This window comes from Felis catus, chromosome B1 (assembly GCF_018350175.1).
Source record: "Felis catus isolate Fca126 chromosome B1, F.catus_Fca126_mat1.0, whole genome shotgun sequence".
NCBI classification, from domain to species: Eukaryota; Metazoa; Chordata; class Mammalia; order Carnivora; family Felidae; genus Felis; species Felis catus.
In genome coordinates, this window is record NC_058371.1 from 122,547,239 (window position 1) to 122,619,327 (window position 72,089).

General features: G+C 36.4%; 1 protein-coding gene and 1 long non-coding RNA gene across 6 annotated transcripts; one reads left to right on the plus strand and one right to left on the minus strand.

The window, feature by feature from the left end:
* Nucleotides 1-3,622: 3,622 nt before the first annotated feature.
* On the plus strand, nucleotides 3,623-52,035 carry EIF4E (eukaryotic translation initiation factor 4E). 5 transcript variants are annotated; one of them, XM_045056058.1, is made up of 8 exons: nucleotides 3,623-3,721; nucleotides 5,457-5,503; nucleotides 29,542-29,648; nucleotides 40,579-40,674; nucleotides 43,843-43,906; nucleotides 44,616-44,729; nucleotides 46,035-46,174; nucleotides 48,754-52,035. In XM_045056058.1, the coding sequence occupies exons 2-8, from the start codon at nucleotides 5,486-5,488 to the stop codon at nucleotides 48,866-48,868; spliced, it is 654 nt and encodes a 217-aa protein (XP_044911993.1). In that variant the 5' UTR covers nucleotides 3,623-3,721; nucleotides 5,457-5,485; the 3' UTR covers nucleotides 48,869-52,035. The 5 variants fall into 5 exon arrangements, with proteins under 5 accessions (XP_044911993.1, XP_003985201.1, XP_044911992.1 ...); XM_003985152.6 differs by lacking the exon at nucleotides 3,623-3,721 and adding an exon at nucleotides 4,352-4,488; XM_045056057.1 differs by lacking the exon at nucleotides 3,623-3,721 and having other exon boundaries at nucleotides 5,377-5,503.
* LOC109499056 lies at nucleotides 6,119-40,945 on the minus strand. Its single transcript, XR_002156177.2, has 2 exons — nucleotides 40,788-40,945; nucleotides 6,119-6,505 (listed from the first exon to the last, which is right to left on the minus strand). It is a non-coding gene; the product is annotated as an uncharacterized LOC109499056 (long non-coding RNA).
* Nucleotides 52,036-72,089: the final 20,054 nt, after the last annotated feature.

A 72,089-nucleotide genomic window follows, 5' to 3' on the forward strand; every position in this document is an offset into this window, starting at 1 on the left:
ATAAAATTTTTTTTTAAATGGACTCTGAGTGATATAGCCATTATGGATCATGTTTCCGTATCAGTCCTGCATACATACAAATCAATATGGGAACATATGTCTCGTATGACTGTGAACCTGGAATCAAAGCAAGGTGAATTTGTTGTATGGTTGGTGTCCTCAAGAAACCATTTCCAATGAGGAACAATGGACCAGAGATCCATGTTTTTGCACCAGAGCACCAGTCCACAGAACAATGCTAGGGACAGATCACCAAATATAGTCATTTTAGATTTCTCTTTTACAGATGGCAAGCAGGCCATCTGCCACCCATTAATACATTTCTGTCTTTAGACAAATTCAGTGCAGGCATTTATTCACAATGAAAATTCAGTCATGCCTCCCTGGGAGTTCCACTTAAATCTCTGAATTTTGGGTGTTTACAATCCTGTAGGTTATTTCTAAATACTATGGATCTTATCCCATATGTTTAATTTTTTTCCCAATTTGTTTTAAAAGGTAAAGTAAGTTCATTTGGGAGCTACCTTATTTTTGCCCAACATACTGCTTACATGAATTTTTCACATACTCTTTGCAGATGATTTCTTTCTCATTGTTTCAGAAAATGATTTTACTTACTAGGTGGTCCAATCACAATCTAGTCAATATTACACAGTGTTAAGAGTCCTGGAGACCAAACTCTGTTCTTGGAAAAGTTATTTAACCTTAGTTTATCTATCTCAGAACATTGTTTTGAAGATAATATGAGGTTATTATCATGGCAAGTAAACTGCATAACGTGGTGCTTGGCATATCATAATTTTTCTATTACATTATTAGTTTTCAGGCTAGAATTTTATGTAGTTTTAAAAATTAGATTTGAATTTTCCCAAATATTTGTTAGCAATCTACCTACAAATCACAAGAAGCTACTCTTTTACCAGTGGAGACAACCTGCAATTAATTAAATAACGTTAAATATGATACTGGGTTTAGAGCTAGGGTAATGACGTAGTCTGAAGAAAAAGAAAGAAAGGTAAGGAGATAAAGAGTAATGAGTATGCTAACTTAGGGTGCTCAAGGAAGTGTTTTGTCAGGAAATGGCTTTAAAACATAGACCTGAGTGAAATGAGGGAAGGAACTAGGTGATGGGCTCAATTTATTAGATGAATGAGTGCTTGTTATGATGCTTGTTAGCTGCATCCTTTTGGTTCTTAGTCATGCTTCTTTATACGGGTACTGAACTATTTATATTTCTATGACTTAGCAGGCCACGCAGATTTTACAGTCCAGGAAGGAAGTGCCTGGGCTTCCCATGTGCTTTAAATATCTGCCAGTGATTACACATTTCCCATGACTGACTTAGTACTTCTTGAGTGGTTTGTCAGTTCTGTAAACGAACTTAGTATCAGAAGTCCTTTGAAGAGGAGCAAGCATTTGGAAGAACCTACCAGAGGAGAGCAGCTATGGTATAGAGGAAAGAATCTTGAGTCCAGAGAATTGGGTTTGAATGCCGGCTCACCACTGACTGTGTGGACTTGTATATGTCCCCTAACTTTACTGCATTTGTTTCTTTATCTCTAAAATGGGGTTGATAATGTTTAATTCACCTAATTGTTGTAAAGGTCAAATGAAATAATTGATATGAAAAATACTTGGTATGCAATAGGAAATCAGTAAATGTTACTTGACTTTGAAAACTCGGAGTATCCTTAAAGATAATGGGCTGTGGTTGTTTTTCTGCATAAAATAATTCTTAAGCATATTACACTAAACTAAAAAGTAGAAATAAGAAATTTATGTAACTATAAAATTGTAGTTAACATTGAATTCTTACGATGTTCTAAGAACTATTCTAAGCATGTTACATGGGTTAATTTGATTATTTCTCACACTGATCAAACAAGATAAGTACTATTATTCTGCACATTTAACTCATGACAAAAATAAGGCACAAAGATGGGGATCCTGGCTAATTCAGTTGGTAGAGCATGCAACTCTCAATCTCAAGTCATGAGTTCAAGCCCCACATTGAGCGTGGAGCCCACTTAAAAAATGAGGCACAAAGAGACTAAATAATCTGCATACTGTCATACAGTAAGTGGTGGAATTGGGATAATAAACTAATAAATGCAATAATTAAAAGATTACTTATCCTGTCCCAAGCCATCACCTAGGTCTTTCCTTTTTAAAAAAAATAAACTTTTTTTATTTTTTAAAGTTTATTTATCTTGAGAGACAGAGAGAGGGAGGGAGAGAGACAGGGGGCGTGCAGAAGGGAGAGAGAGAATCCCCATGCTAATGGTGCAGCGCCTAAACCCAGGAACTGGGAGATCATGCCCTGAGCCCAAATACAGGAATTGCCAGATCGTGACCTGAGTTGAAATCAAGAGTCAGACGCTTAACCAACTGAACCACCCAGGCATCCCACCTAGGTCTTTCCTAAAGGAACATACCTGTAGAAAGTGACAGTAACAAAAAAAATAGAACTTAAGGCACGATCGAGTTTAAAGAGGGTGAATAAGGTTAAAAAAAAAAAAAAACCTCACTGTTAATGTTAATTAAAGGTTGCTTTAGATTATATCTAAAGCTAATAAATAGCCAACCCTGTAATATTAAGGATCATTTATTATGCAATTTCATATCTTCTTTCATCTTCTGAAGATCTACTCATTTTAAGAAAAACAGTTGCTTAATATTGATCAGAGACTAAGACTAAAAAAGGCACCTAATAAGAACAGATTACCTAAAATTCCAAGGCTTTTAGAAAAAAATCCTAGAGAGTGCAGCAATAAGATTTTTGAGGGATTGATTGTAACAAATGTGATGGGTTTGAACCATAGTTGAACAATGCCCAGCAAAACAATGACTCTGGTTATCTAGAAACTGAAAATTACAATGACAAAGAGGTAAATAAATGATAAAAACAACCTATGTGTTCTATCAAATTATTTAAAATCTTTTACCATGAGTTAAATCTATAAAGGCTAGTAGTAATATGCCAGCTTGAGAAATATATTATGTAGGGAAAAGATCATGACTATACATGCTAAATGATAACCAATCATCCCAGGCTTACAAATAATAATTACCATGATACTATACTGAACCATTAGTTATATATTAACTAACTAAATGAAGTAGAATATATTTCAATACCATATCCCATTTCATATATCTTTTTATTGCCCTTTTCCTTAAGAATAAGCATGAATATGGCAGTAAGATGACAAATGGAATTTTCTGTAGATTAACAGAAAAACAAAGTATAACATTTCTTCTCCGCATATTTCAAGCTGGAAAAAAAAACCCACATAAACACATGGATAAAAACTTAACCACCAAATCAGAATCTAATGGAGATGTATTAGGTGGAGACCCATCAATGTGCCATAAAAACACATGCAACAAAGTGTATACAAAAAGGAGAGAAATTAAGCTACAAAGAATAGAAGCATATACAAGTATTATAGAAGTATTAGGTTGACTGACAAAAGTGGGTAGTTTTTTAATCAAGAGAAAAGTTAATAAAACAGAAGCTATCATTAAAAAAAGTTTTAAGAACATCACTGGATTTCAGTCCCATCTGGGGACTGAAATTTCCTTAATTCTTTGCTGTTTTCTAGCAACACTGTGAAAATACATCTATGTTATCTCCTCAAAGAAGATAACCAGACACTACAAGAAGATACACTGAGATCAACTGTAATTACTTTGGATAGTTTAACAGTAGATCGTCTTTGTAAGTAGAAATTCATTTACCCTGTTTTTGTTTTGTTTTGTTTGTTTTAGAATTCCGTCTACTTTTAAGCCTACTAGAACTAAGCTGACTGGAAAAAAGCTTTCATTAATCACCTCTGACATCCAGGGAAACCAAAACATATGAACAGGCAATGGTTTTGAGTTCTTATACAGTCTCAATTATGTGTTAGTCAACTCAAGCAACCATTATGTACTCAATAATAGGTATGACACAGGTCTGGACATCAGCAACACAATAAGCGGGCAGGCACAGGCAGCCTACTTATACTGATATTTTAGTATTAACCTTCGTAAGAAGTATGGAAGATAGTAATGATATGTCTTCCTAACTAGAACTTTATAGTAGTGCTCTACTAGATTTATCTCTATTTTATTAACATCAAGACTGCAGAGTAACACTGTCTTAAGAAATAACAGCGTAGTGTCACAGAGGGAAAGGAAATGTAGGATGCCAATGTGGGGATAAATTTCTAATTGCCAATGATTGTTGTGAATATAGTGATATTTTCCTGAACATTAAAGCTTCTGTTGTAGGTAGCTACAGTAATAAAGAAAAAAGTTGTCTTGAAACTTTAAAATGTCATTGTTGTACACGATAATACGACAAAGTAAACAAAAGAAAAATTTTAAATATTGTTTTAAAAAACATTAGGGGAGAGGCACGAGGTTGCTTATTATTAAGTGCTTACAGAGTCGGATGCATTTTCAAAGCTGGTTACAATCATTACCACAGCACACCCTTGTGAGGTAAGTGTATTATCATCTGTGGTTCATAAATGAAAATGCCAGGCACTGAATCACTTGCCTAAGGAGAATGAGTCAACGTCAAGAGTCATAGTTGACCGACCTAACTTCTGACGGTCAGTCCAGGGCTTAGTCAGCGGGGCCCGGAGTGGCTTCCCTGGCTGGCACCTGGACTTAGGCTATTTCCGTTCACGTTAAAGCAGAATAGTGGAACTGAGAAGACAGAACCTTTCAAATAATTTTCACTTCTATTCAAGATTTAGCCCTGTGCTCTTAATCTCAGGATTTAGGACAGGAAAAGCTGTCGGGTGCACTCCCCCTCCCCCAACCTGTGGCAACTGGGAACTGTGGACGGTTCTGCCACCCCCTTTCGCAGTGATGGCAATGAGTGACCACCAGCGTTAGCAGAGCCGGGGGACGGGGGAGGGTGGATTGCTTTAAACTACGACTCTCCATCGCCGCCTCTTTCGGAAAGCAAGAGAAAATGGTGGGAAGTCAAACAAAATTTAAATAAACAGACAACTTGTCCTAGGACCTCAACTAAGCAGATGAAACCTCATTGTGCACGCTGAGCCTGCAGTTCCCAACTTTTCGGGGAAAATGGGAGGACGGAGCAACAAAGGGCACGGCAACAATGTCTGGCAGTAAACGCTACAGCACCTATCCAGGCGGAAGAGCACAGGACTAAAAACCACGCACCGACTCGCTAGGGTCCGCAGCCGAGAACCGCGCACCCAGCTCCAACCACGTGACAAGTCCTTTTTTTTTTTTTTTTAAACTTCTTTTCCCTTAAAAAAAGAGAGGGAGAGTGAGTGAGCGAGAGAGACTCCACTTCCCAGAAGCCTCTTGTTACCCACGCAGCCGCAGTCTTGCGCAGGCGCCGCCAGGGCCAAACGGACACGTCGGTCACGTGAACAGTAGCCGGCCAATCCGGTTTGAATCTCATTTTTTTCTTCTCACCCCCCCTTCAGGAGCGGTTGTGCGATCAGATCGATCTAAGATGGCGACTGTGGAACCGGTGAGTATTGCCTTTGGCCCCCACCCCCACCGGTCCCCGCGCTCCGTCTCCCTTCGGACTAGGGGACCCCGCGGGACGGCGTTCCCGGCGCGCACGCTGCCTCTTGCTGCCCCCTCCCCCTCTTCTTGGGTCTGACCTCTCCGCGGGCAACTGGGGGCGCCCCGGCGGCTGGCCGCGGCGGCGTGTAGCGCACACGTTTTGGTGGGGGCCCAAGAGCTGGGGGAGAGAGGTGGGGGAGGGGCGGCACGGCGCCTCCTGTGAAGCCGCGAGGTGGTCTACAAGGGTGGAGGGTGATCGGTGCCCTGGGCTAGGTGTGTGGGGCTTGTGTCTTCGGGATAGAAGGGTGCAGGACTGGCTCCGAGCGGGCGCCGGGATCCGCAGGGAGGGTGGGCGGCAAGACGGCCTGGAATGAGATGGAGGAGGGAGCCCCGGAGTAGAATTTCCCTCCCTCTTTCCCTCCCGAGCTCCAGCCTGGGGGTTCGGGTGCCAGACGCGCGCGGGTCTTCCTTAGACCGGTGGGCCAGGGAGCCGGTGGGCGCGCGTTGCCAAAGGGTGGGTTGGGCGGGAGTGGTGTCGCCGCACGCGCGGAGAAGCTTCGACCTCGCCGAGGGGAGGCAAGAGGGGCAAGCGCATGTTACTCCAGCGCGCTCAAGAGTTGCCGGGGTTGGCGGCTGGGGAGGCGAGAAAGGTTTGGGGCGGGAAGGAGAACCTCGTGTAGCGCGGTAAAGCTCTCAGAGTAGGATGAAGGGTGGTGGTGGTGAGAAACGGGGATCACATTGTCCTCTCCCCTCCATGCTTGATACTGGGCTGTCATGGAGGAGGGAAGGGGGAGGAGCGAGGCCTACTGATCGCTGCTGCTGGTCTAGTTGCCGGCCGGACCTGCTGCGTTTCACACGCGCCTGTCTTCCATTCATTCATCCTTTTCGCTCTGCGCACGTCTCCAAGAATGCGGATGGGTCTTGATCCGTCTGTCCTTACGAGCCTTTGTCGTCTGAAAGATTTCTAAGGCACAGTTTATTGGAAATAGGAACTTAACTTTAAAAATTGGTTTTCCATACATTTTTTTTTTTTTTTTTTTTTACCCGTTCTACCGGCTTTCCTTTCAGTTTAGGCACCATCTTAAACTTAGTTGAAGCAAGCCGATCCCAGTACTTTGGTAGTTACCGCCCAAAGGAGAGAGGATATCTTTGTCGTAGTTTGGTTTGCCGGCACTGGCTCATTTACAGGCCTGGGTTGCTGTTTTAGGAATGTCACATCTAAGTGAAATTGTTTTAGAGGCATAATATGGAGTATTTTAACAACTAGAAGACCTGTGACACTCGAACCAGTTCTCGACCTTGGTTGCCAGATATTTGTGTGTATCTTTAATGGTAGTTTGTGATTTTTGATAATGACTTACCAGTTTGCTTTGACTTTTTAGACTTTCATAGCTAGGTCAAAAATTAGCCATGGAAAGGCTTATAGAATACAAAAAGACTTATTTTTCATTACATTGATGTAAACTATCCTTAGCTTGTTGCGAGAATTTAAGGCAGTTCTTCTGTTTGGTTACTTGTTTTTTATTGGTACCAGTTTTCATTTATGTTTCTGAAAATTAGGTTGGCTGCAAAACTGTCTCTTAATTTTCTGATACAGTTAACTGACTTTGGAACATTCATGTTCCAAATAAAGGTATAGGATGAATATGAAAATACTCCCTTTTAACAAGTTTCCATATTCGCTTTTTACTGGATCTGCTTTCCTACCCACGGTAGTAGCATCATTAAAAAACATTACAGCTGATAATAGGAACAAGGCTAACATATCTGAGCTGTTAAATAATGTATTCTATGAAGTTTATCAGTAACATTTCAGTCTTTTGGATTTTGCAGAGCTATGCAGTTTTGTTTCAACAGCACAGAACTACAGAGTGTTGAAGGACTATTTTGAGTCAGTAAATATTTATAGCCTCTGTTATGTTTAGGAGGTTATACCAAATGTTCTTTAGGATACAGAGTTATACAAAATGTGATTCTATACCTTGTTCAGTGTAAACTCTTAAGGAACTTAATTCCCAGTGATGTGGTCAATGATAACAGTATAGTATTCATTCTGGTGCTGACCCAGGGAAATTTAGATACTGCATTTAAATTTGGGGAGTAGGGAACCTAAAAACCTAAAGTGTGTGAAAAGTGGAGAAAGCCAGTAGTAGTTTGAGGATGTTTGTAAAGTAGACTGATACATTCATTTTTAGTGAGAATGGCAAATTTTTAGTACTTTATTTTTTGTTAAAATTTTATTTTTGAGAAAGAGACCATGGGTGGGGGAGGGGCAGAGAGAGGGAGACACAGAATCTGAAGTAGGCTCCAGGCTCTGAGCTGTCAGAACAGAGACCAACGCAGAGCTTGAACCCACAAACTGCGAGATCATGACCTGAGTTGAAGTCAGTTGCTTAACCGACTGAGCTACCCAGGCACCCCAAATTTTTAGTACTTCTAATGCACCCTTTTCACAGGTTAGTCTCTTAGAATTCTTTGACAATTTTGAATAGTGGGTGTTTTTTTTTTTTTTTAAGCAGCCTATTAGTATCGATTACGATTGAGGTATTCCTGCTGAAGCCTCCAGAAACCGTATTTGTTCACTGCTACTTTAACTAGCTTGTGAGTTTCCTTATTGGTTTTCATTTGGGCATAATCATAAGCACTTTAAAGAGCTATGGGCTTTTCTTGGTTGTCCCACCTTTCATAGGCATTTGGGGAATTTTTATCTGTGGAAATTAACACAAAATATCAGTCATTTTTCAGTTTGCTATTACTTGATTTTACTCAAGTGTGTGTAAGAGATCTTTTACATTAAGATGTAGCTTACAGATATTAAATTTGTTGAGAAGCTTGATAGGGCAAATTAATGGAAGCATTTTACCTCTTTACAGGTAATATGGCAAAATTTTGAACGTTGGGATCAACAGTGCATTCCTGTTATTCTGTTGGCACTTGAATTGTGACTAGGTCAAAATTAGACTCAATATTAGTCATGAACATGGCAAGCAATTTCCCTGGGCCATTTTGCTTCCAGTGGGTCATGTTTCTTTGTAGCTTTATCTTCATTCCGCATTCTTAATTATTGGGCTGTTTTTTGACTTGTAGTTCTTTTTAAGGTAAGAGGTTGTTTTGTTTTGTTTTTGTTTTAGTTGAAAGGGTATATAGTTTTACATGGTTTTTACATTTTTTAGATTTTTAAAACTACATTAATTTCATTAGTGGAATTAACTTGAACAGCTAATCCAATGTTTCCATTTTTATCCTTCAGAAACATGTATTGTACTGCGAAGAGTTTATTAAAAGTAAATAAGGCTTACACATGTATTGACAAATATGTTGTATATAATTCAGTGTTTTTGGTTAATCAGAGACTGATTGACAAGCAGACCTTGCAAATTAATATGCTTTTTAAAAATGTTCATTTTTGAGAGAGTGCTTGATTTTGAGGGAGGGGCCGAGAGAAGAGACAGAAGCAGGTTCCAGGCCCTCAGTGCAGACAGAGCCCCATGTGGGGCTTGAGCTCATGAATTATGACCTGAGCCAAAGTTGGTCACTTAACCAACTGAGCTGCCCAGGTACCCCCCCATACATATTTTTGCCTTAATCAAAAAACCCACTACATGTATCAAAGTTCATTCATGAACCAAATAAATTTGGTTCTGTTTATATTTCAAATTTCACTTTATTTTATACTTTGAATTAATACTGTGCATAATTATTTGACTTAGAGAAATCCAATTTAGAAGGCAGACATAGTCTATACACTGAAGTTGCAGAGAATACAATGTTATATGAATTAGGTAAGCCTAATCCAATTTGGACAGCAAATTCTAGGCAAAATTTAAAAATATGTAGTTTAACCAAGGTAAAGAATGTACAAGTACCTGGATGTAACAAGGACCTTGTGAAGTGGTTATTCTAGCAATGGTAATTTCTACTTTTCGTTCTCTGCTACTACTACTGGAAATTTCCTAGCCCTTCTGGTACCTGTGAGTTTTTCCATCTTTGTAATAGAGGCTTTCTGGAGAAATGGAACTGAGCATGGGTTGTAGTCTAATTTTAATATCTGTGTGACCTTGACTGGGATTTCTAAGTCTAGTTGAAAGAATGGGAATACGAAGATATCTTCCAATGATTTTGATTTTCAAATGCAGTATTCAGAGGTTATGAAGTTATGTCAAGTTCATAATGTCAGTTATGAAGAACTGGATAAAATTAATATTCCATGAATGTGTTGTATGCAAGTGTATCCATGCATAATGTATATAGTCACCTTACTCTTTCTGTGCTAAGAAATTCAAATAGCTCCCTTTTGATTAGCAATCCTTGGCCAATAGCAAGAAATGCAAAGCTTATGATCTACAACCCTCAGATACTCTTCCTACTCCTATCTCTATCGTAAAAATCACTAGTGTTCCTTCAAAAGTTCTATTTGTCTGGAGAAAAAAGAAAGGATCACTTTTGACTTTCAGGTACGTGGGAATGTGGTTGGAAAATAAGTTTTTTTTTCCCAGTTGGAATGTTTGATACATTATTCCATAGAAACAGTGGGAAGCTGTAATTTAGTCACGTTGTTCAGTAAATTTCTGTGGAATTAGGACAAATGTGACTAACGTTGAATTTCCAGGGATACGGATTTAGAGTTCTAAGCAACTGACCATAAAAATGACCTATAAACACAACCTATTTGTGTGATTTTTAATGTAGGCAGATTTTTATTTCTTAATAATAGCTAACATACAGCACTAATATATATCAGGCACCACACTATGTGCTTTGCATATATTAATTCATTTAATCCTACAGCAACCCTATGAGGTAGATATTATTCTTAATTCAGATGAGGAAACCAAGGCACAAAGAGATTAGGTAACTTTGTGTGACTAACTTGGTGAAGATCACACAGCTAAGTGGGGTGGAGTTCAAACTAAAGCAGCCGGATTCCAGAGTATGCATTCTTAACCATGACACTGTCTCTCCGTGTTATGTGTTTTCCTTATTTGACCTGGGAAAATTAATTTGAGAAACTTACTAGATATTTTGCTGCAGCTGTAAAAGAAGATGTGCGGATATTTTAGGCCCTTTTATGCAGTGTTTGGTAACTGATGACCGAAGTACAGAATCATAAGGAAATAGCACTGTGGTTTCTGAATGCAAGGACTAAACAAGTAGTTATACATAAGGTTATATTTTAGTAACTGGTCCAGAACATTTTGGATAGATTTCTGAAGAAAGCAAATGGACATTTCCCTCCTCCCCCTTTTCATTTGATTTCTGGACCTTGTCAATTCAAATGATTTGCCAGTTAAAATATTTTGCTAGTGAAAACAGTATTAGTAAGTTTTTAAAAATTTGTGAATATGGAATTTACTCTTAACTACTTTTGTACTATTAGTAATTTTGGTGAATGGTCTGGCCAAGAGTTAAGCGGTTGTTTTGAAAAACTTTGAGTGTATGTTGCTAGTCTTAAAAGCTAAATTGTTTGAGGAAGGTAGTAGGAAGACCATAAGATATCTCTGAAACTCATGGCTTTGCAGTAATTGTTAAAGACTTCATTTTATTAAAAAGTTTATTTTTTATTTTTATTTTTATTTTTTTAACGTTTATTTATTTTTGAGACAGAGAGAGACAGAGCATGAACGGGGGAGGGTCAGAGAGAGGGAGACACAGAATCTGAAACAGTCTCCAGGCTCTGAGCTGTCAGCACAGAGCCCAGCGCAGGGCTCGAACTCACGGACCGCAAGATCATGACCTGAGCCGAAGTCGGCCGCTTGCCGACTGAGCCACCCAGGCGCCCCAAAAAAGTTTTTTTTTTTAATGTTTATTCATTTTTGAATGGGGGGAGGGACAAAGAGAGAGAGACAGAATCCGAAGCAGGCTCCAGGCTCTGAGCTATCAGCGCAGAGCCCGATGTGGGGCTCAAACTCACGGACTGAGAGATCATGACCCAAGCCCAAGTCCAATGCTTAATCTACTGAGCCACCCAGGTGCCCCTATTTTAATTTTTTTTTTAAAGAGAGCAGGGGAGGTATGGGGGGGGGGGCGAGAGAATCTCAAACAGGCTCCACACTGAATGTGGATTGGGGACTTTATCTCACAACCTTGAGATCAGGACCTGAGCCAAAATCCAGAGTCGGACAGACGGACACTCCATCAATTGAGCCACCCAGGTGCCCCTGCAGTAATTGTTAGAGTTAAAACATGTATTTGCATGTTTTTAGCTATTTTAAACTGGTTACTGTAAAGTGCTATACAGAAATTAAGTATAATCTTTCTATGCTCTTATTATAGTGACAGTCAATAAGATTTTTATATTTATGTGAATTAATGTTAGTATTGCTATGAAGAATTTTTGTGAGGTTTTACATGGTCATCTTAGGGCAGCACCTTATGCAGCCACAAAGTCCGATAACTTCCAACTATTAACTAAGGGAAGAAAATTTGATATTTTAATGGAAAGATGAAATGTACATCTTTTTCTTGTAGTTTTTTTCCTAATGCTCTCAATATTTTGGGATAAATAATAGGTGGGAAATTCATATTTCAAGTAATATTTGTTTGTTTTTCTGCCAAGGTCACATAGTTCCTAAGTGAGGGAACTTGAACTCAAACCCAGGTCCTGGCCCCAAGCTGTATTACTTTCCTGTTCAAAAAAAGAAACAAATTCAACCAAGACTAGAAAGTCCCAACTCTTTACCTTCAGTAAAACTCCTACCTTAAGCATAAAATAGCTGCATAGATCATCCTTATGCACAAATAAATATAAAATCCTGTTTTTGAAACGATGTACCAGATGATTCATGGGTTATGGCATGGAGTAATGTGGTTTTGTTTTGTTTTTCATTTGAATTGGTACATTGTATTTTTAAATAACATTTAGGATTGTAAAATCTCTTTTGGATGTTGGTTTATAGATAATTGCATTTAGTTTTATTTTTTTATAACTTTTTTCTTGAATTAGTAATACATGCTCATGGTCCAAAATTCAGATGGGTCCCTTTAGCAGTGAAGCCTATGATCTCATTGTCAGAATAATGTTTTTAAATGCCTTAAAGAAAATATGTAGAATTATAGGGGAAACTGATTATATTGAATTACAGTAAGGATTAAGTGAGTTAAAATGAAACATTAAGGATGATGCCTGGCACAGGCTAAGTCCTGTCTTTTTTATTGCAGAAAACCTATGTTCTACCTATATTCTCCAGCCACCTAGTTTCCCTTCCCAAAGCATCAAAGCATTCACACTGTTGGTCGGTTTTTATTTTATTTATTTTTTTAACTTAATTTTTTTTTTTTTTTTACATTTTATTTATTTTTGAGAGAGAGAGACTGAGCACAAGTGGGGGAGGGGCAGAGAAAGAGAGACACGCACATACACGGAATCCGAAGCAGGCTCCAGGCTCTGAGCTATCAGCACAGAGCCCGACGTAGGGCTCAAACTCACAAACCATGAGATCAAGACCTGAGCTGAAGTCGGACACTTAACCGACTGAGCCCCCCACGGGCCCCAATCAGTTTTTATTTTTTGAGGATTCTTCTAGATATGGGCTGTCCAAGAGAACTTTCCATGATGGTGGAAATGTTCTCTCTCTCTGAGCTGTTCAGTACGGTAGCCACTAGCCCCACATGCCTATTGAGCACTTGAAATGTGACTAATTCAACCAAGGAAGTGAATTTTATGTTATTTTTTAAATGTTTATTGAGAGAGAGAGAGAGAGAGCATGAGCCAGGGGAGGTGCAGAGAGAGGGTGGGGAAGAGCATCCCAAGCAGGCTATGCACTGTCAGCATAGAGCCCGATGTGGGCTAGATTCCATGAACTGTGAGATCATGACCTGAGCCAAAAGCAAGAGTTAGACGCTTGACCTACTGAGCCACCCAGACACCCCTAAACCAAGGAAGTGAATTTTAAACTTCATTCAACTTTAAATGTAATTTTAATTACTTGAAATTTAATTTCATATATAGTTAGTGGCTACCAAATTGGACAGTATAGCTCTAGTCTAGATACACCTGATGTATACATACACATATGCATATTGTAATTGGCTTAACTTTGTAAGGTTCAACTGGATATGACTAGTTTGGTAAAAGAAATTATTTAATTTTATCCTAGGGAAACTTCTGTCTGTATTTAAACTTTCAAAGGCAATTATTTGCTCTTGTATAGATAATTAAAATTGTCCCGTAGCCTTTTTTTGCTGTTTAAAAAAATGTGTGTGAGTAGACAGTACTTTATGTTCAAAATTCACATTTTGTACAAAAGAGTATATGATGAAGTCTGTTTTCTCTAGTTGATCCCATCCAGGTGAATCACCTCTAGAGGCAGCCAGCATTGTCATTTCCTGACTTTCCATAGAGATGTGTGTGTGTGTGTGTGTGTGTGTGTGTGTGTGTGTGTGTGTGTGTATGTAAGTAAACAGGATGTATATATATATTTTTTAAATAACAGTAGTCAACTATATATGCTATTCTGGCACATTATGTTTTTCACTTAATAACTGGTGTTTTAGAGTGTTGTATATCAGCACATAAAGCTTTCACTTTTTTTTTCTGATGGTGTGTATTGCATAATTTGGTCTTAAACATAGTTATTTCTTTATTGATCAATATTTGGGTTGTTTCCAGCAATTTGTGAAATTTCCAACAGTCCGTGGTGAATAGCCTTTTATCTGTATCATTTCCATGCATGAGGTAGTATAGTTGCAAGGTAAATGTTTTGGCAATAAATTGAAATTTTAAAAACTCTACTGGTTAGGGGTGCCTGGATGGCTCAATCAGTAGAGTGTTTGACTTCTGCTCAGGTCATGATCTCAACGGTTTGTGGGTTCAAGCCCTGTGTCTGTGCTGACAGCTCAGAGGTTGGAGCCTGCTTCGGATTCTGTGTCTCCCTGCCTCTCTGCCCCTCCCCGCCGCTCTTGCTTTGCCTTTCTGTCTCAAAAATAAATGAACATTAAAAAAACCAAAACTGGTTAGATAAAACAGTTTGTGACTATAGTTGGGCTATGTATATATATTTTTAGAGCTACCCTCCCTTTCTATTTGTGAACGGTTTATTTGTAGAAAACAAAAGATACACATCCGTATAAGTTTTAGAGTAATAAACTGAAGACCTATATACTCATCACCTAAGGCATCATCATGTCTTTATGATGGCTTCAGCTTCCTGGAATCTCTACAAAAGCCTCTCTTGGGGAAACCAGTGGGCCAGGCAGAGAACTCTCAGTTAGGAGAGTGGTTGTATGTTGTTTTAAAAGTAGATTAAAGGTGAACTCCTGGTGTGAAATTTGTAGCTGTTCTAAGGAGCAGTGCACAAAGGAGGGAAAAGGAGCTTTGTTAACACATGGTTAAGGTGAGTTAAGTACAGATAAAAGTCTGGGCCAGACAAACCATGGCAATCAGTGCTTTGTTTGTTGTTTTTTTTTAAGGGTAGAATAATAAGCATTTTTATCATTATAGCCATCAAATGAAGAATGTAGCCTGAATTGCATTGCTCCAATCTGGATGTTGCTCTCTATATCTGGTGCACACCTGTCTTTGACTATGCTCGTGACTCCTCTCATCTGACTTCCTTGGTGTGCCTCTCCATTTGCCATGTTCCTTGTTGTCTTATTTGGATTCTTATTTCATTTTGGTAGATCAAATCACTAATTTTTTGAGAAAAGATACATGAGAAAGATTTTTGAGACCTTGCATACTAAGCAATATCGTGTCTCTAGTTTGGGTGTATGTAGAATTCTTTTCTTCAGAATTTTAGTCATTCCAGGTCATCTGTTGTGACCGTTAAGTCAGAAATTATTGTGATGACTACTTTTTTTTCTTTTTTGTTTTGTACGTGTGTGTGCATGTGTGTGACCATTTCCCCTACTTTTTTTTTTGTCCCCATTTCACAATGACATGCTTTATTAGTATGAGTGTTTTCATCCATTGTGCTAGGTACGCATTGTACTTTTTTAATGTGGCAACTCCTGTCCATCACTTCAAATTTATTTATGATTCTCCTCTTCCCAGTTTCTCTTTGAAACAGTTATTCATTCAGATATTGGATCTCCTAGCCTGGTTCTCTGACTTTTTTTTTTTTTTTTTTCCAGTTTAAATCCTGCTTTCATTTTCTCTTTGTATTTTCTGGGAAGTTTATTTTCCAACATTTTCTGTGTCATAATTTTAATTTCTAGATGTTCTTTCTGGTTTTCTGAATGTTCACTTTTATAGCTTCCTGTAATTGTGATGCAACATTTTAACCTTTTGAGGATATAATAGGTATGTATTTTTAAAGACATTTTCTTTTCTCTGCCTGCTTCCTCCAAGTTGCTTAATTTTCTTTTTTGTTTTTGAACTCATGGCAGCAGTCCTAGTTAGGTAGAGGGAGGGAATTGAGGGATCTAGTTATTTTTCAAATAGCTTTCACCAAATTCTCCTTAATTTACTTCATCTCCTACTTAACTCCTAGTTCTAAAGGTGCTGCCAGCTTTTGAGACTTAAGGATCTAGCTGTGTACGTTGCTAAGTAATCACTTGTCCATTCTGTGTTCCAGTTCTTTTCTTTTTTTCCTTGCACTTTCTATAGTTGTGGACTTAGAAAAAAATGTCATCATTTTAGTGAGATTTTGAGAAGGAACAAAATTCAAATCCTATAGATGGATTACTGAATAGTGACAGATCACTGGAATAGAATGAACAGTCCAGAAGTAGACTCAAGTATATATGTTGTTGTAGTAAATTTGGAACATTTAGATCTGGGGGGGGGGGGGGGAATAAAAGTCATCTGTAATGGCAACTAGGGTTTCTTTGGTATTATTTTGGTTTACTTGTTTGTGGATTCTTTTCTTCTCACTACATCTCTTTGTACCTCTTTCTTCCTTTTTTTTTAAAAAAAATTGTTGATTTACTTTTGAGAGAGTGCATACATGAGAGGGGCAGAGAGAGGGGTAGCCTGAGGATTCCAAGGGGGCTTTGCACAGACAGCAGCAACCCCAATGCTGGGCTTGAACCCACAAACTGCGAGATCATGACCTGAGCTGACGTTGGACACTCAACCGAGCCACCCAGGAGCCCCTTTTCTTTTCCTTTTAAATAGAGTATTTTTAGAGCAGTTTTTAGGTTCACCGCAAAATTGAGAAGAAGGTACAGAGAGTTCTGGTGTATCTCCTGCTTCCATATGCACAGCCTCCCCCACTGTCAACATCCCACACCAGAGCAGCACATTTGTTACACCAGATGACCTGTGTGGACACATCATTGTCCCCTCAAGTCTTTAGTTTACATTAGGGTTCATTCTTGGTGTTATACAATTGTTGGGTTTAGAAAAATACGTAATGACATGTATTTATCATTATAGTGTCACACAGAAGTAGTTTCACTGACTAAAATACTGTGTTCTTTGCTTTTTCAACCCTCCCTCCTAATACCTGGCAACCACTAATCTTTTTACTGCCTCCATAGTTTTTTTTGCCTTTTCCAGAATGTCCTATAGTTGGAATCATATCTTTTCAGATTGGCTTCTTTCACTTAGTAATGTACATTTATGGTTCCTCCATGTCTTTTCACAGTTTTTGATAGCCCATTTTTTGTGTGTGCAGAACCAATACTGCATTGTCTGGATGTACCACAGTTTATTTAGGACTTCTTAAATTAAAAAGTGTGTCCCCTCCACCAATAAAGTGCTCCTTGTTTATACACTTCCGTAATCTACCTTTTCCCACATTTACGTTAGCATTTTAAAATCATTTTCTCAGCATCACTTTTAGTGCCTACGTCGTAAACACCATGATGTATCTGTTACCTTTTGGTTGTATCTTTTGTTTTATGTTGTCTCTACTTTTTATTTGCTAACATAAGAATATATAAAACTGTTAGTGTTCTGATACTTTGAAGAAATCTTTTAGACGTATAAAGAATATAGCTCTTTTTATATTTGAAAGCTTGATAGTTCACAAGCTCAGTAAGTGGAAGGATATACTCTATAAACCTGGGGACATTTGAAAACTGTCCCTATGTTTTTCTAATTTTTTGAAAGAAATATAAGTTGATTTCTTTTGGAAGATAATTTAAATATTAAGTCTAGTTTTCTTACTAAAATTATAGTTGGTGTGCCTGGATGGCTCAGTTGGTAGAGCATGTGCGTGTTGATCTCAGGGTTATGAGTTCGAGCTCCCTATTGGCAGTAGAGCTTACCTTAAAAAAAAAAAAGCTATAATTATATTATATTACATATACATGTATATATATGTATATACGTATATATGTATTTGTAATATAATATTAATCTTTAACTTTTAACATTATAGAATTTTTTTTTAAGTTTATTTATTCATTTTGACCAACTGAGCCACCCAGGTGCCCCTAACATTAATAGAACTTTTAAAAAACATGTAGAATTTAGAAAGAATTCAGCTGCTGGTTTAACTGTACCATGTAAAGATTGATTTTTTTAAGTTTATTTATTGTTATTTTTTTAATGTTTATTTTTGAGGGCAGGGGGCGGGATAGAAGTTCCAAGCAGACTCTGTGCTGATTAGCTGATAGCTGATAGGTGAGGCTCAGACTTATGAACCATGAGATCGTGACCTGAGCCAAAATCAGTGCTCAACTGACTGAGCCACCCAGGCACCCCAAAGTTTATTTATTTATTTTGAGAGAGAGAGGAAATCCCAAGCAGGCTTTGTGCTGTCAGTGTGGAGCCTGACATGGGGCTTGAACCCAAGAACCATGAGATCATGACCTGAACTAAAACCAAGAGTTGTGCACTTAACTGATGAGACACAGGTGCCCCAAGATTGATTTTTAAACTAACATTCAGTGTCATTACGTTTTGTTATAGTTTTAAAAGCAATAAACTTAAAAAGAAGCAGCAGTTAAATTCTTTAAAATGTTTGCCTTTCAGATTGTAATTTTAGGCTTTAAAGAATAATTGAAATAGAAATTATCATGCTACTGGAACCAGTGTAATTTTGTGCAGTGAAAATGCTTGTCCTAACATCATTTTAATGTTATTTGAAGTACTTTTTAATTTTGTGTAATGTTTAACTTCTATAAATTTCCTTAGTTATTGTAAAGTAGGAGTCTCTGGTAGCCTTTGGTTTAAATAGCACTGACATTTAAATTTTATCATTAGCCTGTTGTCATTCTAGATCACACATGTTTATTTATGTCTCTATCATCACGCTTTCGTTTCTGAATTTGAGATCTTGTCCTAAGGAACATAAGATGTGCAGAGTAATTTGGGTGTCAGGTTATCTTAAATGAAACAAGGTGCCTACAACTCTTTCTAGTGAAGAGTTAAAGACATATGCATCCCGGGCGCCTGGGTGGCTCAGTCGGTTAAGCGTCTGACTTCGGCTCAGGTCATGATCTTGCGGTTTGTGAGTTCGAGCCCCGCGTTGGGCTCTGTGCTGACAGCTCAGAGCCTGGAGCCTGTTTCCGATTCTGTGTCTCCCTCTCTCTCTGTCCCTCCCCCGTTCATGCTCTGTCTCTCTCTGTCTCAAAAATAAAAGTTTTAAAAAAAAGACATATGCATCCAAGTTTTGAAATTGTGTTCCAGAAGATCAGAAATTCAAGTGTGGCCTGTAGGGATTTTTTTTTTTAATATGCGTAAAATGTGGTTAAGTATACCTTGCTGTCTATTCAGAGATAGGCTTTTTTTTTTTTTTTTAAGCTGTAGAGCAGCAAACTTAATCAACTCTGTTCACTGAAAAGTTTAGTGCTAGTCATTAATTTTAATGAGGTAACTAGGTTATTGTTACTCAAATAGATTGAACACCTATTAAATTTTGCAGCACTTTTAGATACAGCTCTTCCCGTCTATACATCTGCTTCAAGTATTTTTTGTTGTGTAGATGTCATTTTACATCAATTGAGAAGAATATTAAAATAAGTAATGTCTTTTGAATTGGAATTGATATATGGGCTTTCACAGTCCTTTACATGGAAAAATTTTCTCCCATTTGAGCAGTGCTTTAAACTTAAAAGGTTTGTATTTTGCTAAATCTGCATATGTTGTTTTTCTGCTTCAGCTTTTTATTTTAGAGCACAAAGATCACTATTTTGATCCTTTATTATGACAAGGAAGAAGATCTGCAAAATCCACAGCCTCCATTTTTGTGATGTGGGATGCTGGATTAGCTGGTATCACTTTAACAACCAAAACAATTGATTTAAACTATTTGTGATGCATTTCAGTGTTTACACCAAGTTATATACCTTACAAGGCAAGTGGTAAAACCACTTGTTCTTGTGTATTTGTTAATTAATTATAGTAATTTACTTATGGGAGAGTGCTCGGGGAGTTGTATTGTTTGCAAGAGACCTAGGAACTGAATTGAATGTTTGGAGACGAGAAGAAAGAGTAGAGTATCTTGAAGTCTGTTTACATATCATACTTGTAGGAAATGATTTTCTCCTTCCAGTTATTTATATCCATAAAGAGAGGATTTTATTTATACTTGCCTGTATTTCTGAGGTATTTGACCACATAGGCAATTCGTATGCTGTCTTGTATAACAATATAAACCACTGTGATTAATCATTGGCATTTTCTTGCTTTTTATCCTAGTGGGATTTTGTGTGTGTTGGGAGTGTGAGGTGCACCATTTATGCCTTTTTTTTTCTAGCTTATTGGCAGTGGCATGTGCTTGCAAGATAGTGAAGGTGTTGAGCCTGAGGCTGTGGCACTAAGTATAGTGTGTGTGTGTGTGTGTGTGTGTGTGTGTGTGTGTGTAGTATATAGTGTATAGTATATATATATATAGTATATACTATATATAGTATAGTATATACAGCACAGGGGTATGCTGCCTGGAAGGAGTACCTTAGTACCATATGTAATTTATTCTCCAACTCTGGGGCACTTTTGAGAGTGAACAAAGGTTCTAATAGCTGAAACAACAAACAGGTAAAACCAGGACATACAGTATTCCTATCCATGAACCTGACAGTCTTGAATTCAATGTAGAGTACAACTAGGCCATAGTAACTTCTCAGCACTTAAATTTGAAAAGCAGAGAGAACAGTAGTTTCACAGTATTGTGAAGATTAAATATATTGACTGAGTTTATATAAATGTTGAAATAACGTATATAAAAATATGTAGCACATTATTTGATAGTAACTGCTTTGTAAGTGTTACCTAGGATGAAGTGTGAGGATGGGTGTTACCACTTTAAAAGTCATAAAACACCATCCTTTTCTGTTCTTATTTGCTTACTCTTCTCATTATTTCATATCTTTAATGTATGTAGTGCCTTCAGTTTACTGAAATGTGGAGTAATTTGTAGAGATAATTGCAGTTATCTTTGCCATAATAGCATTTATATTTCTGTTAATTCTGCAACTGGTCTTTTCTAATTCTGCTAAGAAAAGTAGTGAAGCAAGGAAGGGAGAATATGAGAAAGTGCTACTGAAAATGGGTTACCAATAATATCATTATCCATTATTTGTTGTTCTGTTGAATTTGCCTGCAATTATACAACTGTGAATGGCAGAGCTGGGATTCTAATCTGGGTAACATGGCTCAAGAGTATGTGACCTAAACCAGTGCTTCTCATACTCTAGCAGAACATGAATTTGTTTTCTATTTTGTTTTTAAACAGTTTTAATGTAATGTTTTTGTAAATCATGGAAATAGGATAAAAGTGAAGAAAAATGCACAAAAATGTAAGCCTGAATTTGCTATTTTTAGTGTGACCAGGTACAAAAATACTGTCAGATTTCTATGAAGTATTCTAAGTGTTTATGTTCCATATTATTTATTTATTTTGAGAGCGCACACATGCACGTGCTGGAGGCGGTAGGAGGGGCAGAAAGAAAATTCCAAGCAGGCTCCACACTGTCAGCACAGAGCCCCATGTGGGCCTGGATCTCACAAACTGTGAGATCATACCTGAGCCAAAATCAAGAGTCTGATACTTAACCAACTGAGCCACCCAAGCACCCCTACTTTCTATTTCTATACCTAACCTCATTGTAGACTATAACCAGCAGAAGTCTGTGGACCACACTTTGTTGTAAAACCTAACTTATTAGTGCCAAGGGAACTATTGATTTTTGCTTACTTCAAATTAAGGTTTAGGGGATGCACCAAAGGTGTGGGGGGTTGGGAGACTCTGGAAGTTCTTAGTAGTAATATTTGTTCATTGAAGTAATATTTGTTCATTTGTTCATGGAAGACACTAATTGGGTGTCCTGAGGGTAAGGCTCATTGTTATTTCTAAGGAGAGATAGTTTGTGTGTTTGGGTTGAGTTAATGAAAAATCTTGAATGTTCATAACCATGAAAAAGCACACCATGGTTTTGGAATTAAAGCAGTGTAGAATTGAACATGGCTAGAAGGAAGAATCTAAACTTTAGTCAGATTAGAGAGATAATACTATATCTATGGAGTATCTAGCTTTATAATATTAGGATTGACCCACAGAGTTAATATTGTGTTTGATACATGTGCTGGTTTTTGCAGAATGTTACTACATTCTACCATGCTGTAGCAACATTCAAAAGTTGCTGGAGATTTCTTTGCGGCTAATTGTTAGACTTGTCTCACCCTTGCTCTACTCCCCCCCCCCCCCCCCCCCCCCCCCCCCCGACTTCTCTTGCTATGACACCTATTGAGCCTGGGACCACTGAATTATAAGACAGCTTGTTTATTTGAATCTCATTAACTCAGCAAATCCAAAACCAGTTTTAATATTTTGCACTTAAACTCGTTGTCTTTTCTATTCCCTTGCTTGTCATCAGTATTTAATCATTTTGATCTGTCAGTGAATGGCTTCCATTGCTCACAAGATGAAAGGTAACACTTTTAGCCTGACCTTTGAGGCCTTTCACAATCTCCCTTCAGCCCACTGTTCTAGTGTGTCTTTGGTTTCATGAACTCTTCAAGTCTCATTGGTTCTTTACCATCTTCTAGTTAAGCACTGCACTATCTCATGGCTTTGTGGCTCTCATGGCTTTGAGAATGGCTCTCCATTCTCACCACCTGAAATGTCTTATACAATAGTTTTCCAAGTATAGTTTGTCTTTTAAGTTAAAAATGTATTTGATTACTTGGAACAAAATTAACAACACAGGAAGCAACAGGTGTTGGCGAGGATGTGGAGTAAGGGGAACCCTCTTACACTGTTGATGGGAATACAAACTGGTGCAGCCACTCTGGAAAACTGTATGGAAGTTCCTCAGAAAGTTAAAAATAGAACTACCTTGGGGCTCCTGGGTGTCTCAGTCAGCTCAGGTCATGATCTCACAGTTGTTGAGTTCGAGCCCTGCAATGGGCTGTGCTGACAGCTCAGAGCCTGGAGCCTGCTTTGGATTCTGTGCCTCCCTCTCTCTCTGCCCCTCCCCAGCTCATACTCTCTCTCTCAATAATAAATAAAACATTAAAAAAATTTCTTTAAAAAAAAAAAAATAGAACTACCCTACAATCCAGCAATTGTAGTACTAGGTATTTACCCAAAGGATACAGAAATACTAATTTGAAGGGATACATGCACCCCAATGTTAATAGCAGCGATATCAACAATAGCCAAATTATGGAAACAACCAAGCGTCCATTGGTGAATGGATGAAGATGTGGTGTGTGTGTGTGTGTGTGTGTGTATACACTGGATAATTAACCATAAAAAATGAAAGAAATCTTGCCGTTTGCAATGGCATGGATGGAGCTAGAGAGTATTATGCTAAGCTGAGTAAGTCAAGTCAGAGAAAAACATGATTTACTCATATGTGGAATTTAAGAAACCAAATAGGGGTTTAAAAAAAAGAGGCAGACCAAGAAACAGGCTCTAAACTATAGAGAACAAACTGATCATTACTGGAGGGGAGGTCTGATGAGCACCCAGTGTTGTATGTTAAGTGTTGAATCACTAAATTCTGTACCTGAAACTACTGCTACACTGTATGTTAATTGGAATTTAAATAACAACTTGGAAAGAATGTATTTGATTACTTTGAGAGTAGCTATAATCTGTTAAATTAGCCTTTTGTGTTTTTGCATAATTTTAAAATTTAGAAATACTGGTAAAGCATGGGTATTTTAGATGTAATTTCTAATGAAATTTGCTTACAGAGGAGACTATCAAGCTGAGAGAGTAGATACAGGAATGTTGTGGAACTTTGCGGTGAAGAATTTTGTTTTTAAATTGAATGTAAATTTGAAACTATTTTATTATTTGCTCTATATGTGAAGCAACAATAAAAATGACAGGTTATAAAATGTTTTTTAGTTCTTCTACAATCATACAATAATTTTGGTTCCTTGCTGATTTGATGATCTTCCACATTTAAAAATAACTGATTGAATCAGTTGTTAAACATACCATGAAAACCCCTGCTATGGAGTTTTCAGAGAGAATTTTGTGAAATTGCTGTTGACAAATACCACATAGCCCTCCTATACCTATTTCATGGTAATCTTAAGTCTCAGAAACCTTCGTAGTTAATAACTTTACAAATAGTTTTAAGAGGAGATAAAATTTTAAGATAATTTTATTTTCAAATTCAGTTTATATTAGAAGTACTTAGCAAATTAGGACAAATAATGGATAATTTGGAGATTTGTTACAGGCTTATGCTTAAGAGTGGAACTGAAAGTGTGGTTTTTTTGTTTCAGTCCCTTAGAAAAATAAATTGTATTTCTTTGTTCTGGTTTGGCATATGGTGGTAATTATAAATCATTTTTTGATCAAAGAGTTTAATATAGTATGGCCATCATTCTGGACATCGTTTCTCATTGTATATGTTGCCATAGATTCAAGAGGTTGTTTAGAAATTGGAATTTCCCCGTAGAATGGACTACCCCCACTGAATTAGCCTGAAAGTTTTAAATAGCCTACATTGATATTATTTTTCTAATGTTTTATCTCAGTTAAAAAAAAATTCCGATTATGTGAATCAAACTTAAGAGGTTTTATAACAACAAAATAATAAGTTGAAAGAAATTAGCAGGACATGATTTTAATGAGGCATACCTCAATAGTCCCAAGTTTTGTTTTGTTTTGTTTTTCCTTTGCAATAATTTACAACATAACTGCAAGAAACTTAGAAGGTGACTGTTTGATAGTAAGCTTTTTGGTTTAAATTTCTGCTGATTAAGAATGGATTGGTGAGGGGCTCCTGGGTGGCTCAGTCAGTTAAGCCTCTAACTCTTGAATTTGGTTCAGGTCATGATCTCACAGTTCCTGAGACTGAGCCCCGTGTCTGGCTGTGTGCTGGCATCACGGAGCCCTCTGGGATTCTCTCTTTCCTGCTCTCAGCCCCTCTCCTGCTTCTGTGTGCCTGTTCCTCTCTTTCTCTCAAAATCAACATTTAAAAAAAAAAAAGAAAAGAATGGACTGCTAAGAAAAGTAGATGGTCATAACAAAATATGACCTAAATGAGAAAATGTATGCCAAGAAAATATGCCTTTTTTTCTTTTTTTTTGAAAATGTGCCCTGTATAATGTTAATGTTTTCATAGGTAATTTCTATCATGAAGTGGTTTCTAAATCTTATTAGATTTGGTTTGTGCCATATGGATATTTTCATAGAGTATTTTGTATTCCATCTTGAAAATAATTGGCTATTAAAACCATTTTTGCTTTATTAGAAGAGTTTGAGAAATCCTTAAGTTAAAATTTTAAACAGAAGACTATTAAACTGCACATAGTAACTTAAAAGGCTAAATAAAAGAAACATCAATATTGCTTACGTTATGAAAAAGAGGTTTTAACTACTGAAAAGATGAATGTCTATGGTTAAGATATTTTTTAGAGTATTTGTCTTACCACCTAGCATATTTCTATATTAAAAGTGAATACTGAAAGATTTTAAATTATACTTATTCATATATCCACAGACACATTTTTTAAAGTTGAGTATTTTGGTTATAAGAAAAATCTAAAATTATATATTCTTAGTATAAAGACTAAAACATCAAGTAAGGTAGGACTTTTAAATTTTAAAAGAAACTTTTTTTAAATTCTAGGAACTGAATATACTTTTTCCTGTTATTAACTGCTTTCAATTCCTATGTGTCCAGAGACTTTTTATACCATCTGAGTCTTTCATCATTCCCCTAATTGTGAGAAGAGTTGAGTAACCAAAAAGAAAGGAAAATACTGAGTTAGGTGACATTTTGGACCTCATGAAACTTGTAATTACTCATACTATAATTAATTATTTTTTAGTGTGCTGCTGACATAAACTGTTTAAATAAATGTTCTGAAAGTATGGTTTGTATTGAGGATTTGGAACTTATGAGTAAATTTTACTTGTCTTTTAGATAAGAGAATTTACTGAACTTTTGGAGGAAGAATATACTGCATACCCAACCTCACAAATCCATATATATACTCTGTCCTTTGCTAGGACCAATCACTAATATTTTAAACTCCCTAAGACATCGTTATTATTGTTCCTTTAAACTATTTGTAGTTTCTTACATATTTACCCACTGATTTACCTTTTGCAGGGCTTTTCATTCCTTTTTTACATTTTCATGTTCCTATTGGGATCTTATTCTTCCTCTAGCCTGAAGACTTTTCCTTTGGTGTTCCCCTTACGTTGGACCTGTGTGTATGTGGGGTGGTGGTGGCGTGGGGTGGGTTGTGAAGGATATTTTTCCTAGGCATTGAATTCTAGGTTGACAGTTTTTCTTTCAGCATGGAAATATTCTGTTGTCTTATGGCTTCCATAGTTGCTGTTGGAAAGTTAGGGGTGTGTGTGTGTGTGTGTGTGTGTGTGTGTGTGTGTGTGTGTGTGTGTGTGTGTGTGTTTCCCTCCTAACTGCTTTTACTTTTATTAAAAAAATTTTTTTTAGCATTTATTTTTGAGAGAGAGAGAAGGAGCATGAGTAGGGGAGGGGCAGACACACACACACACACACACACACACACAAAATTCGAAGCAGGCTCCAGGCTCTGAGCTGTCAACACAAAGCCTAATGTAGGACTTTCGAACTCACGAACTGTGAGATCATGACCTGAGCCGGAGTCAGATGCTTAACCAACTGAACCACCCATCCGCCCCCGCCCCCAACACCGATTTCCTAACTGCTTTTAATACGGCTTCTTTATATTTAGTTTTCAGTAATTTGAATCTGATGTGCCCAGATACAATTTTGTTTGTGTTTTACTGCTTGAAATTCCTTCAGGTTTTTGAGTCTGTGACTTGAGTTTCGGATGAGATACTATATATTTTGGTCATTATTTATGTATTGCTTCTGTCCCATTTTCTCATCTTGTCTTTGAACTTTTTAAACCTCTTCGACAGTGTTTTTTTTTTCTTCAAATTTTTATTTAAATTTTAGTTAACGTACAGTGTAATATTGGTTTCAGCAGTAGTATTCAGGGATTCATCACTTACATACAACTCACAGTGCTCATCATAACAAATGCCCTCCTTAGCACCCATCCCCCATCTAGCCCATCCTCCATCTACCTCCTTCCAACTCCTCAGTTCTCTATCGTCAAGAGTCTCTTATGGTTTGTTTCCCTCTCTTTTTTCTCCCTCCTCCCATATGTTCACCTGTTTTGTTTCTTAAATTTCACATATGAATGAAATCATATGGTGTTTGTCTTTCTTTCACTTATTTCTCTTGGTATAATACACTAGCTCCATCCACCTTGTTGCCCATGGCAAGATTTCATTTTTTTTTAACAGCTGAGTAATATTCCGTGTGTGTGTGTGTGTGTGTGTGTGTGTGTGTGTGTGTGTGTGTGTATTTACCACATCATTTTTATCCATCGGTTGATGGGTATTTGGGCTCTCTTCAATAGTTAGGCTGTCATTGATACCAGTGTTTCTTAGCATCTATTTTCCCCCTCTCTATATTTGAATGTCTTCTGTTGACTTATCTTTGATTTCACCAGTCTTACATTCTGCTGAGTTGAATTTCTTGTTAATCAAATTAAGAGAGCTCTTAATTTCAGACATTGTACTTGGCAGTTCCATAATTTCCATTTGGTTCCTTTAAAATAGATTTGTTCCCTTTTTTTTTAAGTTTATTTATTTTGAGAGAGAGAGAGCACGCACAAGGCTGGGAGGAACAGAGAGAGAGGGAAAGAGAATTCTAAGCAGGTTCCACACTGACAGCACAGAGCCCAGTGTAGAACTCAAAATCAGGAACCATGAGATCATGACCTGAGCCTAAACCGAGTCAGATGCTTAACTGACTAAGCCACCTAGGCACTCTCAGTTTCATTTTCAAATACTCTGTTTTTTTTCATCTTTCTCCTTATCTTTTCTTCTATTTTACTGTAACAATCTTGATTATTAAGACTTTGCTATTTTCCCATAGTAATCATAGTTATTAATTTCATTATTTGGATCATGCTTGGATGTCTTTCTGTGGACAGGTTAATCTCTTGATGATTAGTGACTTAAGAAATTCTTTACATGTCTAGTAATGTTTGATTGGTAGGGTATTGTAAATAACATTCATAGAGACACAGGATTATGTTCTCTCCTGAAGAGTGTAGAGTTTGGTTCTTGGAGGCACTTAATTTATAGGTAGATTACCTTGATATTGTCAAAGGTTGGTTTTAGGTTTTGTTAGATGTGTTTCACCTGATTCCTAGGGCATGGCCTTTCTAGGATTTCATCAGAAAGCTGAGGATTTCACCCACCCACTCTGGCTTGGTCTGAACCCAGTCTTATGTTATTGGCCTCTGAAGTCTTGGCTCAGCTGTTGCTGTACTCTGAGTGTCACAGTTTAAACTAGCCAAGGACCTGTGAGGGCTTTTTACATAGATTTTTTGAGGCTCACACCTCTGCAGCCCATTTTTCTCTAGTACTTTGTCTCCCAAAGCCCACCTGCCTTGTTAGTCCCTAACTGTTCCCTGTTTATTCATGGAGACTGCCTGTCTGGAGACTGTCATTAATTTTAAGCCAGTGGGGTAAGGAATAGTTTTTGGTAATTATACGAAGATGTAAATTGACTGTGATGGAAAAATGCAGTAAAAAATGGTGATTTTTAAAGCATTGACTATGTAAATTTTAGCATCTTAATTGCTTTGTAAACATTTAAATTTATTACTTAAGTGATCACGGCAATAAATTCCTATTGAGTATAGCACTTTGCTCATTGGCATTATAATTATGAGCAAAATCAAGACCTAGCTCCTGCTGTGAGCAATTTCTTAGGCCAGTAGAAATTAATTCCTGGACATGTCATGTTATTAAGAAAAATGTGTTTTGTCAGTTGAATATTTACCACCTACCTGCTAGATCTTTTAGATCCTACATAACTGATTTACATAATCTTGTTAATGTGAACATAATATCTCGAGGGTTTTGCTGGTTTAAATTTGACCCCTAGACTCTTGTTGTAGTGCCCTTTTTGAACAAAATCAGCTTTTCTTTTAGCTTCTGGTGCCTTTCCTTGGCATTCTGTTTTGTTGACCATAATTTATAACAGGGTGAAGAGCTACATGAGCTGTGAACACAGATCATCCACAAGCTCCTTTTTTCCCTGACATTTTTAGATGACAATATTAATTATGTCTAACCAAGAAGAAGATTTAGTTCAAGCCAGTGTCGAGCTTTTTTGCCTAGGGCTAGTTGAAAAAGACAGAAGTTGCAGAACTTTTAGGTTACTATATAGCAGTATGACATGAAGGAAAGACCTATATAGTATTGACTTGGTCACTTTATAAAGCTGTTATACTCTCCAACATTAGTTGTATTCCCCCCATTCTCCAAATCGTACATAGTACTTTAATGATATGTTAAGAAAGACAGCTGATTTCCTTAATTTTGTTGCATGGTGTCTGACAATCTTTCTGATACTAAAATGCGTAAGTGAAAGATAACTGTATATAATATTGTTACTGTATTTTTAAACTTGAGAAACCCTTTGCTCTTAGTGCAGAGATGGCTAGAATGGGAGAGTCTGGTGCTTTTCTTAGAGCTTGGTCTGTGGTCTATTTTACGAAATGCTTCTGCTGTAATTCTTTCTCCTTAGAAAGGGAATATTGGCAATATTAGTTCAAGTTGATTTAGAGTATTGTTACTATAGTTAAGACATTTAAAATAATGTTTTATTATTTTCCATTAGGAAACCACCCCTACTCCTAATCCCCCGCCTTCAGAAGAAGAGAAAACAGAATCTAATCAGGAGGTTGCTAACCCAGAACACTATATTAAACATCCTTTACAGAACAGGTAAGCCTTCTGACATACAGGTTTTTCTGACTTAGGCAGTAAGGTAAATGGTGAATGACTGGGTGAGACTAGTTTTAAATATATTAGGTTGAGGATTCCATTTTCATTTGGGTAACCTGTTTCTAGTAAGCAGTTTTATGTGTGAGTCTTGAGCTCAGAAAGAACTGGTTGAGACATTGGGTTTGAAGTTCACCAGTAATTGGTGGTGAGTGAAGCTATTAGTACATGAATTCTCTTTAAAGTGAACTTGACTCAAGACAGAGGCTTGGGATACCAGCATGTAAGGGATTTTTTGGAGGGAGAATGCCTATGAAGGGTTTAGACCTATAAACTGTATAAACTAGAATAGAGTGGTGGTCAGAGAAGCAAAGAAAATGGTTTGTTTTAAGGACAGGTATGTGGTCAATAGTGTATGTGCCACAAAAAGGTCACATACCCATTGGATTGAGTAATAAACATTTCAGAATGGCCATTGGATTGAATGGAAAATTCTTTGCTAATGTAGGAGAAAATTTAGTAGAATGTAGATGATGGAAAAAGATTGGAGTAGTTTGCATAGTGAATAGAAAGTATACAAATGTGTTGTAGAGAAGATAAGCAACTTAAAGTTGGGGTGTGAAGGAGAAAAAGCTCTAAGGGATGTGGAGTCTGGTGGGTGGTTTTGTTGTTTTTTTTTTTAAAGTAGGCTCCACAACCATTGTGGAGCCCAATGTGGAGTTTGAACTCACAACCCTGAGATCAAGACCTGAGCTGAGATCAAGAGTTGGACACTTAACTGAGCTACCCAGGCACTCCGGTTAGTTTGTATTTAAGCCAAGTTAGAAGAAAAGAGGAGAGGTTAAGATGAGTTAAGCTTTGGGGCACCTGGGTGGCTCAGTTGGTAGAGCATGTGATTCTTGATCTCAGGGGTTGTGAGTTTAAGCCCCCATGTTGGGTGCAGAGCCTACTTAAAAAAAAAAAAAAAAGATGAATTGAGTTTCATAGTTACAGTTGACTATAGCTCATTAACACCACCCCACCACTTCCCAGTATGTTTGTATTTTTATGGTTTATATGATGAAAATTAAAATGAATGTACTGAGAGCTGATGGTGAGAAGAAAAAGGCAATGCAGAAACATTGTAAGAATCTGGAGGAAAGTAAATTGGAATTAATTTCTGGGGATATATAAGTGTTCAAGTTCCTTTCATTCTCCTACCCCAAGACTTTTAAAGATCCTATAAGCCTATGTATGTTTCACAGCATACTTTGTTTTATCGGATTTTGCAGATACTGCATTTTTTTTTTTCAAATTGAAGGTTTGTGGCAACCCTGCATTGAACAAGTCTGTTGGTGCTATTTTTCCAACAGCATTTGCTCATTTTGTGTCTCTCACATTTTGGCAATTCTGACAATATCTCAAACTTTTTCACTGTGTTTGTTATGGTGATCTGTAATCAGTGATCTTTGATTTGTTACTATTATAGTTGTGTTGGGGCACCATGAACTGTGCCCATATAAAATGGCAAACTTAATAAATGTTGTCGGTGTTCTGACTGCTTTCCTGACCAGTTCTTCCCCCATCTCTCTCCCTCTCCTTTGTTCTCCCTATTCCCTGAGGCACAATATTGAAATTAGGTCAATAAGTAACCCTACAGTGGCCTCTAAGTGCTCAGGTGAAAGGAAGAGTCCCACACATCTCACTTTAATTCAAGAGCTAGAAATGATTAAGCTGAGTGAGGAAGGCATGTTGAAAGCCAAGAGAGGCCAAAAACTAAACCTGTTGTTCAACAGCCAAGTTGTGAATGCAAAGGAAAAGTTCTTGAAGGAAATTAGTGCTACTCCAGCAAGCACATGAATGATAAGAAAGTGAAACAGACTTACTGTTGAAATGGAGAAAGTTTGAGTGATCTGGATAGAAGATCAAACCAACCTTAACACTCCCCTAAGCCAAAACCTGATCCAGAGCAAGGGCCTAATTCTCTTCAGTTCTGTGATGGCTGAAAAAGGTGAGGCAGCTGCAGAAGAAAAGGTTAAAGCTAACACAGGTTTGGTTTGTGAGGCTTAAGGAAAGAAGCCATCTCCATAACATAAAAGGGCAAGATGAAGCAACAAGTGCTGATGTAGATGCTGCAGCAAGTATCCAGAAGATGTAGCTAAGATCGTTATGAAGCTGGCTTCGCTAAACAATAGATTTTCAGTGAAGATGAAACAGCCTTTTAGTGGAAGAAGATTTAGTCCATCTAGATGGACTTCCATAGCTAGAGAGGAGAAGTCAGTGCCTGGCTTTAAAGCTTCAAAAGACAGGCTGACTTTCCTGTTAGAGTCTAATACAACTGGTGGCTTTAGGTTGAAGCCAGTGCTCATTTACCATCCTGAAAATCCTAGGGCCCTAAAGAATAATGCTATATCTACTCTCCTGTGCTTTATAAATGGAGCAATAAAGTGGATAACAGCACTTCTGTTTACAACATGGTTTACTGAATATTTTAAGCCCAGTGTTGAAACTTGCTCAGAGCGAAAAGATTCCTTTCAAAATACTACTCATTGAAAATGATTCTGGTCACCCAAGAGTTCTGGTTGGGATGTACAAGGTTCATGTTATTTTCATGCCTGCTAATACAACATCCATTTTGCAGCTTGGGAGTAATTTTGACTTCCAAGTCTTACTATTTAAGAAATACATTTTGTAAGACTATAGCTGCCATAGATAGTCATTCCTCTGGATGATCTGGGCAAAGTACATTGAAAACCTTCTGGAAAGGATTCCACTGTTTTTTGTTTTTTTTTGTTTTTTTTAATGTTTATTTTTGAGAGAGGGAGAGAGTGCGTGGGTGGAGGAAAGGCAGGGAGAGAGGGGGACAGAGGATCTAAAGCAGGCTCTGCAGAGAGCCAGATGAGGGGCTCCAACTCAGACTGTGAGATCATGACCTGAACCCAAATCAAAGTCAGACGCTTAATCAACTGGGCCACTCAGGTGCCCCTGGAAAGGATTCACCATTCTGAGATGCCATTAAGAACATGGTGATTCGTGGGTAGAGCTCAAAATGTCAACATGAACAAGCATTTGGAAGAAGTTGATTCCAGTCCTCCTGGATGACTTTGAAGGGTTCAAGACTTTGGTGGACGAAGTAACTACAAATGTGGTAGAAATAGCAAGAGAACTAGAATTAGAATTGGAGCCTGAAGGTGTGACTGAATTGCTATAATCTCATCATAAAACTGAATGGGTAAGGAGTTGCTTATTATGGATAAGCACAGAAAATAGTTTCTTGAGATGGTACCTACTCCTGGTGAAGATGCTGTGCAGATTGTTGAAACGACAACAGAAGATTTAGAATATTACATAAACTTAGTTGGATAAAGCAGCAGCAGAGTTTGAGAGGATTGACTCCAATTTTGAAAGAAGCTCTGTGGGTAAAATACCAAACAGCATTGCATGCTATGGAGAAATCTTTTGTCCAAGGAAGAATCAATCAGTGTTGACAGCAAATTTTCATTGTTGTCTTACTTTAAGAAATTACCACAGCCACCCCATCCTTCAGTAACCACCCACTGGTCAGGCAGCAGCCAGCAACACCAAGGCAAGACCTTCCATGAGCAAAAAGGTGACTCACTAAAAGCTTGGATAATGGTTAGCACTTTAAGTTTATTTATTTTGAGAGAGAAGTCCTCAAGCAGGGCTCAGACTCATGAACTGTGAGATCGTGACCTGAGCCAAAATCAAGAGTCGGATGCTTAACTGACTGAGCCATCCAGGCACCCCCAGCAATAAAATATTTTTAAATTGAAACACATTTTTAAATACATAATCCTATTGTATCCTTACTAGACTACAGAATAGTATAAACATAACTTTTACGTGCAGTGGGAAACCAGAAACTTCAATTGACATTATTGCAATATTTGCTTTATTATGGTGGTCTGTAACTGAACCTGCAGTATCTCTTATCATTTCTCATTATCTTGGTAGACTCACTGAAATAAAAGTCCAAATGTGTTTTATGTAGTTTTTCATAGGAGACCTGTAGTTCAGCATATCCTGTAGCGAGGAAGAAATTAATGCTCTGGACAGTGAAGATTGTCAGCTAGTGAGTGAGTTATCGAAGATCAGATAGTCCATAGAGGTATAATCTATCCTCAAGAAAGCATTATACCAAAGTTGAACTGTTGATTAGCAGCAATTTCATATAATTCAACCTAACAGCACCAAACCCCTTAAAGTATTTTTTCATCTTTTTAGTATTATCTTATAAAAAGCCACTCTGTATGCCTTCTGTCTGTGCTAAGCCCAGTTTTTAGTGTTGTCGTTGGGAGAGTAATCAAGACATAATCCCTCACAGTTTGAATAAAATCTGAGGAGTCCTGAAAAGTGTCATACGGGGGCCCCTGGGTGGCTCAGTTGGTTAAGCAACTGACTTCAGCTCAGGTCATGCTCTCATGGTTTTGGTTTTGGGGTTCTAGCCCCACATCGGGCTCAGAGCCTGGAACCTGCTTCAGATTCTGTGCCTCCCTCTCTCTCTGTACCCCCCCCCCACACACTCTCTCAAAAAGTAAGTAAACATAAAAAATAAATTTTTTTTTAAAGTGTCATCAGTAGGGGTGCCTGGGTGGCTCAATCAGTTGAGCGTCCAGCTTCGGCTCAGGTCCTGATATCATGGTTTGTGAGTTTGAGCCCTACGTCGGGCTGTGTGCTGACAGCTCAGAGCCTGGAGCCTGCTTTGGATTCTGTGTCTCTCTTTCTGCCCCTCCCCCGCTCATGCTTGCTCGCTCGCTCTCTCTCTCTCTCTCTCTCTCTCTCTCTCTCAAAAATAAATAAACATTAAAAAAAAATTTTTTTTAAAGTGTCATCAGTAGACAAACTAATCCTGAAGTGGCCTGTGAGGATTTCAGTTTCTCTATGATTGCACTTCTTGTGTAAAATAGCATCATTTAGAAAAATATTCCAGGATGCTTTATGTTCACATTTTGGTAGTTTCCTCATTATTTACTTAATCTATAATAATTATAAGAAAGCAAATCATCAGAGTACAAGTATATAAAGTAAATGTTCTCTGATTTTCCTCAGATATTCTCTTCTCCATTTTACTTTTCTTCACTCTGTGGAGTAGTCAGTGCTAAATTTGGTTTGTAGTTTTCCAGAGCTTTTCTTTTTTCTTCTTTAAAAATTTTTAATGTTTATTTACTTTTGAGAGACAGGGAGACAGAGCACAAGCAGGGGAGGGACAGGGACAGAGAGAGAGGGAGACACAGAATCGGAAGCAGGCTCCAGGCTCTGAGCTGTCAGCACAGAGCCTGATGCGGGGCTTGACCTCATGGAGCGCGAGATCATGACCTTAGCCCAAAGTCAGACGCTCAACCAACTGAGCCACCCAGGCGCCCCTCCAGAGCTTTTCGATGTACATATCTTTTTTTTTTTTATACAGGTGACCTTTTTTGTTTGTGCAGATTTGGGCTCATTATTTTAAACTACTGCCTTATAGTAAATGAATATATAGTCATATTAAGCTTATATTAATGAGTATATAGATTTTGTTTTCTATTTACAGTGTTGTAGTGTACACATTCCTATATGTTTTTGTGCACTTGTGTGAATATATTTATAGAAGTTTCAGATTTCTTAGGTTAAAGACTAACTTTTGTAGATAATTGCCAAATCATCCTCCTTTTATCAGTTTAGGCTCTTAGCAGTTTGAGAGTTCCTGGTTTCTACATCTTTGCCAGTTGGTGCCATCAGTCTTTTCAGGACCAGATGAACTGGTCCTATTCTGATTTATAAAACCAATGTCTTGTCATTTTGTTTGCATTTCTTTTATTGAAGTTCCAAAGCAGTTTCATATTTATTGATCATTTTTGTTTTTATCTGTGGACAGTCTGCTCATTTCTTTTGTCTGTTGAGGTGGAGGAGTGGTATCTTTTAAAGTTTAATTCCAAGCACTATAATTAGGGATGCTAACTCATCCAGGTGGGGCATTAGGTTGAAAATGAATTACCAAATCATTTGTCTTAGAGCATTGTCTGTGGAATTATGTTTTTTACAGGTCTTTTTTTTTTGGTGGGGGAGGGAGGGGCAGAGGGAGAGAAAATCTCAAACAGGCCTCCATGCCCAGTGCTGGGGGGAGCGTTGGCAGGTGGGAGACTTGATCTCATGATTTCATGACTGTGAGCCAAAATCAAGAGTTGGATGATTCTTAACTCAGGTGCCCCACAGGTTTTTGATATTTATGTAGTCTGGTATCACCTTTCCTCCATGGCTCTGGGTTTCATGTCCGATGTCTTAGGGATAACTTTACCCACATAATTATCCACCCCCCCCCCCCTTTTTTTGAAAGTTTATTTATTTGTTTTGAGAGAGAATGTGCATGCGAGTGGGGGAGGGGTAGAGGGAGAGGGAGAGAGGGAGAGAGGGAGAGAGGGAGAGGGAGAGAGAGAGAGAGAGAGAGAGAGAGAGAGAAAGAGAGAAAGAGAATCCCAAGCAGGCTCCATGCTGAACACGCAGGGCTCTTCTCACAGCCGAGAAAGATCATGACCTGCACTGAAACCAAGAGTCAGTCAACCAACTGAGCCACCCAGGCACCCCTACCCACATAATTATTCTATTAAATAACTGCATGGTAGTTTCTTTTATGTATGTATATGTTATTTAAGTCAGCAGTTCTCAAACTTTTTGGTCTCATGACCTTTTTATACTTTTAAAAGTTATTGAAAGGGCTCCTGGGTGGGCTCAGTAGGTTAAGCGCCAGACTTCGGCTCAGGTGATGATCTCATGGTTCGCGGGTTTGAGCCCCTTGTCGGGCTCTGTGCCAACAGCTCAGAGCTTGGAGCCTGCTTTGGTTTTGTCTCTCCCTCTCTCTCTCTCTGCCCCTCCCCTGCTTGCTCTCTGTCTCTCTGTCTCTCTTTCAAAAATAAACATTAAAAAAAATTTTTTTAAGTTATTGAAGACTTCACAGAGCTTTGGTTATATAGATTTTTATCTATTTCCATTTATTATGTTAGAAAAAGCCGAGAATATGTAAAATTAAATACTCATTTAGAAAATCCATTGTATGTTAATATAAGTATTTATATTTTATTTATTTATTGTGAGAGAGAGAGAGAGAGAGAGAGAGGGGGGGGGGAGGGAGGGAGGGAGGGAGAAAGGGGCAGAGACAGAGGAAGAGAGAAAATCTCAAGCAGTCTCCACACTGTCATTGCAGAGCCCTGTGCTGGGCTCAAACTCATGAACTGTGAGATCGTGATCTGAGCTGAAGTCGGATGCTTAACCGACTGAGCTACTCAGGCACCCCAACATAAATATTTTATATGAAAAAATATTTAAAAAATATAATGGGAAGTATAGCATTTTTGCATTTTTATAAATCTCTTCAAGTGCCTGACTTAATAGAAGTTAGTTGTATTTTTATAGCTGCTTCTGCATTCAGTCTATGGAGGAGATAACTTGTTTTATATTAAGTATGAGAAAATGTGAAGTCACACAAATTCATGGTTGGAAAATGGAAGAGGGTGTTTAATAGCCTTTTAAGCTAATGATAGCCATTCTTCTTTGATACTAGGTTTCTTATAGGTCACCTGCAATGTAAAATCTGAAACCATATCCAAGAATCTTTCTTTCTTTCTTTCTTTCTTTCTTTCTTTCTTTCTTTCTTTCTTTCTTTCTTTCTTTCTTTCTTTCTTTCTTTCTTTCTTTCTTTCTTTCTTTCTTTCTTTCTCTCTCTCTCTCTCTCTCTCTCTCTCTCTCTCTCTCTCTCTCTTTCTTTCTTTCTTTCTTTCTTTCTTTCTTTCTTTCTTTCTTTCTTTCTTTCTTCCAGTATTTTATTTGTTTTTGAGAGAGAGAGCATGAGTCAGGGAGGTGCAGAGAGAGAGGGAGACAATCTGAAGCAGGCTCTAGGGTCTGAGCTGTCCGCACAGAGCCCAACACGGGCTTGAACTCTTGAGCGGTTAAGATCATGACCTGAGCCAAAGTTGGACGCTTAACTGACTGAGCCACCCAGGTGCCCCTCCAAGAACGTTTCCTACTCTGTTATGTTAAAAAAATCTATTGGCTTGTCTTGCATTTGGAATGGATCTTTTACTCATGCATGATTTTGCAACATCACTGGTCATTTGGAAAACAGTGAGTTATACAGATTTTCTGGATATTGATACTTTTCATTATATAGTATCAAAACAGTAATATTTATATCACTAGTAAACTCACTAAACTTTAGTAAGTTTGTCAAGCTCAACAGGGGCACATGCAGGATTTCCAAAATTCTGATTTTTCCCCTGAAAGCCCACAGTAAAGCATCAGGCTCACTACTTCATTTTCAAGAAATAACCATGGTTTATCTGTCAGTCATGGTTAAAGTGGTGTGCCATGAAAAAAGTGGCTAATTCATTTCACAGTTCAGTTTTCTAAGCATTGTTCTTTGGTGTGCAGAAGTGTTTTTTTGTCGTTTTTGATTTTTTTGCAGAGTGTGAAGAAGACTTTATACAGATTGAAATTTAATGAAACCAATAATTACTGCTTCATCAGTTGTATTCTTAGCTAAAACATTGTTGTTACTGTGAGAGGTGGTGATAATAAAGGGTATAGTGACTACTAATACAGTTCGGTCCCACTGTATGAAACTTTGTAAGACACCAGCAGATTCACTGCACCATTGCTTTTGTACCATTAGTATAGATGTTAACAGTGAAAAGTAAAAGAATGCCTTAGCATTATTATGAAAATAGTTTTTACTTATCACATCTTCTGATAAGGGTCTGGGGGTCCCCTAAGTGTCTTGCAAACCACATTTTGATAACTGATTTAAATGATCCCTTGTTGAAGGCACGTAAGATGTTTCCAAATTTTCCAGTATTGAGAACATTCTTGTACAACGTTTTTGCCTAGTCGTCTAATTATTAGGATAAATTTTTGCATGTTTAATGGCTGAGTGCAGTAAAAAAGACAAAAAGACAATTTTGGTATCATGTTTAATTGAGATATAATTGACCTATTATATTAGTTTCAGGTGTAGCACATAACTCCGTATTTATGCATATTGTGAAATGATCACTATAGAAAGGGTACTTAACATCTGCCATGATAGAGTTACAAAGTTTTTTTCCTTGTGATGAGAACTTTTATTGTTTCTTAGCAACTTTCATACACATAATACATTGATATTAACTGTAGTCACCATGTTGTATGTTACATAGTTAGGAGTTATTTATTTTATAACTGGAAGTTTGTTACCTTTTGACTGCTTTCACCCTTTTTCACCCTACCCCTACTTCTAGCAACCAGTCTGTTCTGTGTCTGTGAGGTTGGTTTTTTTGTTTTTTAAGATTCCACATATAAATGAGATCATGTGGTATTTGTCTTATTTCTTTGTTTCACTTAGTTAGCATAATGCCCTCAAGGTCCATTCAGTGTTGCAAATGACAAGATTTCTTCCCTTTTTTGGGGGGGGGGGCGGTGGGCGAATAAATATCCATGGTGTACATACAACACTTATTTTATCCATTCATTCTTTGATCGACGCTGACGTTGTTTGCACATCTTGACTTTGTAAGTAATGCTGCATGAACATGAGAGTGCATATATTTTTTTTGAGTTAGTGTTTTCATTTTATTCCGATAAATAACCCAGAAGTAGAATTGCTAGATGATATGGTAGTTCAATTTTTAATTTTTTGAGGAAAGAGTGAATTAATTTTGGAAGACCAAAGTATAGTACTTGACCTTACATTTATGTTTAATAATTTTTATGCCTTTCCTTTTTTCTTATTTATCCTCCTTGATAGTGGGTTGGCAAATTCAAATTATCAAGTGGATGTTGAAATGCATCTCATTTTTATGTCAGATTATCCAAACATTAATCATGGAGTTATGAAATATATATATATGTATCTGTTTGGAAACCTATCTTTTGGTAACATTTTTGTCAATGAGAAAATAAAATTCTCCTTTTGAGTTACCTTAGGTATAGTAATTCAGACAATATAATTGTACTAAAGATGTTATCTTGGGATATTTAATTATAACTTTGATGTGACAGGAGTTTATCTTCCAGGTATTAGAATAAACTTTTAACAGATATATACAGATATGGAGAAACTAGTATACATTATTTCAGAATATATCTATGGTAGCATTAGTCAATAAATCTCTTTATTTTGTTATTTTCCTATTGGTGTGTTTGAGTAAACAGAATTTATTAATAGTTTCCCCTCTTTTTTAGAAGTCCCATTATCCCCTCTTGGCTAATACCTTTTCATTTCTCTAAAGATCCAGCTTTCTTGTCCCTACTTTCCTTTCTGGTTAAGTACTTCCACTCTTTTTTCTTGAGTAACTGCTTGATATCTTGGTTATAGCACTTAGCACACTGTAATTGTCTCTCTACTACATTTCTGTGAATTACTCTGCGGGATGAGCCTCAAAGGGTCTGTAAAGTATAGCAGAGAATCTGTTATGAAGTAGGTATAAGATACATACTTTAAAAATGAAAGAAAACTCATTTTTTGCCAGTGTAATCTACCATTTAAAATTATTCTTAAAACAAATTTTTAATTGTGTTAGAATACACATACCATAAAATTTACCATCTTAACCGTTTTCATCTTACATAACTAAAACTCTGTACTCATTAAACAATTGTGCATTCCCTTTCCTTCTAGCCCCTGCCATTCTACTTTCTGCCTCTGTGAGTTTCATTACTTTAGGTACCTAATTCAAGTAGAATCATGTTTTGTCTTTTTTGATTGACTTATTTCACTTAATGTCCTCAAGGTTCATTCTCAGAATTTCCTTTTTAAGTCTGATAAGTATTCTACTGTATGTTTGTTTATACCACATTTTGTTTATCTGTTCATCTGTTAGTGAACACTTGGGTTGCTTCCGCCCTTTGGCTATTGTGAAGAATGCTGCTAGGAATGTGAGTGTAATAAAACTACCATTTTTTTTTAACACTGACTTTTTACTTGTAGATGGGCACTCTGGTTTTTTAAAAATGATAAAAGCAAAACTTGGCAAGCAAACCTTCGGCTGATCTCTAAGTTTGATACTGTTGAAGACTTTTGGGCGTAAGTAACCATTTTAGAATGTTTATTTTATGAATTGTGTAATTTTTCATTTTAAATCACTCATAAAATGAAGGGACGGTGAATAGTTAATACATATTCATCTGTAGACCTACCTTTTTGTTTTTCCATCTCCTCACAACTGTTTATTTCTCATCATTTAGAAGGCTTCAGTCTCATCATCCTTTAGCCCTGTGTATATTCTTTATTCCTTGTCCCAAAAGATTCTTCTTTGAAAGTCCTTTATTGCTTCTAGAACTTTGACAATTTGTTGGAACATGTCCTTTTCTTGGTTGCCTAGATACATCTGTCCTATACTCCAGAGCTTTGTTAGGTTCCCATTTGTGCAAATTCTTTTTGGTATAACATCTGGGATTTCCTGTACTAAGGATTCTGAGATTTAAAAAACTGAAGTCCTCAAAATTCAGGTTTGTCCAAGTGTCTTTGATGTTAGTTGATCAACTTCAAGAAGAATAGTTGAAATACCTTTGAGATTTTGTTTCAGATTTAGCAAAAAGTTCAGATTTGGGGGTCAAACCTTTGCTTGACTCAGTATAAAATTGTAAAGTCTTTTCAAGACGTTTTATAATATTGATTCTTTAAAACAAAGTTAATTTAGTATGTAATTTTATTTGGAAAGTAATTTCCATTTCAAAGATAAAACTTGTTTAAAAAGATTTTTAAGAGCTGTAAATTAACTAGCAGTTACCTAAAAATTCTAATTTGTATATCTGGTATATTTTTAGATCATGTATCTGTATTGAATCAATGAGCAGCTCTTCTGTATTAACATAACCGTATGCCTGAGTATGTTTTGCCCACACTAAGAACAGATTGTCAGAAGATTCATATATGTATACTTCCTCCAGGACAGAAACAATATTCTTTTGTATCTTTCCAGTGCTTTGCCCATAATAGATATTTAGTATACGTTTGAATCACTGAGGAAAAAAAGCATAGAATAATTAGAGAAAACTGTAAAATTGTGAAGTAGGCAAGTAGGCACTTTAAGAGTGGTCATTTCATATTGCAATCATTGACTTTTTTTTTCTTAAGTAATGAAACTATATTTAAATCCCCAGTTATTCATAGATCTGGTTGTCTAGTTAAACTGGGGTTATTTTGCCCTTCATCAAAACATCAGATGATTTTTTTTCCCTTAATTGTATTTGAGTCTTCTAAACCAAGTCTCCTATGGAGGAGGAAGAGCAAGAGTCTTGAACCATTTCCCCCACGGAATCAGAGCTGCGCTTATTTAGTTTGGTTAGCTTTCACCATTGTACATAATTAGGTTTCTAAGTGGGCCTCTAATTTAGAATATGGCTGCACACTTTAGTTATGTGTAAGCAATGTCATTGCATAGTGGACTTTTATAGTGTAATTTAGACATATGAAGGAATCCTTTAGCTTTCTGTGAATATCTAAGCACTTCTTAATTTCTCATTTTTTTCTGGCAGATGTGTAAACAACTGTTGAGCCCTTTGGGATTTATGCAGTTTTGTCTATAGTGTTCTGATTCTGTTTAGATTGTGTCATTACAAATTTTCATTACTGTAAACTTGCTAAGAGACCTTAGAGCATCATGAAGGAGAAAGGAGGCACATAAAGAAGCATTGGTCATATCTACCTTGAATGCCATTGAAGACAGCTACTCCACCCTGTCCATTAATTTTATAAAGTAGTGGTCCTAATTTTATAGTTACTGTTAGTATCCAGGCCTCTGTTGTTGCCTAGAGGGAGCTGCCAGTGATAATGTAGTTTGGGAAGAGTGACCGTTAAGTAGAGTAACTCAACAAACCTTATTCAGCCTTATGCTACCTTCCACCAAATTGAATTTATATATTACCCTGTGGAATATGATTCAAAGGATGCCAGAATCTTTCTTAAGACTACTTGAAGTATTTCTAGACTTGTTTAAAATAGCATTAAGAGAATCTGACTAAAGATAACAGCATTGTCCATGGTCTGCAGATGTAGTAAAGATCATATTTCTGCATCTGATACTGGAGACAGGCAAAGCATTCTTACTCTGCTGCCAATTTTATAACAATTTTGCTATAAGAAACTTTAGAAGACCAAATGATTTAGCCTTCTACCTTCAGGCTAGTGAGTATCTAAGTCATCTCAAGTGTTACTCTGTTACATTGATATTTTGAGAGAGAGAGAGAGAGAGTACATTTATTTATTTATTTTGAGAGAGAGTGCCAGTAGGGAAGGGGCAGAGAGAGAAGGAGAGAGAGAATCCCAAGCAGGCTCTGTGCTGTCAGTGCAGAGTCAGATGCGGGGCTTGAGCTCATGATCCGTGAAATCATAACCTGAGTTGAAACCAAGAGTCAGGCTTAAGCGACTGAGCCACTCAGGTGCCCCTCTACCCTATGTTTAAGGGATTAAAATCACAAGGAGTAGGTCCTGCAACTGTTGTTTTGTTTTGAAAGCTTCCCAAACGATTGCTATGCTGACTGACTAGTAATGATTGCGATATTTGAGACCCATTGGTCTGTTCTACTCTTGGATACCTTCATGGATATTAGTGTTATTTTATTTCAGTCATGCAGTCCTGATAGTTGGGAAGTGTATCTTGCTTTCTCTTGGTTTGTCTTATGTGCTGAAAAAAAATTTTATTTACATTTATTTTTGAGAGAGAGAAACAGAACACAACTGGGGGAGGGGCAGAGAGAGAAGGAGACAGAGAATCTGAGCTGTCAGCACAGAGCCAGACACAGGGCTCGAACTCATAAACTGTGAGATCATGACCTGAGCCGAGGTTGGACGCTTCACCGACTGAGCCACCCAGGCATCCTTTTATGTGTTTAAAACTACTTGTTAATAGCGCCATAAATTCTTTCACGTATTTAAAGCCACCTCATCCCACCTAGTCTCAGATTCTCATACATACATATGTATACATTGAATTAACTAATACATCAAAATATACTTTTGTCAAAATAAAATCATTAAAAATATTGCCTTGAAAATCATCAAATGCTGATTCTTGAACTGACCATTATTAAGGTATCTCTTTGGTCCAGTTCAGAAATTGACTCAGTAGAAAAACGAGTAAACATAAACTTTTATCTTTTGATTTTTATCATATTCTCTAAATGTATATGTGAGCACCTAAACTCTGCATTACATATTTTATGTTTATAATTGTCCTTTTGTTTTACCTAGTCTGTACAACCACATCCAGTTGTCTAGTAATTTAATGCCTGGCTGTGACTACTCACTTTTTAAGGTATGTTTAATTGGTGATTTCATATATTTTAAGACTGGACCATTCAGTTATTCATTAAGAACTCTTGTCAGAAACTTAGGAATAGTTAATGCTCTGAGGTTTTCTGAGGTTTGGAGAATAATTAACTTAGTTTTACTAGACTTTAGCATTAACCAATTTTGGCGTATTGCTATAAATAATTGAAATTGAGAGTCTGACTCTGGGTACACACTGTCGTTGATTTTTGCAGAGAGCTTTGATATCCAGTCTAGTCTCTTTATATATTTGAGTAGACCAAAGTAAGTCCAGAGTTTTTCAAGAATTCTTAACTTGGGGTGCATTGGTCCTTGGGATATTTATAAGTGGGTTCTGTCAAGTGGTAGGGGGGTTGGAGGGGCATTCATTAATTCTGAAATTGCATAATTTTTACATACATTTTTTAGGCATAGAAATGTATGTAATTTTTCAAAGTTATCTGTTACTCAGTGTTTAAGAACCTCCAAATTAAATGAAATCCAAGGTTTGATAGCTAGAAGTATCTAAGTCAAGTCTCTAATTCTCCAATCCCATGCTTCTGGCTTTAATTCTTGTATGCTTTTCCCCCCACTACATCAATAAGTTTTATGGAGAATAAAGTAAAAAGTTGACAGAGTTATTGCTTGCTCTTTCTAGTGATCTCTTCAGTTAAAGTAACAATTTTGTCTGATATTGTTATCTACTAACCTTTTAGGATGGTATTGAGCCTATGTGGGAAGATGAGAAAAACAAACGAGGAGGACGATGGTTAATTACATTGAACAAACAGCAGAGACGAAGTGATCTGGATCGCTTTTGGCTAGAGACAGTAAGGTTTTAAAATTATAAAGTAGTTTTGGCATATTAAAACTTACTTTGCATTGCATTTTACATTGATTACCTAATTGAAAAGATAAGAATGCCCACCCTATAAAATCTAAGCCAGCAATTAATTTTGTTCTATCATGTGAATACTGTATATTTTACATACTGGTACAGTGAAACCGTGTACCACATTACAGATCAGATAGAAAGTGATTGGCAGTTGACTCTCACCTTCCACAGTAAGCTCATCCTGGTCATTTCATTAACTTCAAAATTATAGAGCCTCACATTTTGTATGATGTAAGTTTTTACAACCCTGTTAGAGTATTACTTTGTATACTAAATTTTTTATATCAGTGAAGCAAACAGTGAAATTGTAGCTTGGTATTATTCATCTTCTATGTTATGATATAATCTGGAAATTTGGCTTTATAAGATGTAAATTAAATAAGAAATAATTGACATTTTGTATAGTGAGAAGTCCTAAACCCCAAGCTGTCAGGAATAAGGATGATAGTCTCTTGTGTATTTTCAGCATTCGGCACAGTGTCTTGCTTATAGTTAGCACTTACTAAATTAAGCAGTTAGTGAATATTTGAATGAATAGGAGGTTTTTTTTGGTAAATGGAGAGACTTAATTTTGCTTTTGGGGGAGACCACGTTAAAGTTTTCTAAGATGACAAAAGTTCTGGAGATAGATGGTTGTGATAGTTGTGAATATACTTACACCACTGAACCGTTCCCTTAAAAATGGCTAAAGCGGTTTAATGTCATGTGTCATCTATACTCAAAAAAATTTTTTAATGGTTAAAATGGTAAATTTTTAAAAATTCTTTATTAAATGGTAAATTTTATGTATATTTGCCACAATAAAAAAATTAGAAAATGGCTCTGAAAAACCACAAGAACAAGAGGCAGTTAATCTAACCATGAGTAACTGTTTGGTTATTTTTAATATAATGACAACTCTTCAGTCATTCTATTAATATTTGTTTGCTGTCAAGTATAAGCAGCAGCAGAGCAAATGAATATTAAGATAATTTGCCTTTTATATGTCCCCTGATATCAATTGCCCCATTTGCTGAAAAAGTTAAAACAACTGTTAGTGTTCTTGTTATTAAATAAAGAAACATGTGAATTCTTAAAAAGTCAGGACAAAGAACTATAAACATAAATATAATTTAGACATTCAAGAAGTCAACTTGATTTAGAAACTTTCTTAGTTTTGTATGTATACACATACATAAGGGACATTTGCAGTTTAATAAGCAGTATATAATCTAATTTGGGATTAATTTTGTTTTTTAAGCTGCTGTGCCTTATTGGAGAATCTTTTGATGACTACAGTGATGATGTATGTGGAGCTGTTGTTAATGTTAGAGCTAAAGGTGATAAGATAGCAATATGGACTACTGAATGTGAAAACAGAGAGGCTGTTACACATATAGGGTAAGTTTTGCTGTTTGTACACCTCCTTAAAAATATTAAGATAACTAAAAGCAGAAGTACTGTTATTTATAGCTTTAAAAATACTTGGATTCGTAGATCATTATTTTCCTTGTGTTTTCATAAACACTTTAATAATCTTGAACTACTCTAGTGGTTTTTAGTGTCTTGTTCATATTTTTTTTTAATTTTTGTAAAATTCTTTTTCCTAGCAATGGAGTATATAATCACCAGAACCCTGAATTCTGGTGTGTGGCATTTTGTTCATTTATCAAATGAGAATATTAAGTCTTTTTTCTATTTTAAAACCATAACATAACATGAATATGTAACACCCATAATAGTTCAGTGAGCATTGACAAGTGGTATATGTGTATCCTGTGCATGTTTTATAATCACTGTACATAACATTTTCAGTGAAATTTAAGTGATAGTATCTTAATTTTGTCCATATTTAAAACCCACATGTATATGTTTTGACACTTTTTTGGTAAATACTATTCCTTGCAAAAATTGCCTGTTGTTTTCCCCCCAAAATGTTGTCAGTGTTAATTGGGGATTTCTTTTCACTACATTTAAATTAGTAAAATTTGACTTTAAATTTTGTATTAAAATTATGTATTGGTCATAGGTCACAGAATGTTCGGTTTACCCTTTGTGATTTCTTTTTTTTTCAAACATTATGAATTCTCCTATGAACATAATTCCTTTCTTTATTAAAAAAAAGTATGGGGATTTTCCAGGTTTTGTTCTACAGAGGTTTTCAGTAAAAGAAGTTGACTGTTAATTTGTCATCACGTTCTTTTTTTTTTTTTTTTTTTTTTTAATACTTATTTTGAGAGAAAGCATGAGCAGTGGAGGGGAGAGAGAGGGAGAAAGAGAATCTCAAGCAGGCTTTGCCCTGTCCTGTCAGCGCAGAGCCCCACGCATGGCTCGATCCCACGAACTGTGAGATCATGACCTGAGCCGAAATCAAGAGTCAGATGCTTAACTGACTGAGCCCCCCAGTGCCCCAATTTGTCATCATATTCTTAATCTTTCTGTCAGCATCAAAACTTAATAGTTGTGGGGATTTCATGTTGGAAATCAATTAAAAAAATGAGCATGAATTTCTTTCCTGTGAAAATCTTGTATTTGTGTCAATATTAAAAATTATTGAAATCTTTGTAAAACATTTGACTACAGTTTTTCAAGGGAAGATTATTAATTAATTTATTTATTTTGAGTGAGACCAAGAACACGAGTAGGGAAGGGTCAGGGAGAGAGGGAGAATCCCAAGCAGGCTCCACGTGGTCAGTGTACAGAGTGAGACTGGGGGCTCAAACTCAGGAGCTGCGAGATCATGATGACCTGAGCCGAAATCAAGTCAGTCCTTCACTTAACCTCATGAGCCACTCAGGTGCCCTGGGAAGATTTTTTTTTAATTTTTTTTATTTTTTTATTCTTCCAAGTTATATGGCTCAGTGCAGTGCTCTGGCTTTCTGACATTTTTAATGATTATGTATAATGGAAGAGAATACATTGTTTCATAATATACATCTGATAATGGTTATAATTTTAGTTATCATGAAATTATTTTTAGAACCTTTATTTGAAGGAAGGTAGAATCTTCTGGAAGGTGGAGTATGAATAAAACTGCCCTAGTATCCTGTTGGAGAATTTAGCTCCATGAAAATATATATCCCTTTTATTTTATTTTGGTGTTTATTTTTGAAGTTTTGCTATTTTTTCTTTAGAATAAATATCTATATTCCTAAATTTACCTGTCATGCTCTCTATGATCTGTCCCCAATTTTACCTTGTCAGCCTTTTTGCTCATATTTTCTTCCTTAAGGACTGTTGCCACACAGCCTTATTTTTGTTCCCCAGCCTTCAGATGTGTTTCATTTTCTCAGCATTTTACTTTTAACCTCGTGACTTTTAAAGGGGAACTTTCTCTAATTTCAAAGATAAGATTAGATCATCTTTGTTAGTATCACAACCCCTATACTTACTCACTTTTGGCACTCATCATAGTTTATTCTTAAAATAGAGTCACATGTTATTTGGAAAGTAGGTTGCAGAGTTAGTATATAAGGCAGAAATCATGTATATAAATTACCCTCAAAATGCCATAAAGTAATAAGTATGATAAATGTAATTTGCAGTATCATACAATATTTATTATGTGTTATATGAAAAATATAATTGTAGCATTTTAGAGAGAATTAAAGTAGACCTATGTAGGCATTAATTTTATATAAATTATGCATGTGATATAGCTCTACCCTATGTATGTGGGATTATTTGTTTATAAATAATCAAATACTATAAACACCCAGGAACTGTCCATACTTTGCTTATTATTGATTTATTAATAATTACAATGCCTGATAACATCCTGATAACACAATAGAATCTCAAATATTGTTTAAGTGATTAGCCAAGATTGTTGTGGAAATGAAGAGTATATTTTGTTGAAAGGAAAAGTGCATGCAATGTCCTGTTTCACTCTCTAGATATTTTTTATATATAAAGAATAATCTGAATTTGGTGTGTGTGAATAAAAATTAACAGCTCCTTTTTTCTTTTGCTTCTTCTAGGAGGGTATACAAAGAAAGGTTAGGACTTCCTCCAAAGATAGTGATTGGTTATCAGTCCCATGCAGACACAGCTACTAAGAGCGGCTCCACCACTAAAAATAGGTTTGTTGTTTAAGAAGACACCTTCTGAGTATTCTCATAGGAGACTGCGTCAAGCAATCGAGATTTGGGAGCTGAACCAAAGCCTCTTCCAAAGCAGAGTGGACTGCATTTAAATTTGATTTCCATCTAAATGTTGCTAAGATATAAGAGAAGTCTCATTCGCCTTTGTCTTGTACTTCTGTGTTCACTTTTTTTTTTTTTTTTGGCTAGAGTGTCCATTATCCCAATCAAAGAATTACAGTACACATCATCCCCAGAATCCATGAATGTGTTCCTGGCCCACTCTGTAATAGCTTAGTAGAATTACCATTATAAACACATTTTACCCATCCACAATATTCAAAAAAGAACTTGCATTTCTATACCTTAAAGGAAAAAAATTCTGTTTATGTTCCATTGTATGCAGGAGCATATTTTGCTGGTTTGAAAGAGTATGATGCATACAGTTTTCTAGCAATTTTCTTTGTTTCTTTTTACAGCATTGTCTTTGCTGTACTCTTGCTGATGGCTGCTAGATTTTAATTTATTTGTTTCCCTACTTGATAACATTAGTGATTCTGATTTCAGTTTTTCATTTGTTTTGCTTTTGTTTTTTTCCTCATGTAACATTGGTGAAGGATCCAGGAATATGACACAAAGGTGGAATAAACATTAATTTTGTGCATTCTTTGGTAATTTTTTTGTTTTTTTGTAACTACAAAGCTTTGCTACAAATTTATGCATTTCATTCAAATCAGTGATCTATGTTTGTGTGATTTCCTAAACATAATTGTGGATTATAAAAAAAAAATGTAACATCATAATTACATTCCTAATTAGAATTAGTATGTTTTTGTATCTTTATGCTGTATTTTAACACTTTGTATTACTTAGGTTGTTTTGCTTTGGTTAAAAAATGGCTCAAGTAGAAAAGCGGTCCCATTCATATTAAGACAGTGTACAAAACTGTAAATAAAATGTGTACAGTGAATTGTCTTTTAGACAACTAGATTTGTCCTTTTATTTCTCCATCTTTATAGAAGGAATTTGTATTTCTTATTGCCAGGCAGTCTCTATTGTGTCTTATAGTGTCTTCCACGTGAGCAGCATAAGTTTGGAGCACTAGTTTATTCTGTTTATTATAATTTTTAATAAATTGAATAGGTAGCATCATATATATGGAATTAAATTGATGTGACTATCTTTGTTTTTTTATAAAGGAAGGCATAGTCCTTCAGTCATAGGTAAATAATGTACTCTTAATGTATTAAAACACAAGAGAATTGTTATCTTGGTGCATTACCATTTGATTGGTAGGAATGGTAGTTGTAAAACTTGGTTGCTGAATTGAGATGTTCTTTTGTAAGTGTCAAAATGATAGCATAGGGAAAGAGTACAGGTGGTGGGGGCATATACATTAAGAATTTTGTTAGTGTTGCTGTCTAAATAGAATGGAATAAACAGGTACGAAGACTTATATTTATATTGGTAAATTGGTGTAGTATGGTTTTATGTAAATTTGAAACGTGATCTACTCTTTGTAGGCATTTGAAAGCACATTTGAAAAATTTTGTATATAGTTGTGTATTTCAGATGCAGTAAAATGAAATGGCTATTGTAGACAAAAGAATAAGCTAAACTTCTAGATAGAATGAAAATGATTAGATGAGAGGAAAATTTGTGTTTAAATAGTCATTATGAATTAATCATTTAAGAACTGAAAAGTTTGACAAAACTCATATAAAGTAAACATGAAATTAATAGTATTGACTTCATTGAAGAATTTTAAAACTTCAGTTTAAAGGGTGCCACAGGCTACCATCTGAGTACTCTCAATACCACAGACACCTCTTGTTCAGTATTCTAGAAACACTGAATCTCTTGTGTTTATAATCTCACTAGACTATAGCTAATATCTGCTGCTTAAGCTTGGGTGCTTGGTTAAGTGATTTATTGTCTGTGTTGATATGTGTAGTTGTGAGCACTTCAAGAGCTTGCTTATAAGTGATGGTGGTGTGTTGGCAATGGGTGGGATTGGAGTAGTATATCTATTAGAAATTAATGCTCTAGTTCCTTAATTCTAAGATGCAGTCCATTTGAAGAAGCATCAGCTTTCAGGAGTGGAGGAGGAATAATGCATTAAATGTACACATTTCTGAATTTTAAAAAACCTGGTTTATAACAAGCATTTGATTATCCTTATCATTACCATTTTAGAATCATAATCAGTTTTATTTTAAGTCTTTTCCCAGTGGGTGGGGAGGATGATAAATTACTGAGTCACTTTTGGCAGATGCCACCTAAGTATTACAGTGACTTGCAACTTTTCATAATTTCATTAGCGTCTTTTCTAAATATAAGATTAGACTATATGATTTTTCTAACTTTTTTCTCCCTGTCCAACAGGATATTATAAATAAATATATTTTCATAATAGAGAATTAAAATCTTTTAACAGAATTGTAATTAATTGTAGGGTGTGACATATTTAACCAATTTAATTGTTAATCCAATTCTACAGAAGGATTTGAGACATACTGTATAAGAATTAAGTAATTACAATACTTATGTAATACTTACTTTGTGCCAGACAGTGTTCTAAGCACTTTACATGCACTTTAACCTGCACAGTAATTATTTGATGTAGGTGCTGTTATCCCTGTTTTATAGATGAAACAGAAGCAGTGAGGATGTAAGTCACTGTACAGCTTGTAAATTGCAAAGTGTGGATTTCATTCCAGAGACCCTGTAAATCACATCATACTCTTAATCTTAATAGTGTAGAGCCTATCTTAGAGTCTGTGGTAGATCACATCAGATTGTAGTCATTTTATAGGCCAGGCATTTTACTTACATTTTATTTCCTTTGGTAATGAAAACGTAAAATAGTCCCCCTAGGCTCACTCTGTTAGCAATCAACTAAATTAATCATCTGGAGGAGTTTTGAGAATGTGGAGAAAAAGATACAGGAGTTCACAGATACTGTTCAGTTGTATTAGTTAAGTGGATATTTTCATATACAACTTTTAAGTGTCTATATCCTGTTATCTTCTAAAATAAATGGTAAAATAAAGCAAAATTTTCAAGTTGATAGGAGTAAAGGTTCTTAAATACCATAGTTTGCATTTAAAAGGATAATTTTCTAAGGCAGTGTGATAATGCGATGTTTTACATTTTAAAATTAAAACAAGTTAATGACAAGTCTCTGTGCTACTTTTTATCTCTAATTGTTACGGAGTGTCTTCATTATTTAGGAGGGGGAAAAAACAACTGAGTTTTCTCACTCAAGAGTCAGATTCTAGACAAATGCAAGATTTTAGATTAGATTGACATTAAAAAACAACACTGGGTCATTGCAATCCAGTGTCTCTGTGCACCAGTTAGAAATTGAGAATGTATAGAAATTTCTACAGCAATTTGGTATTGCTGTTGCATTAAAGTTTATCATTTTTCTAGTAATTTTTGAAAACGTGTTTTACAAAAATGTTTTTGACAGCAATTTAGGCGTTGAAACTGGTCCTTCACATATAATTTGAGAAACACTACTCTTAGGTGGTTTTCCTCAGGAGCCAAGGCCAGCTCATTTGCCCATCCTTCCCTGAAACAACTAGGTTTGTTATTCATCTCCTCACAACTATTGGACTTGGTGTCAAAATTTCATTTCTAAACTGTAGCATCTTTAAATAATACTGTGTGGTATCCTGCTTACTATGAATTCCAAAGTAGACATTAGGCAGCCTTCCTAGTTACCTTGGGTAGTTTATACTTCAGTGTTCCTGTTGCTATTCCATTGCTAGAAGCAAGAAATGAAATTGCAGGCATGCGATCACATGTGGTACTAGGTTTTTCTTTTTAATTGAGAGGAACCAATTTTCACATTTTAATCTTGTCCTGTTTCTTTTAATTCAGAACTTGTAATTCCTCATAGTTTTGCACAGAGGTTCTGTTCCTACGTTTCCTATCCACCCCACCCACCCAAGATATGTATTGAGTCGTTACATTTGTTGTGTTCTAGGTGAGGGGCCTAACAGCAGAAAACAGAATGAACTAGACTCTGCTTCAAACTTTTAAAAGCAGACATGTCTTAAAAATAAACAGATCTCCATAAGGTTCTACAGTTTTTGTTACTGAAATAGAACTCCTAGGGTCTCTGTTACTAGGGATTAGTAGTCTGGAGGTACATAGAAGGTGAGGTGGTTTAACCATGAGTGAACATCACACTAGGTAGGACTAAACCCTCGCAGGCAAAGAACAGCTTTTGCAAGACTTAATTTTTATATTACTGAAATCTACGTCCAAGAAAAATTTGGTTCTTTTTTGGTTATGTGATTTTACTTTTTAATAATTACAACTTTCATTTAACATACTGAGTATTGTGAAACATTTTAAATGTGATTGTGTCTACATTGGCATGGTTGTATAGATCCTGTAGCCACCTCCCCAAAATACCTAAAGTGTTTTTTCCTTTCACATTTGACCAAACAATGCATGCTTATTGTATTTTGACTACAGAAAGGTAGAAGGTGAAAATTTCCTTTCTTGTTCAAACCCACTCTTTTTTCAAGGTACCTCTCAAATTTCTAGTAAATGTCTAAATTTCTGTGCACACACCAGACATGTGTGTGTGCACATGTGTGTAACTTTTCTTTGGACACAGGTCATTTTGGTATCATTTTCTCATTTAATAATTTTGGACATTTTTACCTTGAATTGCACATACAGAACATTGTTTTTATTCTTTGTCTAGTGATCCATTGTGTGAATGTATGCCTTATTGGAGGACTGCTTGCCTGCTTTCCTTCCTTGTAATTTTTGCCTTTGTAGTCCCCACTGTAAATTGTCTTATCTTTGTATACTGTGTTTTTTTTGCTGTGTGTAAAGAAAACAGTTTTCTGTTCTTTAGCTAAGTGGCACTTACTCTTCTTTCCCTCTTCCACACCAGACTGTTTGAAACTACATACATGAATTATCATCAGTTTTGTAATTGTGTCCTGTAGTGCTTCTTTGCAAGTTTTCAGTTTGGGTCCTCATGATATCTTTCTGATTCGTTTTTAATTGCATTACTTTCTTCTAATGAGCCAACATTGTTATAATTACAAGTAGTTTTTCCCAAAGACAAGCAATAAGCTAGTAATTCTATTTTAGACCTGTAAACGTTGAAAGAGCTTGAATCAAATACATTGATATTGGACCCTGTTTTATTTTTAAGCAGTGTAATGAATTTAACTCCATAATTTTTAAAATGAGAGCATTTCCCAAACACATCTATATATTTTTATAACCTTTTCCCCTTGGCATTTGGTTTTGTTTTTAAGGGCTTTTTTTCCCCTTTATATTTGTTTTCAATCTTTGACTCTGTTTTAAGTAAATGGTTTCCGTGAAATGCCTGTGTGTTTTGTTTTGGTACAGGATACACTATAAAATACATGAGGCATAAGATATTGTTCCAACTTGACCCTGCTCTGCGTTGTCTCATGTCAAGGCATTAAGTGTATTACATACACATTTGGGGCTTTTTCTGTGTTCTGGCACTGCCTTTCAGATAATGACTATGGTTAAATACTGCAGTGTCCTGTGCTTTTTCAAGCATAAGGAATTTGTAATTAAGCCAGAATGACCTTTAAGGGAATCACGAGTTTTCATTTCACATGCTTTTTCTTCTTTCAGGAAACCACTAATTATTGACCTCCTCCTCATGCTTTTTTTAAAGTGCTGCTCTTTATAAAGTTTCTGTCTATAAATATTAATGCGTTCCATTTCTTCTTAGGTTATCCATTCTGTCACTTTATTTGTGACAGTGACTTCAAGTATTTGTCCTTAGGTATAACCTTCCTCTTGTGCTTCAGATCTGTGTCTCCCTGCCTACTGGACCTCTTATGTTGAGGCCAGCAAACTACAACTCATAGGCTATATTTGGTCTGCATTCTGTTTTGTAAATAAAGTTTTATTAAAACATAGCCTCATCCATTTGTTGATGTATGTCTGTGGCTGTTTTTGTGCTACAATGGCGGAGTTGGCTAGTTGTGACAGACTGTGTAGCCTGCGAAGCCTAAGATATTTACTGAATTGAATTAGAGATTTCTAATCTTAATTGAAAAAGATTTTTTTTTTTTAAGTTTGATCCTTACCCTTACCCTAAATGTTTTGTGGTGATGATGTTACTGGCAGAAACCAAATATCTTATCCTCTTTCAACTTCCTTTTCACCTCTAGCAAACCTCTAGCTCCATCCCCACTTGATCAAAGCTTTATTATCAACACAATTAAATGTGATTTGCGTTGTTACTTACTTTCTTTCACCTTCCACTCACACAATTTCTGAGTCTACTGCTGTTTTCTCCTAATTGTCCCTTTGGGTTTTTATACTAAAAGACATCCCAACTGACCTCCCTACTTTTTGTCCATGGCTTCAAACACTTACTGTTTTATCTGCATATTAAGACTTACTGCTCTTTTGAAAGCAAAGTAACCGGAGTTTTCTCCAACTGGAAAATGCTGGAGCTTATGTACTCACTATCAAAGTGATAGTTGGTGTTTTTAATTGTAAAAATGATTGCAAAGTGGTTTTGAATTATCTAAGAAAGCTTGTACTCTGTGGGACTATCTTACTAATATACTTACTGTATTATCTAAAGCAGCACGTGTGTGCATTTGTTTGTTCCTTGTTTTATTACAGGAAGTAGAAGAATGAAGAAAGGAGGGAAATGGAAGAAAAAATTAAGCCAAAAGCAAAGTTAGCAATGTAAAATGCATTCATCCCATAAAGTCAATCTAGTGACCAAATAAAAGGGAGAAGCAAGTAACTCGGAGATGCTAATATGCTTGGGCAACTCCCATTTGTGGCCACAATTTGTGCTGTAAGTAATTTAACAGGCTATGCCAAAGGAAGACAGGAGCCAGTGCATACTCCATAAAATGATTAAAGGAAAAAAACAGCTACCTGCTCCAGAAAAGCACACACATGCTTTGTGGAGTCTGACAGCCTGAGTTCAGATTCTAGTTCTGCCATCTATTAGATACCTAAAACTAGTCAAGTTTGTTGAGCTCTCGAAGTCCATTTTCTCATCTGCGATACAAGTGATCCCTGTATCAGAGGGCGGTTGTAAGACAGTTGTGTGATCAGTGTATAGTGCAGTGCCTGGTTCATTGTGAATGTGGAAGGAATGAATAGTAACCTTCTTCCGTGGGTCTTCATAAAAGAATACCTGTAGTGTACATCATGTAGCGACTGACATACCATAGTAATTCTTGTATGGGATTTGTTTGTCAATGTAAGCTGATGAAGTGATGCAAATTGTAGTTCCATAAATGTAATTGGGTAGGGGCCTCAACCACATTTGAGAGCCAAGTTTATATAACCCAGCCCAAGACAAGAGTCTCAGGGTGTAAAGTAATGGTTCTTAATGTAACGGTTTTTGATGGAGCAAAGTTATGTGTTACCATCCCAGAGTAGCTATATGTACATATCAAATCGTATGTAGTATTTGGGAGTCCTGTTGACCTGAAGCCACTCCATGGATTAATTAGCCTGAGTGTCCTTGTATCTCCAAATTAAGGGCTCTTGATTTAGGAAGATGGTATTGGGTGCATAAATCATTAAGTCAGTGGTTCTTAATTTTTTTTTTAAAGTTTTATTTATTTGAGAGCGCAAGCAGGAAAGGGGCAGATGGGGAGAGCATCTCAAGCAGGCTCCTCACTGCCAGTGTAGACCCGATGTGGGGCTCCAACCCATGAAACTGTGAGATCATAATCTGAGTTGAAATTAAGAGTCTGACACTTAACTGACTGAGCCACCCAGGCACCCCAAGTCAGTGGTTCATAAATCTGTCAGTTATAGCACCCCATGTGTAAAAGAAAATGTATCCTTGTACGTTCTTATCCTGAAGTGAAATTGCTGGGTAATATAACTTACTTATCCCCTTTTAAAGAAAAATTAATAAATACCCTAACCAGAGAATAAAAGAAGTAATAATAGAATAATTAGGGAAATTAGAGGGAAGTAATTTTTAGAAAAATTATTTTAGCCCAAATGGAACTACATAATGAAGTCTGATAATTGAACTTCTACCTAGTATCAGTGGGAATGTAACAATTCTAAATGTAAGCTATTAAGTTACTCTGAAATGAACAATGCTTAGGACAGTTCTGGACTAAAACTATCTTTTTTCAATTTACATGTAGTTTTGGAAAACTCCGTATATTAAAATTGTGCAAAAATTGGTTAAATGTCAATGTCTGGCAGGATATTTGAATGTTGTTTGGGGGGGGCGCCTGGGTGGCGCAGTCGGTTAGGCGTCCAACTTCAGCCAGGTCACGATCTCGCGGTCCGTGAGTTCCAGCCCCGCGTCAGGCTCTGGGCTGATGGCTCAGAGCCTGGAGCCTGCTTCCGATTCTGTGCCTCCCTCTCTCTCTGCCCCTCCCCCGTTCATGCTGTGTCTCTCTCTGTCTCAAAAATAAATAAAACGTTAAAAAAAAAAATTGAATGTTGTTTGGGATACTAGCTCTTAGGTTTGTAGATCTGTTCTGTGTATTGCTTATCTGTAAAGCCAGCATTACTCTACCTGTAATTGCTATAACCAAAGTATCCCATAAACTTCACTAGGATGCTAGTGCTCAGTGGTAATGTGCCCATTGATAGCTAGTCCTTTAGATTGTTTGCATTGTACACCTGAATTGGCAGGTCATTCTGATTCATTATACCTGGAGTCAGACCTATGATTCTGCATTTCTAAGAAATCCCCACGTGATTCAGACGATTATTGAGATCCATGGGCCACACTTTAAGGCATAATGCTCTATATCTGTATTGTCCAAAAGGGTAGCTTGGACATTTCTATTATTGCAGAAAGTTCTGTTAGGGAGTTGTGGTGAATACTGTTTCTCAAGTCATCTTTTAATAGGTTTTAAATACCAATGAGTTTTACTTCTGGACATTTATCTGAAGAACTAGTTAATGTGTGTGATCATATGCTTTAGGAGCCGTGTTTGGAATAAGATTGTCATTCTTTTTTTTGTGAAAGTTGAACTTGGTAAAGACATGTACCACAATGGAATGTCCCCAAATCTGCAGAGATGGATCTAGATTCTACGGAAAGCATGAAACAGCATTTTTCAAAATGTTTCTTACTACAACCTACAATCAGAAATACATTTTATATTGTGACTCAGTTTGTGTGTATTTGTATATCCCAAAACAAAAGTTTCACTAAGCTGTACTCAACTTTACCATAGGGATCCATTCTGAGATTTTTCTGTGCTAGTCTGTTTGTTTTTTTATGCTGGTCTCGATCTTCATCTAGTTAGGCATAATCTGCAGTTTGAAAAAATACCATAGGAAATATCCCTGGTAATGTGAGCCTATTAAAATCATAAAGCAGTTTATACCATTTGGCCATATCAGCCATGAAAAAGTATCTGTAAAGCCTTCATTGTTTGTTTACACTTGGTTAGTTTAACTTTTTTTTTTTTTTTTTTAATTTCGTGTAAGTAATCTCTACACCCTGTGTGGGGCTTGACTTCACAACCCTGAGATCAAGAGTCTTTTCGACTGAGCCAGCCAGGCGCCACCAGTTTAACATTTTTTTTTTTTTTAATTGAAGTAAAGTTGGTATATAACAATTTGAAGTGTATGACATAATTTGATATTTGTATACACTACAAAGTGATCAGTCAGCAGAATTCAGTCTAGTTACCATCCGTCACCATACAGTTGGCTCCCTTCACTTATTTTGCCCACCCCCCAATCCTCTTCATTTCTGATAACTATCAATCTGTTCTCTGTACCTATGAGTTTTGTTTGTTCATTTGTTTCACATTCTACATATAAACAAAATCATACATTACTTGTTTTTCTCTGTCTGGCTTATTTCACTTAGCATAATATGTTTAAGGCTCATCCATGCCACAAATGGCAAGATGACTTTTTTTTTTTATGCCTGAGTAGTATTCCATTGTGTATATATACACCACATCTTGATTCATTCATGCATTGATGGACATTTAGGTTGTTTTCATATCTTGAAATATCTTGACTATTGTAAATAATGCTGCAATGAACATAATGGGGTACATGTGTCTTTTTGAATTAATGTTTTTTATTTCTTTGGATAAATATACCCAGAAATGGAATAGATGGATCATATGGTACTTCTGTTTTTAATTTATTGAGGAACGTGCATACTGTTTCCCATAGTGGCTGTGCCAATTTATATTCCCACCGACAGCACATGAGGGATCTTTTCTCTACATCCTCACCAATACTTGTTATTTCTTGTCCTTTTGATACTAGCCATTCTGGCTGATGTGAGGTGACATTCTGGTTTTGATTTACATTTCCCTGATAATTAATGATGTTGAACATCTTTTCGTGTGTCTGTTGGCTATCTATATGTCTTCCTTGGAAAAATGTCTGTTTAGGTTCTCTGCCCATTTTTTACTGGGATTTTTTTTTCCTATTAAGTTGTTTGATTTTTTGAAATTTTATTTTAATGTTTATTTATTTTTGAGAGAGAAAGAGCATGAGCGGGATAGGGGCAGAGAGAGAGAGGGAGACACAGAATCTGAAGCAGGCTCCAGGCTCTCAGCTGTCAGCACAGATCCCAACTTGGGGCCTGAACTCATGAACCGTGAGATCATGACCTGAGCCGAAGTTGGACACTTAACCAACTGAAGGCACCCAGGCGCCCCAGTTTGAGTTCTTTTAATTAGACTTTAACATAAATACAAAATATATTCCTAGGTAACTAAATGAGTGGGCACTCAAAAGTCTTAATCAGTTAAATAGTTACCACATTGTAAGAAGTGATAGTGCTGGTTTTAGATAGGTATTCTGTAGATTTTTGGGGCGGAGGGGAGGAGGTGGGGAAAGCAATAATTACATTGCAAACTACTTGCCTATTTAAGGTCGCAGTGACAGTAAACCCATGTGATCTGCATTAACATGAATACTTATCTTTGTATAGCAAAAGAGCCTATATTCATCTTACCCAAGTATGGTATTAATATACGAAGTTAAAGTATAGGAAATATACACATTAATTGTTTCTCCCATTGGAATTCTGATCTATTAAAGATGTTTCTTACTATTCAGTTTCCCACAAGTATTAATGAGCAGGCTTAGTATTTAGCCATTCAACAAATATTGAGTACCTATTATATACTAGCCATTGCTAAGTGTTGAATAGACAGTGGAGAGTAAGTGAGACATAGTAACCCTTGATGATGAATATAGTCTGTAAGTTTATATAATGTAAATGAAAATAAATTTATTCAATGGTTACTGTATGCCAAGGTAGTTTATACTAACAACAAAGCAGAACAAAAATCTCTCAGCTAATAAATCTTGTTTTAGATTTGTAGATGTGTTCATTTTCCCTTTGTGTTTGTAACAGTCTTTGCCTTCCACAGTTCAGTGCAGTTATTTGATGTTAACAGATGACATTTTGTTGTTAATTGTATGCTTTATCATACAAACAAATGGCTAATATTTCTCCATTGCAGTAGATAGCACTGAACCCTGAACGCCTCCTCTAACTCCCTGAAGTCCATGTGGTTTTACTGTAGGTTAGAATCTTAAATAGGTAGTTTTATTCCTGGGCAATAATTAGTTATCTATGTGTGAACTCCAGAAAATATTTTTTTAACTTTTAATTTTGGTATAGTTTCACAGTTACAGAAAAATTGGAACAATACAAAGAATTTCTATATACCCTTCACCCAGATTTATCAAATGTTAGCATTTTATAACATTTACTTTATTCTAAATTTTTTTCTGGACCATTTGAGAATAAGCTGATAACCTCTTTTGCCCTAGATACTTCAGTATGTTTCTTAAAATATATGCTGCATATTTTCTAGAAGCCAAGACATTCTCTTACATAAGCATAATACGGTGATCAAAATCAGGAAATTAGCATTAATACAGTGGTAAAATTTATAGATTTTATTCGATTATCATCTCTCCCAATAATTTCCTTGATAACAAATCAAAAGTTCCATTTCTGTTTTGCATTCAGTTGTGCTATCCCTTTAGTCTCCTTTAATCTGCAACAGGTCCTCAGCCCTTTGGTTTAATGACATTAACATTTTTGAAGAGAACATGGCAGCTACTTTGTAGTATATTTCTCAGTTTTGGTTTGAATATGTTTCCTCATGATTAGAATCAGGCTATGAACTTTTGGCAAATATATAACCTAAGTTATGTGGTTTTCTCAGGGCATCCTGCGAGGAACACATGATGACAATTTGTTCCATTACTGATGTTAATTTTGATCACTTGATTAAGATATCTATGGTTTTGTCCACTGTAAACTTACTGATTTTCTCTTTGTAGTTAATAATAATATCTTGTAGGGAAGCTTCCTGTTTCTCCACAAATTTTGCCCGCAAAATTTTAGTACTCAGTGATGTTGTTGCCTTCAGTTAGGACTGACAAATGGTGATTTTTCTACTTCCCTCAGTCTTCTGTATTTATTACTTGGCTTCCCATTGTTAGAGCTTTCCCTTATTATTTAAGTGCAGACTCATGGTTTCTATTCAATTGATAATAATCTTTTACCATCATTAGTTTGGTGTTCATATTGTCCCAGATTTGGCCAGTGGGTGCTCCTCCAAGCCGGCTCCTTGTCATTTTGACACATTCATATTATTCTTTGAGTGGAATTTACTTTTGGGTACAAAGAATGTCCCAGGTTTATCTTGATTCATCTCGTACCTTCTCTGCTTCAGTTCTGAAATTGGTGATTTCTCCATGGAGCCCTGATCCCTTTAATGGAGAATGTCATTTATAGCCAAGATCTAGCAGTTGGTATACTCATTGCTACCAAGGTGTCATTGCTTAAAAGTTCTCACGGTTGACAGAGCTAGGAAATAGAAGTATGTATGTGTTTATACACATATCTTTCTCTTTTTTTTTGCATTTTATTTTATTTTTTTATTTTATTTTATTTTTTTAGTATGTGAAATTTATTGTCAAATTGGTTTCCATACAACCCCCAGTGCTCATACCAAAAGGTGCCCTCTTCAATGCCCATCACCTACCCTTCCCTCCCTCCCACCCCCCCATCAACCCTCAGTTCTCAGTTTTCAAGAGTCTCTTATGCTTTGGCTCTCTCCCACTCTAACCTCATTTTTTTTTTCCTTCCCCTCCCCCATGGGTTTCTGTCAAGTTTCTCAGGATCCACATAAGAGTGAAAACATATGGTATCTGTCTTTCTCTGTATGGCTTGTTTCACTTAGCATCACACTCTCCAGTTCCATCCACGTTGCTACAAAAGGCCATATTTCATTCTTTCTCATTGCCACGTAGTACTCCATTGTGTATATAAACCACGATTTCTTTATCCATTCATCAGTTGATGGACATTTAGGCTTTTCCCACAATTTGGCTATTGTTGAGAGTGCTGCTATAAACATTGGGGTACAAGTGCCCCTATGCATCAGCACTCCTGTATCCTTTGGGTAAATTCCTAGCAGTGCTATTGCTGGGTCATAGGGTAGGTCTATTTTTAATTTTTTGAGGAACCTCCACACTGTTTTCCAGAGCGGCTGCACCAGTTTGCATTCCCAACAACAGTGCAAGAGGGTTCCTGTTTCTCCACATCCTCTCCAGCATCTATAGTCTCCTGCTTTGTTCATTTTGGCCACTCTGACTGGCGTGAGATGATATCTGAGTATGGTTTTGATTTGTATTTCCCTGATGAGGAGCGACATTGAGCATCTTTTCATGTGCCTGTTGGCCATCTGGATGTCTTCTTTAGAGAAGTGTCTATTCATGTTTTCTGCCCATTTCTTCACTGGATTGTTTGTTTTCCGGGTGTGGAGTTTGGTGAGCTCTTTATAGATTTTGGATACTAGCCCTTTGTCTGATATGTCATTTGGAAATATCTTTTCCCATTCCATTAGTTGCCTTTTAGTTTTGTTGATTATTTCCTTTCCTGTGCAGAAGCTTTTTATCTTGATGAGGTCCCAATAGTTCATTTTTGCTTTTAATTCCCTTGCCTTTGGGGATGTATACACATATCTTTCTATAATCTTTTGTAAAATCCCTGAGTTTATCCAATACCTCTAATTCCAACCCGATATAACACAGGAGTTTTTGTGTCCTCTCTTTTCATACATGTAGCTTTGTCTGTGTACAGTGAGAAAGCAGTTTATCATTCCCAATATATTTACTTACTTGTTCAATCCTAGAATAGAAAATAGTTGCATAATTGCTAGCCTTTGTCTTTACAAGAAAGAACTCTAATAATTCAAGATATGTTGAGAGTTCATTTGATCTTTAGATGTAGGACATTTAGTTCAAATACTGTGTTCAAACTTCAGTTCTCCCTCCTACCCACCTTTCCTTTGTTGTGGCCATGTTATTATTTGAAATGTCACTTTGTTCTTTGGTTTCTGTTGTATTCCATTTTAGGTTCCCCTGCCCCATCATTTCTGGTTTCTCTCCTTTCTTACCCTTTCTTTTTCCTTTACTTTTTTTTCTCTTTCCCTTCCCTCCTTTTCTTCCCTTCCCTTTCTTTTTCTTTCCTTCCTTATTTTCTTCCTCCTCTCTCCCCTTTACCTTCTTCCCTTTTGTCTTTCCTGAATGTGTAAAACATAAATGTGATTCCAAAAGGCAGGATGATTTATGAAGCTATACTCAGAAAAATGACCTCTTCCTCTCCCCTCTAATTTATTTTGTTCTTTCTACCCCAGTCCACCTCACCTCCTGTAGGTAACCGAATTCATGAATCTCTGGGTTATCTGTCCTTTATTTCTCTTTGCACAAAGGAGTAGATCCATGTATATTTCACTTCCTCTTATTTGTTACGCAAAGGGTAAGATACTACAGATATCTTTTGTACTTTGCTTATTTCACCTGACAGTGTATCCTGGAAATTATTTCACATCTATTCATAGAGATCTTATTTAAGCTATATTGTCTGTCTCATAGTTTATTTAACCACACTCCTATGTATGACTATGTGTTCCAAAATATGCAGTTACAAACCATGCTGCAGTGGATAATCTTGTGCAGTTAAATTTTCATGTATCTCCAGGTTAAACTCCTTGAAACAGGATTGTTTAGTTAAAAGATAAATATTTATGTAGTTTCTGTTAGTCTCTTGAAGTTGCATCAGTATGCATTGCCACCTGCAGTATGAGACTGCCTGTTTTCCCTTGACTTCAACCAACAGTATGTTGTTCATAATTTTACGTTTGCCAGTGGAACGTGGAGAAATTGTATTTTGGTAGAGTTTTAATATTCTCTTGTTTTGGGTGATGTTGAATATATTTTGAAGGCTGAGTGTGTATGTGTTTAAAAATTGTTTCTGCCTTTTACTCATAATTATTCTAGTGTTTTTAACAGCTCCTCAGGTAGTCACCAGGTAATCAGATGTATAGCCAAGATTGAAAATTGCTGCTCTGTTCTTAAAAAACTTCTCCACATTGGCCAAGTTTATACTCCTTTCTCAAGATGGTGTGTGTGTGTGTGTGTGCGCGCACGTGTGTGCATACCCTAGAATAAATAAGGGTAGTGTGAGAACTGGTGGTTTTGGGTTGCTAGTTCCAGCTGTTCCTGAAGCACATATATTTCCGTATTCTATTTCTGTTCAGTAATTTCTGCATTCAGTGTGCAAATAAATACCCCCTGCCTTTTACTTAAGTTAATTATATTTCAGTTGTTATCAGAATTGCCTGGAGAAAACCATCTTGTTGTCCTTCCACAATAATTTTTCATATTCTCTGGAGGAGTACTCATTTTTCGTCAGTTTTGTTGTTATTTCATTTTATTACTGATCATATCTTTGATGTGTCCATTTAGGAAAGTTATTTCAGGGCACCTGGGTGGCTCAGTTGGTTAAGTGTCTCACTTCAGCTTAGGTCACGGTCTCATGGTCAGTGAGTTCAAGCCCCACATCAGGCTCTCTGTTGTCAGCACGGAGCCTGCTTTGGATCCTCTGTCCCCTTCTCTGTCTGCTTGCTCTGTCTCTCTCAAAATAAATAAACTTAAAAAAGTTTAAAAAGTTATTTAGTGAATTGCAATTGAAGTGTACTTTTTAATTTTTTTAAGTTTAAAAAAAATATTCTTTAAATGTTTGTATTTATTTTTGAAAGAGAGAGAGAGCGTGTGAGCAGGTGAGGCAGAGAGAGAGAGAGAGAGACACAGAATCCTAAGTAGGCTCCAGGCTTTGAGCTGTCAGCACAGACTTTACTGGCATTTCTCACATTTTCTGTTGCTTGGCCTTTTTGATACCATCTAAGCTTTCCACTCCCCTTTGTCTGTGACAACCTGCACTTTAGTTCTTGTGCTGGTTATAAAGAAGGCCATGCGTTTTAGGATGAAAGTATATTTTTGCTGGTGCTCTCTGAAACCTGCCACCACTGGGCTGTCTCTGTTTACTTCTATGTAATGTCAGGTGCTTTTGGCAGTAGTTATCTATGTTTTGGTGTCTGAGGATTATACTTTTCCTATGTTTCATTGGGAAAGGTCACAGTGTTTCCCTCCTCCCTGTATTCTGGTTTTTGTACAGTTTCCAAGAGGAAAAGGAAAAGATGCTGATTTCTAGCTCTTTTGCATTAGAAGTCCTTATTTCTTTCCATTGTTACTTCATTATGATTATGGGAAGGAAGGGAGGTAAATGTATCCGGAGTCTATTATTTTTCAATTAGAAACCAGATTTTGGTCATTTTTAACCCTTTCTGAGATTATCTGTCATTATTTTTATTTTTTAAGTAGTTTCTACACCCAGTGTGGGGCTCAAACTTGCAATCCAAGATCAAGAGTCATATGCTGTGCTGACTGAGCCAGCCAGGCTCCCCTCATCTGTCTTTAATACAGATGATTAATTTATTCTTATAATTAATGTATTTGATGATAGTCATCTTTTTCATTTTTTAAAAATGCTTGATTGCTGTTTCTTTTTTCAGTGCTTTGGTTTAAACTATTTTCTTTGCTTTTATCTTCCTAAAATGTATTTTATTTTTGATTCTTGTGGTTGGTATTTTAAGTTTTCAAAGGATTCTTTAACTTGTGTTCTTTGTTAGTATTAATGATTCTATGACATGTAATATTTTTAGCCCCTTTTGTTTAAGAAAATGCTTCAATTCTTACAATTCTGAGTCTTTTTGTATTGTGTTTTATGACATTTACAGCATTAAAAGTTATCTCTGTTTTATCTTATTTACTACCTGACCCTGAAGTCATGATTTTTTAGAATAATGAAATCTGCTTAATTATTTTGATATCTAAATGATATTTGCTCATCAAAAATTCAAATAATTTTTTATGAAAGTCTGAGGACTACTGTTAATATTTTGGTGGTCAAATTTTCATGCATTCATAATACCCAGATACACACAGGGCTAGTTAAGATGTTGAGTTACAATTGACCCAAATATTTAACTGAAAGCAATACCAACAATAGAGATTTGTTAATTAAATGTATAACATAAAATAAGACTACAGGTTGATAGCAGCTTAGCAAAGTTAGGGGCTTTGGATTGGCTTCTCTTGATTTTCTTGGCCTTCCTCTCTTAGTCACAAGACGGCTCTCACAATTTCAGCCATAACATACTCAGATAACTGTTCAAAATCAGGAAGCAAGGAAATAAACTGCTTCTCCTTGTGTCTTTTTAAAGAAAAAATAAATCTTTCCTAGGAGATGCTAGCAAATGTTTACTATCCTTTGGTCAGGTTACATGGTTGCACCTCAGCTGCAAGGGAGGCTGGGAAAGAGTGCCTCAGGCATTTTCTGCTTCTATATTGACAGGTTAGACTTTGATAGCAAGAAAGAATGGTAGGGAATGGCTACGTTTGTCGCACGTGAAACTGTACACAATGGGGCCATATATTGTGTTTATTTTGGTGTGGATTTTTTCAAAAGAGAATTCTTTCTTATCACACCCAAGCCCCATATAGCCGTTATTAAAAATCTGTTTGCTCACATTTCACTATGCTTTTACATGCACGGAAGTACAGAGTGGACCTTTAGTCACTGGTTTATAAAATGGGCTCATGTTCTATATATTTATCTGACTCTTCTTTTTCTTGCCTACTATATGGTACAAATTCTCCTAAGTCAATAGGCAGAGATCTAATTTCAGTTATTTTAGAGGCTGCATGACCTGCGCTGTGTATCTACCACATTTTATTCACCCATATCCTGCTTGGTGAACATTCATTCATGTTGCTAGCTTTTTCCCTCTACAAGTATTGCCATTATGGATATCCTTCCTATGCTTGTTTCTGCAGATTTTGGAGCTAGCTTATTTGGATTATGAGGATGGTAACCCATTGCTGGGTTAAAGGGAATGTTGTCATACACAGGCATAATTTTACATAAATTCAAAAATGCTGTTACAAATTCACATATCCCCCACAAGTGTAGAAGACTTTCATTTTATTAGTACTCTTACTAGTGGTAGGTGTTTGCTCATTGTACGTTTGTTCAGTCAGCAAACATTTATTATCTTGGCCATGTGTCTGGCATTATTCCAGGCATGAGGGTGAAAAAGTTCCTGCCCTCATGGAGTTTACAGCCTATTGAGGAAGACAGGTAATAAACAAGTAATGAATGCAATCTAATAAAATAAATATTGTACACATATAATATACAATAAAACAATCAGTTACTCTAGGCAACTGAAAAGTGCTATAAAGGGAAATAAAGTAGGATAGGTATTATGGGAAGGGGATTCTCTATTAGGGAGATCAGAACAAATTTCTGAGCAGTTGGTTTTTGGGCAAAGACTTGATTTAAGTGAAGGAGCAAGGAGGAAATATTTCAGGCAGAAGGGACACTGTTTTTTATTTGAGGATCACTAGTTGGACAGCGTAGCCGGGTGGAGTGATAGGGGAAGAGTAGAAAGAAATGAAGTCAGAAAGCGGTGGTCTAGGGCTAGATTACAACAGACCTTGTCAGCCATAGTAAGAATCTTGGTAAGGTGCTGAGGCTCTTAATTCTTGATAATCTGATGGGTGCAAAGTGGTATGTCCTTGGTACTTCATTTTTCTCTGTGTAGTAATGTGCAAATATTTTATATGTGTATTTGGATTTACTCTCCTGCTTATTAATATTCACTCTTCTGCATATGTATATCCTTAGTCCATGTTTCTGTCCAGTTACTTTTGCTGTTGTTTTCTAAGAGTTACTGGTTTCACATTATAAATACTTTCATAAGGATATTATTTAATGACTTGAGTTGTTTTCCTATCCACAAATTAAAATTTTTTGACGTCAAACCTATCTATGTATGTTGTTAGTACTTATAAATTTATGACCATTTTATCTGCATGAATTGCTACTTTCTATATAATGCTTCTCTTTATTCTGCTCTAGGCTTTTAATATTATATTGCACCCTGGCTGATATTAGCAAAGAGAAAAGTTTTGCCACTTACCATCCTGTGGCTTTGGGCAACGTTTTTAATCTCTCTGTACTTTTATTACTCATCCGTAAACTAGGGATTATAAGAGCATCTACCTTTGGGGGAATGGGATGGGGAAGGGAAATGATTGCTTTTCCCTTTTTTTCCCTTTCAGCCTAGAAGGCTATATGATTTTATCTTTGAAAAAGAGAGTTTTATAAAACTAATGAGGTGTGTATATTTTCTCAATCCTAACTGGGCTCCTAACCTCTTTAATCTGCAGACTTCAGTTTTATTAATTAGTTTAATTATTACTTTTCCTTCAACTGTATTTTGTTAACTTGGCACTCCTGTGATTTTTTAATGAGAGATGCCCTTGGATCTGTCCAGGTCAGTTATCATCTTTTCTCGCAAGTCACACTCTTTTGCATGCCTGCTGACTGTTTTGAGATAGGCCTCCTTACTTTTAATTTATCAGGGTCTAAACAGCAAATTTCCTGTTTTGATTTATCTACTTAATTTAAGAATTTTCAGTCCATGCTTTGTGATTTGTAATTAGATTTCCTTAAACATTTTGATTTTGTGCATTTTAAGGTGGCTTTGTCTTTTAGTAGGTCTGTTTCAGGAGGTGATCTCAGTTCTGGGGGTATTGGGTGTTCTTCCTCATTCTGGCTACCAAGTTGGGGGCTGTGTTATTTGTCTTTGCCTCCACAGGGCTCCCTCCACCCTTGCTCAGGGCTCAAGTGCTACTACTGATACACCTCCAGTGTATGCCTCTAGTTCTGAGAGGCACTGGCATTTTCTGTCTTGCAGCCTGCTGGTACTCCTGCCAGAAGGTTGTTTATCTCCTGCTGAGAATGATCTGCTCCCTTGACTCCTCAGATTTGGAAGATTCAGTCAGTTTATCAGTTCCCCACTTATCCCCAAGGGCCAGAGATGTGAGAAGGAATAAGTCATGAGATCTAGTATGATCAGATATCAGTGATTTTCAACCCTCATCCCAGGACTCCTGCTCTTTCTATAGGATCCAATCATTTCATCTGGCCTGGAAGCGAAAGTCCTGAGCTCACTCTCTGAAGAGATCTAAGCACACTTGAGGTTTAGCTCATACATGCTGTCTGCCCAGTTGGGGATGAAAGTGGTATTTGGGCTGGAGTTGAGAAAGCCGAGCAGTAGGAATGCATTCACATTGCCATCTTCCCAGAAATCTTCCAATGTTGAGCTTTTAATTTGGGGTCGTTTGGTAGGCATCTTTATGTAACTTGTACAAGAAGGATTTGTGGATGGTATATTTTCTCAGACTTTGTCTATCTGAAAATGATCTTCTTGTTTCTTTTTACATTTAAAGGAAGCTTGAAGGGGTATATATGGTTTATCATTTTAGGGAGGCAGGATTTTCTCTTTGAAAACTTTATAGATATTGCATAATTATTCTTGACATTTAAAATTGCAGTCAGGCCCACCTGCAATGTTCACAGGGCCCGAGGCAAGAGTTCAAATGGAGATCCACATACAATGTATCTAAATATTTAAAATGTTTGAATCAAGCTAACAAACTTAAATATATACCATTCTCTCACCTTGGCAAATTAACTTTCATTACAATGAAGTTGAAAAAGATATGTAACATTATGGTTTTTCTCTGATGAAAGACAAAATATGAATTTAATTATTGAATGTTTCTGGGATTTCAGCAGCAGTGTTTGGGTGAATGACATAGACCTATGTTTTTGATTAATGCTTCTGTTTCTTTTGTTCAGTCTTCTTCAGGAGCACTGTTTATTTTGATTCTATTTTTTATATTTTTGGCTATTCTTCTGTTGTTTTTATCTCTTCTTGTCTTTTTCAAATCTTTATTCTGAAGAGCTCATTAGTCTTGGCTTCGTTTTAGCAAAATCATTACATTCTTATAAGAAGAATTTTCTTATAATTTCTGTTGGCAGTAATATAAAGTTTAAAAATATATTCCAAGTGTGTAATATTTAAATATATTTCATCAAAAATGAAAATTAAAGGAGCTCCTGGGTGACTCAGTCTAAGTGTCCGCCTTTGGCTCAGGTCATGATCTTGCTGTTCGTGAGTTCGAGCCCCACGTTGGGCTCTGTGCTGACAGCTCAGAGCCTGGAGCCTGCTTCGGATTCTGTGTCTCCCTCTCTCTCTGCCCCTCCCTGACTCGTGCTGTCTCTGTCTCTCAAAAAGAAATTTTTTTAATGAAAATTAAAATAAATGCTAGAAATTATTTTTATGTTTTCAAAAAGTTATCTTAAAATATTCATTTATTCCTTAATTTATTAAAACTAAAAGGTAAAGTACAAATATAGTATCTCAATTTTAAATAAAAAGTAAATTAAAAACAATTTTTTGGAAATTTAATGAAATGTTATTAAATGGTTTATATAAATAAAACTCTTTGCAATTCTAATGGTCAATGTCCATCTTGTTGCCAATGTAAAGAGAGTCAGTAACACGCTTCACACGTTACTCTGTAACTATTTATACACAAATGTCAGAGTAATAATGAATTGCTTAATATTCTGAAGTGTTGTACTTTGTGTACCTGATGTGAATACATTTCTATTTGTGTCATTGTGACTTTTTACAATCTAGTTTCATTTAGTCTCTTTTCACCTAGAAGCAGCTTCTCCCCCTGGATGTTCATTGACTATTAGAAGAAATCGGATCTTGTAGGATGGCCCACAATCTAGGTTTGTCTGATCGTTTAGTGTGTTCTTCTGTCTTCGATATTCCCATTAATTGGAAGTTTAGCCTAACGGTTTGGCTAGAATGATGTTAAACCTTTTTGGCGAGAGTGCTTCATGGTTAATGCTCTGTATTTCATACTGGATCCCATCAGTGAGCACATATTGTCAGGTTAGATCACTTGACTGGGATAGTAATGCCCAGGCTCTTAGTTGTACAATATGTTTCTCCTTTGCAGTAAAAAAGTTATCTGTGGGTGATACTTTGGTTCTGTGCCAATATCATCATCTTCAACAAGCTTTTACCCAATGGCTTTAACATCCTTGTCTGAATTAATTATTTCATTAAGATTTGCAGAAAAGTTTTCCAATTAAATAATTCCTTCTACATTTATTATCTGACATTTTTCTATAAAGAAGAAATTTCTCTCATCAACAGGAGTTAAGTTCCAATTCTTCCCCAAAGGCAGGATAAATGTTTAATTCTTTCCTTTCCAAACTAAAGAATAGTTGCCTATAAGGGATGAAGAGGGCATGGGGAGAGAAGGATGGAACCATGACTTTTATATGACTTTGATTTTCTTTTGCCAATGAGTTTTACCAATTGAAAGAAAAATTTAGATGGAGTGTAAAATGTAAACTCCAATTTAACTCCAATAATTAGAAAGCCTATTTAAAAAAATTTTTTTAATGTTTATTTATTTTTGAGAGAGCAATAAACAGCATGGGAAGGGTAGGGGCAGAGAGAGAGGGAGACACAGAATCTGAAGCAGGCTCCAGGCTCTGAGCTGACAGCATGGAGCCTGACATGGGGCTCGAACCGACAGACCATGAGATCATGACCTGAACTGAAGTCAGATGCTTAACCAACTGAGCCACCCAGGCACCCCTAGAAAGCATAATTTTACTTCATGTTGGTAGAATCCATACAGAGAAAATAATGATTCCAAATGAACGTTGAATATCATACTCCATGTGCACATTCAAAATGGGATATATTGTAAGAACAAAAAGAACTGCAAAGAAATCTTTAAACTCCATAGTTTTATTGCCGATAGTAATGTGGTAGTAGAATTATCGGGCCCCAAGATTTTCACTGCCAGAGAAAAGAGAAACAAATGTAAAATCAGAAGTTCAGAAATATCTGTATAATAGTAAGTATGAATTATAAATAGTAATATGAAGTTATCTAAAAATATTTAAGAAT

Bases quoted from the DNA above. Each gene is read 5' to 3' on its own strand.
- EIF4E (XM_019829177.3), top strand. From the start codon at position 6,135: ATGTTACTCCAGCGCGCTCAAGAGTTGCCGGGGTTGGCGGCTGGGGAG. The intron at 29,649-40,578 runs GTAAGCCTTCTG...TTTTACTTGTAG, and splicing joins AAACATCCTTTACAGAACAG to ATGGGCACTCTGGTTTTTTA. The intron at 44,730-46,034 runs GTAAGGTTTTAA...TTGTTTTTTAAG, and splicing joins ATCGCTTTTGGCTAGAGACA to CTGCTGTGCCTTATTGGAGA.